Source organism: Corythoichthys intestinalis, chromosome 13 (assembly GCF_030265065.1).
Source record: "Corythoichthys intestinalis isolate RoL2023-P3 chromosome 13, ASM3026506v1, whole genome shotgun sequence".
Classification (NCBI taxonomy): domain Eukaryota; kingdom Metazoa; phylum Chordata; class Actinopteri; order Syngnathiformes; family Syngnathidae; genus Corythoichthys; species Corythoichthys intestinalis.
In genome coordinates, this window is record NC_080407.1 from 21,362,349 (window position 1) to 21,418,391 (window position 56,043).

Here is a 56,043-nt window from a genome sequence, read left to right on the forward strand (position 1 = left end):
TTTTCCACATGTATTTTTCAAATCCACAAATACTTCCGCTAATTTTACATGTTTTTTAATGATGTGCTTGCAATTATCATGATTTGACATTTTTTAAGCATTCAATTTTGCTTGTGAATTGTTGGAGCTGTGTTTTTTAACAGCGAACACGCGCATTTATTTTTGAGACAAACGTCACTCGATGTTATGTTTGACCAAGATTTTCCAAGAGAGTCTGGCTGCAGCCCGCCTCTCTCAGTACCCTGCGCCGCTCGTCTCAGTACCCATCCCGCAGACAGGAAGTGACGCAATATCGCAGCTCTCAGACCGGAAATGACAACATGAAGCTGCGCTCGAGCTCCGAGCTTCCGGTTTTATCGTAATAGTTAGCGTCCATTCGAACGTAAATACTAGTTTATTTTCTTTTCGCACGTCTTTTATTTTCGGTTTCAGCATCACTCATTATTATTTAAATAATAATTTATTTATATGCTCCTTAAATTGATTTGGTGAAATCGGGAGATTAACTCTTTAAGCGCGGTCAGTTTGTTAAAGCCTGCTGATTTTACCAAAATGAAAAACACGGTTACAGTACATCAAAATTAAAATACACACTACTGCAATAAAGGTTTAATTAGTGACTGAAAGATCGCCTGTGACCTATCACAGTGTGTACTTTAGTTTGTCAATTGTAAAATATACTCCAATTGAGAATTATTACAAAATTGCTGTCATCCTTACATTTTTATGAACGGACACATTAATATAGCTTCATTACAATTTAATGTATCAAAAACGTAATATTCTCTCAATGTTGCAACCAAACCAATTTTGTCTTTCATTTTGCTACTTAAATTCATTCATGTGGGTGAAGATCCTAATTAACTAATTCAGAAACTATAATAAACTTTCTGCTCCAGGAAAGGCACCTTTATTTCAAACAGAAATGACAAAAGTTGTCATGTGTTAGTTGTTTTTTTCTTTTATCCCAGACAATAGTTGTAGGTTGTTTTAATTACCTGACATTTTTCGGCAAGCACTCCCGCCTTCATCACAGGTAATTAAAACTACCTACAACTAACATCTGGGATAAAAGAAAAAAAAACAACTAATTCATAAGTGTAGAAAAATGAACTCAATACAACCAGTTCTGATGTGGTAAACTTTATTTTTTTATTTTTATTATTTTTTATTATTATTGAGAAAATAGATATTTTCTTTAGTCAACAATCTCCTCAAAAAAGGTAAATCCATCTTCCAGATGGTTGAAACAGAACTTGAATGGCTCCAAGACATTGTAGTTCGTGATCATCCTCCTCCATCTGCAGGATGCTTGGGAACTCCTACTGCATTGATTTTTTTTTTTCCCCTAGCCCTGTCCGAGGCTTTTGTGCTGTCTTGCACAATCCTTTTACCAAAACTGTTCATTGGAAAAGAGAAAGAAAAAAGAGCTATTTGAATATTACATAAGTAAAATAAAAATGATGCTTTGTTAATTTTATACTTGATTTTTCTTTTCAGGCATTGCATTAAACTAGGTATATAAACAATCTTACCATTTTTTCCCGCCATATCTTTTTGGAGTGGGCCACCACGAACTTGAAGGAGCTGTGGTTGCACCTCTTCCTAAAAATAAATCAGTGAATAAAGGGGGGCATGTTCAAAAGTGCGTCAGAGTAATGGACACTAAAAAGTCTTTAAAAGCTGACCTCAGCAATTATATTCGAATTTCACTTCTGTAACTGATAGACTGGTGGCACTTCACCCTGCAGTAATGCTTTTGCCTCATCTGTCCAATGGGCAAACTCTTTCCTGTGGCTCACATAAGTTGAAAAAATACAAAAATAAGTATTCCACATTTTCCAACAAAGAATTAAGGTGCTGTGCACCTACTTTCCTATGAATGCCATATCAACAGTTTCAAAGACTTACCATGCACCCAAGTTTGAAATTGTCCGCTAGCAATATACACCACCACTTCCTCAGAGTTGGCATATCAGTCTAACAAAAATTAAAAACAAGTGTAAATAAAGAATAACGACAAGGATATTTTGTAGCCCAATTTGAATGATTCGGTGAACTTCATTTTACAATGGTTAAACTCAAAGAGAGCATCCAGAACAGTGCAAAGAGCATACTACAAATGGATAAATGAATACAAATATCACAGAGGACAAAATTGGACAGTTAAACTCACCTACCATCAACATGAAGATGCCACAGTCCTTCCCCTATGGCTGTCCCGGAAAACCCTAACGTAAGAATTTAACCGAGTCACTTCCTTAAAGTTTTGAATCAATGAATATACACACTTTTACAAATACCTCTATTTCACTTCCAATCCTCTCTTTCCATGTCCCCCTGTTGATTGACTGTCAACGTTTTCTGCAATTGAAAATATAGGTTCATATTAAATACAGTAGTTAAACAATTACAAACGTGTTTCCATGCATAAGAACACCAACCAGTCAGGTTTAAATGATTCATGCAAACAAAACAAGGGCGTAGGTTTGCATAGGGACGGTAGGGACATAACACGACCAACTTTTCAGGATGCTAAAGTTGTCCCCACCAACTTTTGAGCAACCTTACTTGCATTATATTCGTCCCTACCAATGTTGAGACCGGGCCAACGCCCTTGAAACAAAACATTCGCAATTTTAGAGTGGCATTTTAGAAATTTGCTTCAAATGATTGGATGAATCATCTGGAGTGCAATTCTGCTTTAATTGAAGGGGCAACATAAAAGGATCGACTGGAACATACCTTCAAAACCAAACAAGGCTATTCTGGATCATCATGGAAACGCCATGCCAATATGAATGGATACTGAATTTCATTAGAGATAACAATTGTTCCCTGATCTCATGATTGGATCTGTTTTTCTTCCCACAAATAATTGGAATTTGGATCATTTAATTTGTTATGATTTGACTGTTCTTTGAAAATGAACCAATGCTCCAAGTTGTAGTTGTTACTAATCAGCCTTACAGGCAAATGCATGTGTGGGTCACATCCTGTAGGCTTTCACCATGTTGCAACAACATAGGGGTCAGCCACAAATATGGTCCTTCCCTGAAAAAAACATAATCTATACACACGGACATATGTTATATAAATACAAACGTACGCAGACACCTACATGACCCCATACAAGCATTCTGTAGGCTACATAGTTAAAATACCCTACACACGCCAAAAAATACTTTTTTATACCTTTGAATGAGCTACTTGTTAGACAAGTTATAAATATGCATTTCATATCTGCAAAAAACAAACACAAAAAGTTACATTTTACTTAATTGTACAAGTGACATTATGTTCTTTAGAGAAACTAAATCCTCAAAATTCACAGTTGATTCCATTTCATTGTTCAGGCCAACGTTCCAAAAGTCAGCACGTGTCAATCAAACTTTCTTTTTTTAGACAATCAACACCATTTCTGGCCTCTTTATATTCAAGATTTGCATAAGCTAATGAGAATGTTGATTGGTTAAATAAACAAAGAGTAAATAATCAATTATGTCCAATTGTTAACTAATATAAGGAATAATAAGCCTATCCAGATTTCCACTGAGCACAACATTTGTCTCAGACATAAAAACATACCAGCCGTTCCTGGGCAGGATGAGTTTGAACCGTCCATGAAGCTCGGCATGGTCTTATATTGTCACCATTGGTCCTGTCTGCCACGTGGGTTTTACTGTGTTCGATGTCTATCAAAAAAAAAGTGTTAAGCACAGTCCAAAATCTAAAGTACATTACTACTTATGCTACTTACTTCCATTTGGATCTGTGTGACATCCCTGTATCTGCATGGGAAGAATACCATTTGGGGGTCGTGATTTAGTTTCTTCCCAATGGGGTGGTGATCTTGGAGCTAGTAAAAAAAAACAAAATAATGAAAAAATATATAGCTAAGCAGAGTAACAATATCAAGAAAAAACAATTACAACCTTGTCCTATTTGGATCATGTGACAACATTCAAACGACAAAGGACCAGAAAAAACAAATGAAGGCAAAACAACAACACCATACAACAACAAAAACAGCGAGCTGCGAATTGCAGGCATGTACATAATGAAAAATAAGAGTGCAATATAATGAAAACTACACAAAGAAGACTGTTCATTGTGAAAAAAAAATGTAAAAAGCATTAGCAGCATTAGCCAATTCGCTGCTGAATTCATCAGTACGTATTAAACAATATAAGTAGAGCAAAGTCACATGCAGTTAGTAAAGGAATACATTATTTAAATTACATTAAGAATACTAGATATAAGTACGGTCTTTTCAACTCAGAATAAACACTTCATATTTTCACCGCAAGTGTTGTTTAACTAACATTTTTAAACATGCATACGCTTTTAAAAACTTTTTTTCAGTGCGGCCACTTACCGTGTTTTCTTCGTGAGGTGAAATAACGTAACTTATTTTCGTCGCAAGGGTTGACGACATTTCCGGTCTGAGGGGACTGAGAGCGGCGGTATTGCGTCATTTCCTGTCTGCGGGATGGGTACTGAGAGGAGCGGCGCAGGGTACTGAGAGAGGCGGGCTGCAGCCAGACTCCTCTCAGATTTTCTCACACACAAGCCGACAATTTTCACGTGTCTCAAAACACCTTCGCTTCCACCCGATAGGTAGCAGTATTGAGCGCATAGAAAGGTCAAACGTACCCATCAAGAGAGATCCCATATGGACACCTAGCGGGTGACATTACACCGGGCAACAGATAAACAGGTGTCTTGGGTCCGTTGGCCATTCGTTTTTCCTTCTAATGTTGGAAAACAAGCCCAATTTTTATGTGTGTTAATAACACCCAAAAATGAGAGAAATGAATCATCTCCCGTTTCCCAATTAAAAACTGCTAATTCAATAACGGAAACGAGCCTTAATCCTAGGGTTGCCACCTTTCAGAAATAGAAATAAGGGACGCCCCCCTCGCTCCCAAAGCCTTACGGGCAAAAAAAGGGGCATCCTCAAAACTCCTAAAATGCACAGAAATGTATCTATTTTTAGATGAGAAAACTGTATTGTGCACTAGGGAATGGCAGTTTCCTTGCAGCAGACTGTTTTGTTTTTTTCTGCAGGTTAGTGAAAACAAAGTTGAGAATATCGTAACTAAAATTTGTGTTGTCGGCACTGAATCCGGTCACGTGACCCATTGACAAGCCAAATTTCTTAAGGGAATGTTCCAGGAAAGCTAACTTCCAGCAGCTGACTCGTTTGCATTCTCTATGAAGTCCAGGATTTTGTTGGTGAGCCCAGACTCTGGACTGAAGAACTGGACAGCAAGGGGAAACATCTTCCTGCTCAATTTATTCGAGGCGTCGGTCTGTATGGAGAATGGGATGGGTGATGTCAAGATCTTGAGCACATCACCCACTGCCTTTGGACCCAGGACTTGTTTCAACAGTGCCTCTTGCTTTGTTCTCCCCAGTCATTTTCTTCACCATTTTAGAATCACATAAAATTTTCTGATTGAGCATGTATCCACAGTCAGCACTATTGCAGCTCTGGCCACGTTTTACTGTGTGCTATACTTGTGTCACCTCAACTGCAGTAATTTAGAGGGTAGAAGTGGTATGATGTCAAATTATTGCTTTAATTTTGGTATCACTATTCAATAGATAATATATATTCGCAGTAGGACTATTTATTCAGTGTTTATTTGCTGTTAATCTATTAGAAATAATTTCAAAAGAGGAGCATTAGTTAGCATAACCAAATAAGATGTTCTTTATGATTACATAAATTCATTCCATATTAACTGATAAGAAATGCATGTTTAAAAAAAAAAAAAGAAAATAACATTCCTTAAAATAATCAACCATAGTAGCAACTGAAATATAGCCTAGCTATGCTCCCATCAATGCAAGATGTATGAAGGTAAATATAAATATAGCCTATATGTTATCCATATACAAGAGCATAATAACATACCAAATCAAGCTCAGGGGATGTTTCAGGTACAAAGAATTGTGACGAAGGCTCATCTGGGATCTTATATTCCGTTTGTGGAGGTCGGCTGCATGCTGTTTTACACCTCCGTGAGACACTGCAAAAACTTTCCTGCCTGCCTTGCAGTTCGCTTTATAATCATCATCAGTGACTCTATCGAGCCACGGGTTACCCTAATCCCACTCCAGTCTATTTTTTGGAGACGTTTCCACTTTTGAGGATGAGGTGGGGTGTCCTTAGCGTCTGGAGTTGAAGACATCTTTGTTTTGGAAACGCGCGGGCCGGTGCACTGAGCATAGCGGGCGTTGTAACTAGGCAACGAACCCGGAAGTGGAGCGCAGTGCAGGGCAGACAGCAGGGGGCAGGCAGATAATAATATAATCTTGCTGTCTTTAATATCTCCTGCCGTTTTTGTTAATTATTGTTGGCTCAGTGTTCACTCATGAGCGAAAGTGTGTGTTTGTCTGTGCCAGACGTGTATGGGCTGGTCGCACCGCCGCCTGCCGCCCGCCCCTCCCTGCTGCCGGAGCCGCGGGTCCCCCATGGGACAATTGTGAAATACGGAATAAACTGCGTTCCGTATTGGTTCAATACGGAACGCAATTTTTAATTCCCAATTACGGAACGATTCCGTATTTCAAGGGACGGGTGGCAAGCCTACTTAATCCATCTTTCAAAAAAACAAAACAAAACAACAGAAATGAAGAATCAACAATACAAACCAAAAACAAAACAACACAAACACAAATATGGCAGGGGGCATAAACATTTCAAACATTACAAATCAGAGAGAAAAAAAACAATGAATAATGCTGTAATCAATTATTCACAAAGTTTTTCACAAATATTGTTTTTTCCGCTTTTGGATTAATTTTTTTTTTTAAACATTTTTTGTAGCACACACTCTCATTATGAAAGTGAATGATTTGATTAAAAAAAATTTTTTTTTAAAAACAGATTTATGTAGCACACACTCTCGTTATGAAAGTGAGATTTAAAAAAAAAAAAACTTGCTGAATATAAATTTGTGGAGGTAGAATTTCGATAACAAAATGAGAAGATTAATAATAAAAACACTCATTCTTGCGATTCTTATAGAACCAAAAAATGACATTTTCCCATTTGAGTTTGAAGTCCACATGTAGGTTCCTGATGATGAACTTGCAAAGTTCTTTCCAAAATTTATTGGGAAAAAGAGCAGGTACAAAAAAGGTGCTGAACTGTCTCTGGATGATTTCCACAGAAAAAAAAAAGTTTGTCTCAATGTCCCGCTTGATAGCATCTAAGGATAATTTTGAAAGTGACTTCTTTGACCTTACTTGTCAACAGAAACATATTGTGGATAGTCCATACCTTAGACGAAATGATATCTCCAACAAATTGATTCCAAAAAGACTTAAGATATGGTGTGGATCTAATCTCATTCTGAAATAGAGATCGAGTGTATCTATTCGAATTTATGTAATGTAGTTAACATAATTTACCCACACTTGAATTTAGTATATTTGGAGGAGATAAAGTTTGAAATGGCATGCTTACATTTCTGCACAGCATAATGAATCCTGAAGGAATCGCATCATAAACAATAGCATATTGCTGAGGTCCGTGGTAACTGAAAATAATAAAAAAAACTCTGCGTAACACAACAGGTGCCCGTTGCAATTAAAAAGTTGTGACACAAAAATTATTTTTTTCTGCATCTAAGTGTCCAAGAATAAAGATTTGTTTTTGTAAAGAATTCAATAAGCCATGACCCGGAAGACGATGAACTTTTCCCGGGTCAAGGCTCATCGTAAAAGCGAACTCGGAGGAAAACAAATATTGAAGGATATAGATATAGATGGAAAAACAAACGGCCAAAAGTTACACGGACCGTCTTGATAGTTCTTGAAGTTTGGGAATCATACCTTTATAGTGTATGAATACTGCCACCTATCGGGTGGAAGCGGAGGTGTTTTGAGATGTGAAAATTATCGACTTGTGTGTGAGAAAATCTTGGTCAAACATCGAGTGACGTTTGTCTCAAAAATAAATGCGCATGTTCGCTGTTAAAAAACCCAGCTCCAACAATTCACAAGCAAAACTGAATACTTAAAAAATGTCAAATCATGATAATTGCAAGCACATCATTAAAAAACACATGTGAAATTTGCGGAAGTATTTATGGATGTGAAAAATACATGTGGAAAACGCGGAAGTATTTGTGGATCTGAAAAACATGTGAAAATGACTAATGTATTTGTGAGAATCGCGGATGTATTTGTGAATTTGAAAAACACATGTGTGAATCGCGAATGCGCTTGTGTGTGAAAATTTGACCATTTCTTGTTAAGTTTGTCTCAAATATAAATGCACGCGGCCGCCGATTCACAAATACAATTCGAATGTTTGCAAACAATAATTCATGATGAGTGCACGCGCAACATAAAAAAACACACGTAAAACTGCACGAATATATTTGTGGATTACAAAAACACATGTGAAACTCATGAATATATTTGTGGATCTCGAAAATACATGTGAAAATCTTGGATATATTTGTGCATCTACAAAAAAAATATGTGTGAATCGTGGATGTATTTGTGAGAATATTTTTGAGACAAATCTCTCCCCATAGCCGCGTGTTGGACGCGTCCCAGAAGCGCTCAACGCGTCGCGCACGAAAAGAACAGCAAAGTTTTTTATTTGACGCGAGTCGCGGCCCCCCTGCGTCAATACTACAAGGTAGGATCGGGCAGGCCGGAAGTCACTCGTGTAAAAACACGGTGAATCCGGTCGATTTTCAAAATAATATGCAATCGTAACTTATTATATAAATAAGAAAAAATGAAATGAGCTAAAACACCGGTAATTAATACGAATAATACACAAATCCTGCTACACAATTAAATTTATTAACTTCTGGGTGGTGCTTTAACTTGAGAAAAAACATCAATAAAGCTTAGAAAAATATTCATAAGAAAAAAAAAGATTGAGGCATTTAATTTATAAAATACATGTTAAAATCTTTGTCATTGGGATTGCTTTTTGCTTGAGCACATGACTTCTTTTTTCTTCTTTCTTTCAAAAAGAAAGCTGGCCAATACGTGGGGTCTGAAAGGCAAAGTGTTGACTTGCTTTCTATTCATCTTGTGCTTATCTCCATTGCTGATTTCAATTATTATTAGGAGTAGTTTTTGTTTTATTTTTATTTATTTATTTTTATTCTATTTGTTATTAAATGCGATTTTTATGTATAATTTTATTTCCGATTTTGATTGTCTTGGTTTTTACGTTGTATTGATTTAAATGTGATTTTTATGATCTTCATGTGATGTAAAGCACTTTGAATTGCCTTGTGTTGAATTGTGCTATATAAATAAATTTGCCTTGCCTTGCCTTTAAATACCCGCTATTCTCGCGCGATCTTGCAATCCTCGCGTGAACCGATCGAGCCGCTCCACAGACGCGCTGCCCGTGAAACGCATCCTATGGAAACTGACGCCGAGCGTCACTGGTGTGTTATCGCGGCGGGATCGTTGACGCGACGTTGAGGTTTCTAGTGTGTTACCGGGGTTATACTCCCGCGTTGCGGTTACGGCGCAGCGAGTACGGCATCATTCGACAGTTCTGCGGTGAGAACCGCCGAGCTACTAGAGGGGTGTGGCGTGTTTGTACGGTTTTGGGGCATGCTTGTTGACTTCCGCTAGTCGGAGAAAAAATAAACAATGGAAGAATGAACTCTTGAAAGTAAATATTCTGCTCATCAACACTGAATAAATATTGAACATACAAATGTTGAGGGGCAGGCGACGCAGAAGACGGTTTCGAGGCGGTTTGGCCGACTTTTGATGCCGCACAGAGAGTTTTAGACTCGGGTGGAGGGAGCTAGCTGTGGCGGCTAGCTTCAAACTGGCGTTGAGCACTGCGTTCAAGGTCTGCAAAGTCCTCTAGCCCGATTTGTTTTCCGTGTCCTACAACCAGCCAGTGGGAAGCCATAGCAGATTTCTGGCGTCTATGGAACTTCCCAAACTGCGTTGGGAGCCTTGATTTTAACGTTATCATGAAAAGCACCGAGGCACTCTCAATCAGTGATGATGTATCGTGTGTGAACTGTCTGTTATTGAAAATTAAAGCTCAAATCAACTCTTTTGACACCAAATCTGTGCTTTATTCTTCATATACTTGAAGTTTGATACGTAAATAAGTCACAGACTCACAGCAAACATAAGTACACAATAAATGATGAGGTGCACCGACCAAAAATACGACATAAAGTGATAAAAAGTTGGCTGTTTTTGGCCGACTGGGTCACCGCTTCGTGTGGCCACTCGGTTCCGAACACACGTCTCGGTGGTTCTTCCATTTTTTTTTTTTTTTTTCAATCGCCGACCTTGCCATTTGGCAATCACAATAATGTCTTGACGAGACTTGCTCTTCGATGATACTCCCGTAGGCTTGGTCAATTTTTGCGTGTAGAAAATAATGTTTGATTTTATTCTACAATGGCGGTGATTTCGCGCTAAACCGGAAACAACAGTCTGAGCGGACCAATCACAGTCCGTTTCTGCCACGTCATACGCGTCTACGCGATGCGAAGGTTAGAAAATTCGAGAGGCGCGCGTCGGGCTACGGCGCAGAGTTGTAACTCGGGTCTTCCTTGACGGCGCAGGTCTGACGTGGAAGTATAACTCGGCCTTTATACGTCATCCTTCCGCAATGTATGCATCACGTTGTCCCTCATCGGAGAGCACATTCTTTCACTTTGGAACATTCAGATTATGCCACATGTTTAGATTCCTCGCTTGTTTCAATTGATTCCTGGATAGCAATTTACCTCTTAGATAAATGAAGTATTTTTCCCATTTGACTTGCTTTTCATTCATTAGAATAGAATAGAATAGAATAGAATAGAATAGAATAGAATAGAATAGAATGAAATAAAATAGAATAGAATAGCTCTTTATTGTCATTATACGGTTGTACAATGAAATCTCCCTTTACTTTATTTTCATTTGTCAGTATGTATAGACCCTACTCACCTACGTCACAAAATGACGTGTCGCTGTATCCGGCCGCCATATTGTCCATCATTTTTTAGCCCTATTCTCAATGGTTTCAATTAGTCGTGCAATTTATAGAGCAATCCATGGAAGCCCCGGTGTTATCTGACGCTGTAAACTCATTGGATGCGTTGCATAAAAGGCGTTATGTGGAAAAGCTTCAGTTTATCCATTCGCCAGATCTATATTTGATGCCTAAATCGATGTTTTTCGATCCGCTGTCTTTGCCGTGTTCTGCTACCCTGATATTTACTACTATCTTGTCCACACAAAATCAGCCTATTCTCACGAAAGTTTGAAAAACTTTAAGAGCTTGGAGGCTTATAAATACTTCGTTGCTGGTTGGGTGAAACAGGTCCTCGTCCACGAAAATTCGGCAGGAATCTATCTTGTGCTCGGGAAGGTGATTTACGAAATTTTCAATTCAAAATCTTTTGTTATTGCTAACATCCACTGTCAAGTCTAATGTATATCATGTCATTTGTCAATGGTTTTTAATGTTTATATGGTTTAGCGATAGTGCTCTCCCTACATACATATATAATATGTAATAAATATGAAGTGCGATAGCACTACTCCAGATTGTCCCTAGTAGACATGTGCCGGTTACCGGTTTCACGGTTTACCGTGGTGTGAAAACGTCGCGGTTTCAAAACCACTAAAATTTTCCGTCATACCTTAGTACGATAGTCGCTATTTTTCATGTGCCAAAATGCAGCCGAAGTGGCTTGGTGCGGCAGCGCTCACCCTTCCCCTGTTTGTTGCCGTGAGTGTCAGTGACGCTATACTGCTAAACAGCCAGCAAACCCAAAAACAAACCCTCCAAACACAAGGCGTACTTTTCTTCAATTTATTGAGCTCTCAAATCGTGGTGAAATATACAAATGAATACATTTAAAACGTTGTACAATTCGATTTTTCCACGTGTGATTAGGTTCAACAGGATAGCAGTAGCACCATTAAAAAGTTCGCCAAAAACAAAACACACATTTTCCTTTCAAATTCAATATACAAACCAACTAAAACTTACAAAGACGAATGTCAGCCTAGGCTAAGCTGGGAGAGCAGCTTTGTCGAGGTTTTATGTCTCACAGACGCTGAGTGAGAAACAAGCTTGAATGAAGGGGGAAAGAAAAAGGATCGCGTCAAAGATCGCTAATTGTGAAAGGAGATCTCACTCCTCACTTTTTATTTTTTTTATTTTATTTTTTTGGATGAAACCTTTCCTCAACAATATTTACCTTTTAACTAATTTATAAAACTAACTTATACATTTGTAACTAACTTATTAACTTATGAATTCTTTGTTCTTTTTAACACAAAGGCATGGCATCATGTAGACTAGAGTTGACACAGTGGCTGAAAATGGCGAAACTTCACTTGTGCTCCCCCCCCCCCTCAAAAAAAGTCATACAGTATATATTTTTAATTTCATTTAGAAGTGTTTTTACTTTTTTATAGCAATTATTTTGTTCTTACTCTAATATTGAGCAACTTGAGCTGTGGCTGTGGGTATAGTCTAGGTTCTATTTATTTTAATTTTATATAAAATATTTGTTATTTTTTGTCAATTTATCTATTTTCACATTATATTCATGTTCCAATTTGCAAATATGTTTTGGAAAAAAAATCCTGTTCAATGGAAAAAAAAAATTTTTTTCCTTTTTTTTTTTTGAACCCATACATCTCAAAATTTTGGAGCTATAATTGCAATACCGTGATACCGTGAAACCGCGGTATTTTTGCTGACGGTTATTGTACCGTCAAAATCTGATACCGGCACATGCCTAGTCCCTAGTTGAATTTATTTTTTGGCTTTTGACCTCAATAGTGAAATTGTAAATTAATTGTATGACAACTGTCTTATTATCCCCATATAATTATATATTTTCAGGTAGTTCATTTACAACGTCTGAGTGTATGTTGTCGGCGATTAGCCTAGCAATGATCTTAATTGTGGTTGTCAGCCCAAAACCCTCTAAACATATATTAAATGACTCTTACCAGATATAAAATGACTACTACATAATCTGTGGTAATCGTTTGGAGCCCAGTTTTCTCGTTGAATTGCAGCAGCCCATCTCGCTCTCCTCTCCGGGTCTCTCGGAATCCGGTAGAACTTCAAGTCTCTCCGTCTATCTTCTGTTATTGCAACCGACCGCCACACACGCCTTCACCATTTTGATTATTACTGTTAACGAGCAGAAAAACACGCCATAATAGGAGGAATTTACGTAGCGGTAATGCATCAACAGTGACGAGTTGACGGACGATATGGCGCGGGGGCGTGGCTGTGACGTCATGTGAGTAGGGTCTATAGAGTGCGCAAAAAAAAAAAAAAAACTTTATTGGGTCGCATGCCTGAAAATTTTGAATTGAACTGAACTAATTGTCAATATTTTTTAAAATACTTTTTTTCAATGTTATATATTTATATTTTCTTTACTATAATCTTTTCAATTTTTATGTAGATGTGTGTTCAAGAAGCTTGATTGCATGTAGGTATATACTTTTGATAAGGTGATGGGTACAACACCTAACTTCTCAAAGAGATATCCTCCAAACCCTTTTTGTGTTAGATGATATATATGATTTTTTTTCTCACTATTTTGCACTGTATATAACCTGTTTTGACCATAGTATGTGTAAAGGCCAAAAAACGCCTATGACCATACCTGCTGTTTGTGTTGAATTGTCAAACATAAAACTATTCAATCTTATTTTTTTCTATTGAATGTTTATCCTAACAAGTTGAATAAATATGATCAAGCCTCAAAACGGTTGGTCGAGCATGTTTGGTTGTCAGTGGGATGTCAACATTACACATTTTGAAAAAAGATTTTGGGATTTTTTTGTCTTTTTGGGTCAAAAATGTGGATTAAAATTGGTCAATGAAGAAAAGAACAGTTTGGACATGAAGTTCAAGGTGCCCTGAAAAAAGGGACCCAACTTGGCCATTGTATACAATTTTTTCTTTGAAATATAAAGGCAACATCAAATGCGTGCAAATTCGGCCAAAATAGGCTGAGGTGTTAAAGGGTTAAACTGTTTGTGCGGTATCGGTCGGAACAAAATCCAGCACCCACTTGGCCCTTTGTGGAATTGGTTTGACACCTATGCCATAAATAAATCTATAAATAACATTATTTAAAAAATCTGAGATGGTAAGCAGTTACTCACAATGTTACTCATTACTTGAGTTTTCTTTTCAACGAATACTATTTTTTTACTCATACTTAAGTACATTTTTGGATGACTACTTTTACTTAAAGTAATATTATTTAGAAGAAACGCTACTCTTACTTGATTAAAAATTTTGGCTACTCTACCCACCTCTGAATATTAGGATAATATGGTAAATGGTGTTATACTTATAATGAAAAGTACATTGAAATGTAGTGGACTGAATAAAAACAAGGTATTAATTGTGAATAAAAACAAACAAGTGCTGAGGTACAAGCACTTTGAAGCAGAGTCCAGAGATTTTCATCGGCGGGGGCTGGTAGGCGGGGCTGGAAGTCACTCACAGCAGGTGGTGCTGAGGATCAGTTTTAGTTTTTCCCATCCAAAAACAGCCGTTTCAGTCCAAATTTGTCATGCTGGCTCGTTTTCTCCATTCAAGGCGTGCATGATGGCAGTACACACGTATGCCGGATAGTATAAGTGATACTACTAGGCTAATATAAAGACCGTTCTAATTCACCTAGGGTTCTGGTATTGGAAATAAAAGTGCCTGTGTATTATTATGCAAATCCCCGCAGCTATCATCATCTTCATTTTCGACCTCCAATTGAATTTTCGAAAATTTCAGTTTTTGTACAGTAAAAAAAAAAAAAAAAAAAAAATTATTTTTTGCGCCATGGTAACATTAATCTCCCCACAAAAAAACTCATTTGTGCGCCAGAATTGATTTTTTTATTTATAATTAGTATTTTTGCAATATTGAACAATATATTCTAATTTTCCATATTTATCTAAAGACAGTATTTTGAATGATTTTGAATTTTTGGAATTTGGGGTCTGTTGTTTCAAATATTAAAAGTGAAAAGTGTAGTTTGAAAGGGAGAGTATGATATAGATAATGCCACTTTGTAATGAAACGGCGAGCCGTATAACATGGATCAAACATAGATGAGGAAGTTTGTGTAGAATTTATTACAAAAAAAACCATGGCAACAGTGAACTTTTCCGTTCCAATAGCGCCTTAGTCAATGCGACCCCTGTACCAAGCAAGTTGTCAAAAACATTTTCAACACATAACATATTTCATCAACAAAGTTAAATACAGATATGATTCCGTGTGTTTCATTTATTTAGATATTTACTTTTAACAAAAATGATATACCAAAACTTGACTTGGTACAAGAAAAATAAAACAATTCTTGTCGTAAGAACACTACTTTACTGTCATAGTCCTTTTTTCTTCTTCTTCATTTTTCTATATTTGGCCCTCATACTCTGTCAACCACCAGTAGTAGTAGTAATTAAAAAAAATATATATATTTACATTAACCCCCTGTATTGGAAAAAACACCTGTAACATTTTTATGACCTTTTTATGACCTTGTAACCTTTTTTGTGACCCGAATTGTTCCATATATGTATAACTACATAACTGCGTCATAACTGCTTTTTAACTGCGCCATAACTGCCTTTGAGAAAAGTAACTAAATGTGTGCTCTAGGTGCACACATTCTTTTGGACTGATAATGCAACTTCTTATCAGGTTATGCTCGCCATGCTGACGGGAGTTTTAGCTCATTGCTATGGTAACCAAGATATATGATGCTGCTCGGAAGTGCAACGAGTGAACCAATTATATTTGGACACGAGACTAATCTCCTGAAGAGGTTGGCCAAAACATGTCAAATTTACCATGTTTGGGCAGGCAATATGTCTCCTGAGGGCAGGGGTTGGCCCCCTCTGTGCTTACGTGGCATATGCCTATAAGAGCGGACTTTTTCCGGGCCACACCTAGGGTCGGTCAGAGGGCTTAACGTCAGTCGCTCGGCCGGAGTTCCTTGTTGCTCGAACCAGGAACGTTGTGTGGCCCTCCGTTCATTGTCGACAGGTAAGAGCTTGATTTCATTATCGTCAGGGAACTCATTGCACTTTGAGCGCGGGGATATTATTAGCTCGACAACTAATTGTCTAGCGCCAAAGTTATGTGTGTTGTTGGGAATAATTCATACCTTCAAATATTACGCAATAATTACCTGACTCCGTTTTAGTGTTATATAAGTTTTACCTTATCACCAAACACTCTTCCAACAATTACGCGTATTCGTTCTGAAAAGAAAGGCGTCAGGAAGCCGGCATTTTCACACACGAGTGGATTTATTCCTAACACGGAAATCTAATACAGCACTCGGGGCACAGGTCCCTCTCAGTACAGTCTCGTACTCCCCTGTGTCTATCAGGAGAAGCACACACCCTGTGTTGCCCAAGAATGATTCAAATTACACAATATGCAAATACATGTTCCTAGCGACTATTGATTGGCTATGTGATACCTGCAGTTATTCTTAGCTTGCTCTGATTGGTTTAAATTCCCCTGCAGGATGGCGGGGTCTTCTCTCTTTATCTCCGGGGGGTCCCTCTCAGTGGGGGTCAGCCGGGTTGTTTTCCCGCCTTTTGAAACAAAAGGGAGCGTCTGCCCCCCCCCCCCTTTCCTATGGTTGACTGTGGGCTTGTTCTGCAAGTCCTGTAATTGCGCCTTCGCACACATCTGTTATTTCCTGACACTTGTATGAATGTCTCTGCCATTACATTTGACTGTTGATTAAAGTAATGCATGGTAAAACACTGTTTTCTCTTATTTTGAAATTACTTTACCTTCATTTGATGTGCCTTTAACTGCATCGTAGGGGTTTTTGACAATTCAGACCTAGCGTTGTAGTTATTCTGAGCTGTGCTGATGTGTTTTTAACTGCTTCGTAGGGGTTTTTGATAATTCAGACCAAGCGTTGTAGTTATTCTGAGCTATGTTTGTTATTCTGAGTGATGCTTGATTTTGTTTTTGCTGATTTTGCTTGCTTTTGTGGGATTGTAATCAATTAAACTCCATTTATTCATTTATTTGCAATTTTTAATTAATAAACATTGTCTATTAAGCAAAAGTGTGCCTGTTGCTTACTCACTGCGAACCTTGAAAATTTTGTAAAACATTTTGGCGTCACGGACAGGATAATCGTATTACTTGATAAATTGATTAGAATTGATTGGAATTGCTGTTTGATAAATTGAATTAAGTAATACTGGGAATTTGTTGTTTGGTAAATTGACTTGAGTAATACTGGGATTGTGTTGTTTTGGGATTTACGTATTACTCGATAAATTGAGTGAACATTCCGGTACATTTTTTGGTTTAGCGCTATCAGTAGCGCGGGAAGTGTCGTCGGCGCGCGGGTTCGCGGCCCAGCCAAGTCAGAGAGGTGGGAGTGAATAGTGGGGCGACGCTGAACGACTATAAGACTTTCTTGGTGACACTGAACGCTGTCGAACGCGTGAAACGGTATAGCGCGGGGACCAGAAGGGACCGGAAATTTCAAAGTAATACTAAGTGAGACGTAACAGAATAGCAATCTTTAAGAAATTGCGGAAGTGGAATGTGAAAGAAGCTGAGGAGTCGATCGATGGGGTGATCGTAACTCCTGGTTGGGAAAAAGAACCGTGGAATGGAATTGCGTCGTGTTTGCGCGGATGCGGTGATCGTCCTGATACGTGGATTCATTAGGGGATTGTACTACACATGACGTCAGATGAATAGGAATTTCTGTGGAACTGTGTTGACAGTTAGTTTGTCATTGAGCTCAAATTGTATGTTTTTTATGTTTGGTCTGGTGTGAGCCACTGGTAGAATGTATGGTGATTTTGATTTGTATTTTGAAATTGTGCTGTCTTGTATCATAAGTCATTGGGGATGGTTGTTGTTGTGTGACTGAATGTGAGGCTGCGTTGCGTCATGATTCTTTTTTGCGAGGCTCATGTGTAATAGTTGACCGTTTATTGCGTGTGGATAATTGTAGTTATTGTCGCGTGACTGATTATGATTTTTTGCGTGGGATCGTGTGTGAATAGCTGACCATTTATTGCGTAAATGGCTGACCGTTTATTGCGCAAAATGGGAAGAAGGGAACGTTTTTCAACATGAGGACTGCGGCCCTTCGGTGGCCCCTATTTGCAACATGGGGTCCTCGACGGCATCTGCTGGGTTTTTGCCCAAATTGATTATGAGGGGAGGTTGTAGGTAAAACAAAAATGATTTTGAAATGGAATTTCATTAGAGATGAGAATAGATTGTTGAGCTCAATTGAAACCTATGAAATGTTAAGGATAATTAATTTAATTATCAACGAGCTCATGGATTTAGACATTGGTTTAGACATTTGATTAACTGATTAATTAAATATGCCTGAGGGGAGGAGTGTGTATGCCAGCATCTGCTTGATCAACAGATGACGGTATTCCAGTTCCCGCCCAGAAGCTCAAAACAACAAGGATTATTGATAGTGTTGACAAATTATGTTAATGGGAACAGTGATAAAGTGATTATTCACCTTAGTGCAGCTGTAACAGTTGAGGTGTGGTATTGGCAACTTAAGGGTTAATAATGTACACTCACTGTCATGAGTTGCTTTATTGATAACTTGAACACTGTCATGAGTTGCTTTATTGATAACTTGAATTTGACTGTCATGAGTTGCTTTATTGATAATTTGAATTTGAAATTTTTTTTTCTTAAGGAATTGAAGATACGAAATATTGTCTAGGCTTACGGCTTTTGGATCACATGCTGATGGAATTTGGCTGTCTTTGTTCGGCTGTGACCTCAGTGGCTAATAGACAATTCTAGATTTCGTCGTCACGTGGAATAGTGGCCAATTTTGTAATGAGTGACCACGGCAAAATTGATAATGTATGTAATTACAGTAAATTACAAGAGACGGAACTGAACAATTTGGAGAGGGAAGCGAATATTGGCACTTCGCCAAATGGAAATAATAACGATTTTGACTTTTCAATGTTAGAAAGAAGGTGCTTTTTGTGCCATTAAAGGGTACATTTAGCCAGGGAATGTGAGTGGAAGACATACAGGACAACTTATAAGATTGCAGAAACCGCCGAGTTACCTGTTCGAGCTACTCCGGGTTCGGCTGGTCTTGATTTACGACTCAAATGTCCCAAGGGACACTACGGGTACATTTTACCTAGATCTGGATTGTCACTTAAAGGGGTAACTATACTTGCAGGGGTTATTGATGCTGATTATCAAGGCGAATTGGGGGTTGTAATGTACAATCTGACTTCAGAACCGTTCATTGTGAAATCTGGCGATTAACTTAGTTGTAAAATCATGCATTTTTTAAAAGGTAAAACACAAAATGGCAAAGTCCAAACAAAAATGCAATCAGAAAAATAAAGTGTACCACGAATACGAACGTAACTCCCAACCCTAACCTAACCTGCATGCAAAATCTGATGAAGCCAGCATGGATGACAGGCAAAACAGTCATTGGCCACTGCTTCTCACACCAACACACACCTGTCTCTTCATCCGATTCTTCCGAGCGAATCTTCGACCACAAATTGAGCAGGAAAAATCTTTTCGCCAGTGTGTGTTCTTTCGTGATGTTGTAAGTTTTGCTTTCGAGCGAATCTTTGACCACAAACTGAGCAGGAAAGAGGGTTTTCGCCAGTGTGGGTTCTTGTGGGGGGTTTTTTTACGTGCTCTTGTGACTGACTCTTTGATCACAAACTGTGCAGGAAAAATGTTTTTCGTCAGTGTGGGTTCTTATGTGGTCTTTCAAGTTTTGCTTTCGAGCGAATCCTTGACCACAAACTGAGCAGGAAAAAGGTTTTTCGCCAGTGTGGGTTCTTTCGTGACTTTGTAAGTTTTGCTTATGAGAGAATCCTTGACCACAAACTGAGCAGGAAAAGGGTTTTTCGCCAGTGTGAGTTCTTTTGTGACGTTGTAAGTTTTGCTCTCGAGCGAATCCTTGACCACAAACTGAGCAGGAAAAAGGTTTTTCGCCAGTGTGGGTTATTTCGTGACTTTGTTGATGTTGCTTTTGAGAGAATCTTTGACCACAAACTGAGCAGGAAAAAGGGTTTTCGCCAGTATGGATTCTTTCGTGACGTTGTAAGTTTTGCTTTTGAGAGAATCCTTGACCACAAACTGAGCAGGAAAAAGGTTTTTCGCCAGTGTGGGTTCTTGTGTGTCGTTTTAAGTCGCTCTTGTGACTGAATCTTTGACCACAAACTGAGCAGGAAAAAGGGGTTTTGACAGTGTGCCTCCTCATATGCGCATCACAAGTTTGCTTGGTAGGAAAGGTTTTCCCACACTGAGAGCATTTGCAGAGTTTGTCGTCACTGTGAGATTTCTGATGACCATCATCATTGTAAGGTGTGTGTGTGGTGCCACTACTGTTTGATGGAGCGATGAAAATGTCTGTCTGCAATCCTTCTGTTGAGCTGCTGCTGCAGCCGCTTGGCGGCACAGCCCCTCTGCTAGCTTCACTCGGACAATCTTCACTGTTCAATGGCTCACCATGTGACCCAGTGATATGCTCCTCCTCTTCCTCCTCTTTAACGCATGGCAGCTCTTCCTCCTCCTTTTTGATTGGAAGTTGCTTCTGTTGACAGGGCTCCTCCTCCTCTTTGATTTGGGGGAGCTCAACATCCTCTTTAACGCCAGGAGATTCTAGCTCCTGCCGCTCAGCAAGATATCCTCTGAAACCTGTCGGCACAGGAAAACCATAGCTATATTTTATGGACTACCACCGCGTCTGAAAGAAGTACAGTGATCCCTTGCGGTTTTTTTGGATTCAGTGCATGGTGCGGTTTTAAAAAGTATTTATCAAAAAAATATGCGGTTTAATTTTGCGGTGCCAGAGACAATTGTTTCTCATAGATATGTGTCCGAAAATTCGGCACCGAAAACTATCCGCCAAAAATAGCTATAAGTGCAATTTCGGTTAAAATGTTTTAAATACGAATCGTGTGAAGAACCATAGTCCTCTTATGAGAACGTCATGAAAACAGCGTATTGCAAGCATTATTGAAGCAAAAAGATACTTGCATACTCATACTTGCATTCGTTTTCGTATATAAAAACATTGTCCTCATATTTATGCATTCGTGTTCGTATTAAGGCATTTGTATCTGTAACCACCAAATTCTGACGTTAGATCTTTTTTGGGGGTGCGTGAATACAACTCTCTTTTTGACGACAAGGAATCTTTTCTATGGACTAATTCAAGTTTACGGTTATGAATCAAAAGAAATGAAATAGGGTTAACAAAAATTGAACTGTACTATATAGTAAAATAAATAAATAATTAAATAAAATATATAGACATTAGAATAGGTGACTAGTCTAGGTGACTAAAATCTGCTGACTAATCTGGGAAAAAAATTGTTGTTTGGGACAGACCTACTACTACTACCTACTACTAACCCAATAAATCAACAAATAAGAAGCATTGAATTATGAGCCGCAGGAATCAAAATCAGGGAAAAGTGTAGCACCTTATAGTCCGAAAATTACGGTACCTAAATTGTGATATCTACTTACCGCCGTTACCCTAACACTGCCAGACCTGTTAAGTTTCACGATTTGGTCGGGAGACTCCCGATTTTGACCCCAATGCTCACGCTTCACGATTAGAAAGCCAAATCTCCCGATTTTCCCAAAATGTCAATTTTTTAAAACTTTTTTTTTACGTTTTTGTTTGTCACCGTTTTGTAACGATACCATTCGGCCCGATTCGGAAAGTGACCAACAACGAATAGCCTGGCCGTCTCCGACTTCCCTGCCCTCCCTCCCCTTCAGAGCTGGAAAAGCCCAACCAAACATCTGACAGGGAGGGAAGAGGCGAAGCACCACTGACTTCCCAAGATGCTGGCACTAATAAACCGGCTTTTAGACTGGTTCAAGTCTTTATTTTGGAAGGAAGAGATGGAGCTGACCCTGGTCGGCCTCCAGTATTCGGGAAAAACGACTTTCGTCAACATAATTGCCGTTAAGTCTTACTTGCCAGTGATAGCTAACTAGCCTAATGCTAATAGCATTAGAGCGAATAATGGGAGAACGATGACGAGGAAGAAGTCGCTGCTTTACTCTGTGTTTTCATGGATCAAACATCATGGAATATTAAACCACTGCGGTCCTACCCCCACAATATATGAATTTAAGTGAGAAAGCGTATCGTTACTTACTTGAAGTTTAATCATTTAGATTCGCTATTATGCTAAAGCTAAAGTGTATACTATACACTTTATTACATTATATCATTATTACTGTGCTGAAACAAAAAATATAAAGTTTCAATTCTAGGTTACAATTCAATTAAAAAACTGCCATGACAAAGATACTTTTAAAAACAAATATGATTAATTTTCTAAATGATGTAATTAATGTTTTTAATCTTGCTGATTTAGTCTGACGAAACCCTAATTGGAGTGATGGTTGATGAGATGAAGAGGCTGCTGAGGAAGCTGATGTCCAAATTTGTGCAAATGGATGTGATCAGGAAAGCTGAGGATATCCTAGATGTTGATTACAGGAACAAGGAGAACTGGCATGACACAGGCAACATAGCAGTAACACATGATGCCAGACAATACATGGAGCAAGTTGAAGACTATCTCTGATGCCACCAAAAAGAGGTTCTTTGACAGTGTAGTTAATTTTTACACAAGTGTTGTGACCAAAATGAACTTGAAAAAAAATGGTTGCATTTTGTCTTAGCGATTGTCGCGCGCGCGCGCGCGACATCGGGGTTGGCAACAGAAATCTCCCTATTTGCAATTTCTACAACTTAACAGGTATGCACTGCTGATTCACACCCTATCATTGTTGGCTTATGAGAGTACTAAATGTTGTTTAATGCCAGAAATTCTTGATGAAAAATGCCACAAACAAAAAGACCACAAACAAATCTTATTTCTTCATTTGCAAAGTTGTGTCCCCAAAGTCGATTTCTGTTGGAGAAAATTCATCCTTGCCATTTTTTTTTCTTTCGTGTTTTGTTGTCTTCTAATCCAGCACAAAAGTCATTTCAAAGTGCTTGACATCACATTAACTGCAATTCAAAATTGGATTCCCTTGACACCACTACTGTTAAAATGAAAAATGAATTCTCATCACCACGATCCGTCATGTACAACATACTCGTAACGTACCTTCCATTCTAAGAAGAACCTTAGCGTCCATTAGTTTGCACACAGTCGAGTGTCGGTGACGTGGGGGCTCCTGTTTCACTCCACAAAGTTCCTCCGGTCTCGCGGACATTTTCCCCACTTGATTTCTGAATGCTGAGACGAAGATTTGCTCATGATTTTTTAGACCATAATGCTGGACACGTCGTCGAGAAAAGAGGAAAAAATGGCGAGTCTTTATCTTTTATCTTCTTTGTCTCTTTATTTCTATGATCTCTTTGTCTTATAAAAAGCCAATCGGGACAGCGGCTGTGGCAAGCGAGTTAGTATCGCACAGCCAATCAAGAGATTAGCGCCAAGCAAGTCAAAGTCTGCGCAGCCATTCACGAGCGTCAGCGTGGTCCGATTGTGGAAGAGGAGGGCTGCTTTTCGTTGTCGAAGCACTTTACATTCAGACACTTTTATGGAAGATTTACGTTTGTGAATTGGTTAGCATATAAGCCGTGGTCGTTATCGTTAACAGTCGCTAATGGAGTTGTATATGTGTATTGTATGTATTTTTTATGCCTTCGCGATGCATATACAATGTTGATGTTGAATGATCTGTATTATTTGCTGTGTACGGTAGTTTCCCATTATGACCGCTAGATAACAGCATTCGTCCATTTGTTGTAAGCGGATTCAGTCATAATATATGCTTGTTAGTGAATGTGTGCATTTGACAGTATTTTCCTGGTTAAATTGAAATTTACGATAGTAATTTAGCTTATTCCTTTTTTGTTGTACAGACTGAATTCATCATACCTTATGCCCTGTGGAGTTACAATTCCTCATTTTTTGTACATCAAGGAAGATTTGGATGAATATAAGGCAAATTACTGGTGCTCTGATCGGCACACCATAGTCCTTACAAGGTGTGGCGTTTTTGTACGCTTGTGATCTTATTTCTGATTACAACAAAGGATGCTGTGAGGCTCTTATGCGTGGTATAACTTTACACGTCTTTATTTTGCGTGCGCCATTCATCACAACACTTCTGCGTGCTCGTGCGCATGTGCGCCGTAGCTCAGGCATATAAACGTAAACACGTCTGTGAATAGGCACATACGTAATATTTCACTTTACGTGACACAAGGAACTAGCCCTTTAAAGGGGAACTTTGAAGTAAGGTTGGCCAACCATGTTTTTGAATAATATCAATGGCTAAACAATTATAAGCATATTTTCATTATTTTTTTAACGCAACCCTACCAGATTCTTTGTTTAACCCATAGCAACGCCCTTGACAACGAAAATGCTTTTCTTCGACAATCTTCAGAAATTACGTCACACCTAGACGTGCGAGGGAAGTCCACCATAGAACAGTATTGTTTGTTGCATTGCTTCTCGGTAAGATGCCACGGCGGTGTGTGGCGATGTTTTGTTCTCACTCAAACGAAAAGTTGTATGAGTGGCCAAAGGATAGCAGGGCACGTAAATGGACATATTTCGTTCGCACGAAGCGAATGAATTTCATGCCATCATCGAGTAGTGTTCTCTGCTGCAAACACTTCGAAGATGCCTGCTTCCTTAACCGGTCTGCTTATGATCAAGGATTTTCCAAAAAGTAAGTGTGATTTATGGATAGATGACTGATGACTTTGTCAAAGCAGAGCTGCCAACTGTTGTGGAATGAACAGTATAAGCTAGCGACGTTAGCCGAGGCTATCCCCGATCATAGTTGTTGTTGCGTTCGCTAGGTTAAGCGTGTTTAAATTGTGCGTCATCTACGATCTTGTCCGAAACTGTTAATCCACTGTCAATCGGGAAAGGGGTGTGGATGTGCACATAAGCGGGTCGGCGTCGCGGTAATTCACGGTCACGTTGCAGATAGCCTTCTAGTTTGTGTTTCGCCGTTTCGCGAGAGCCGCTGACAGGTGACAACTGTTGCTTTTAAAGTCTGGCAGCGAATCAGCGAGCGCGCAGGCCACGCAGTGAATCATGGGAAATGTAGTCTCGGGACAACACTGAATTGGTGCTTTGTAATCTGTTCGCTTGTGTGAAAAAACTACATTTCCTCACGCCATTAGACGCCACTTTGTTTTCTTATTGCTGCCACAAAAAAGTGGAGAAAGTCATCGGCGACTGTGATATAGTGGATATTATTTAGTTGTAATACGGGAGTTCACCAGTAGAGTGTACGCATGTCATTTAGATGTGTTATTATTTGTGCCTTACTCCTTCACGAAGAGAGAAACGTTGTTGTTCAGAGTCAATTGGGAAGACATTGAGTAAAGTTGTAAAAGCCAATAAAGGTGTCGTGTGGGTCACTCGGTCAAGATATAACAACGACTCTCCTTCTTTCCCCCTAACGTTTTTGTATTATTATCTTATATGCACGAGAGCTGCCGGATCTGCCAAAATGAACATTAAGTCTGATTTTTTTTTTTTTTTAACAATGTCATCAGATAGACAAAAACATAACATTATGTGCAAATGCCTGCATCTTCAAATCATAAAAATAATAACAGCCTATATCTTACCAATGTTGTAATCTCGATGGGTCTTGTATCCATTCCATGTCAGGTAGTCTAGGTACATTGTTTGCATTCTGATTAGCGTCTGGCTAATACATGTTAGATCCAACATAAAATTCCAAGCTCCTCTTCTTCCTCCAACTCTTCAAAAACTTGGATCTCCTCCCTTGCGCTCGGTCTATCGCTTATATCGCTGTTTGAATCATTGTTTGAAGGGCTTTGTTTGGCGGCCGTATGTATGGAGCTTCCAACGCTGTTCCCAGTGTGACGTATCACTTCCGGGTTCGTCCCCTTTCAGGCTCGAACTTCGGAAACGCGATTATTTTGACAAATATACAACATATAAATCATTTTTTCATGCTTTATTTGGTGGACAATGTTTAATTATTTTACTTGTGACCCTATTTGGCATGTGAAGAAATTAGTTCACAACTTTAACGTCACCTCAAGAACAATAACCGTTTTATTTGAATTCTCTTTCCCTTTATATCACTCCAAAACCTCATCTGTTCCGATCTACTTTCTGATTCTCACAATTGTGTCTCTGTCTTCTTCTCTTATTAATGTGATTCTTATCCACAAATTTAACTTCTAATTCTATGCTTGTTTTATTTTAATATTTTATTGTTATTTTATTTTTATGATTGCGTTTTTATCCTTCTTCTAAAGCATCATTGAGCGTCATGAAAACCACTAACTAAAATGATTATTATTAAATACATAACTGCTTATGAGTTGGTTGACAAATAGTTAAACCCACTTTATAATGTTGGATTGATCAATTAATTAATTTCCACGAATGGCATTTTTAATAAGATTATTAATCTATCCTTATTTGTTGTTTATGGTTAACCTTTTTGTGTATGTGAAATGACAATCAAACTTTTCTCATGTTGTAACCTTTCACTGTCTTATTTAAAACCAGAGCCTTCCATTTCTTCCTTCAGGAGACCACATCTGACAGCAGTGTCTCTCACAGCTCTGTTCGCAGCACTGTTAAGAGATCATTGGATAATGTGGACTCAAGTGGGCTTTCGAAATCGACCCCCGGTAAACTTGCATTTGATCACAGACACACTGATGAATTCATCTCTACTTTTACATAAGTTTTGTAAGGATGTTTTTGTGTGCTTTTTTGCCAACATAATCGATGTGACCAAAGAGGAGTACCTGGTTTGGAGGCAGTGGATGATCTGGCTGTGTTTGTTAGCCTGAACTGAAATGTCACAGCACTGTCAACACATGAAATCTCCCAGATATTGAAGCTGTACTCCCGCCTGCATCCATCTGACAAGGCTTCGCCAAAATATTCATTAAAATCAAAAAAGAAACTCTTGATGGTGCCACTACTGATAGATCCATGCTTTCATGTTGTTGACGCCAAATTCTGACCCTACCATCCGAATGTCGTAGCAGAAATTGAGACTCATCAGACCAGGCAACGTTTTTCCAATCTTCTATTGTCCAATTTTGATGAGCTTGTGCAAATTGCAGCCTCAGTTTCCTGTTCTTAGCTGAGAGGAGTGGCACCCGGCGTGGTCTTCTGCTGCTGTAGCCCATCTGCCTCAAAGTTCGACGTACTGTGCGTTCAGAGATGCTCTTCTGCCTACCTGGGTTGTAACGGGTGGTTATTTGAGTCACTGCTGCCTTTCTATCAGCTCAAACCAGTCTGGCCATTCCCCTCTGACCTCTGGCATCAACAAGGCATTTCCGCCCACAGAACTGCCGCTCACTGGATATTTTTTCTTTTTCGGACCATTGTCTGTAAACCCTAGAGATGGTTGTGCGTGAAAATCCCAGGAGATTAGCAGTTTCTGAAATACTCAGACTAGCCCTTCTGGCACCAACAACCATGCCAAGTTCAAAGTCACTCAAATCACTCAAATCACCTTTCTTCCCCATACTGATGCTCGGTTTGAACTGCAGGAGATTGTCTTGAACCATTTCTACATGCCTAAATGCACTGAGTTGCCGCCATGTGATTGGCTGATTAGAAATTAAGTGTTAACGAGCAGTTGGACAGGTATACCTAATAAAGTGGCCGGTGAGTGTATATTAAATGCATCTTACCAGATATAAAATGACTACTACATAATCTGTGGTGATCGTTTGGTGCCCATTTCTCGTCTATAGACCCCACTCGCATGACGTCACAACCACGCCTCCGCGTCATATTGCCCGTCAGCTCGTCGTGTTTACGCATTACCGCTACGTAAATTCCTCCTGTTATGGCGTGTTTTTCTGCTCGTTAACATTAATAATCAAAATGATGAAGGCGTGTGTGGCGGTTGGTTGCCGTAACAGAGAAGATAGACGGAGATACTTGAAGTTCTACCGTATTCCGAGAGACCCGGAGAGCGAGATGGACTGCTGCAATTCGACGAGAAAACTGGGCACCAAACGATCACCACAGATTATAAAGTAGTCATTTTATATCTGGCAAGATGCATTTAATATATATTTAGAGGGTTTTGGGCTGACAACCACAATAAAGATCATTGCGAGGCTAATCGCCGACAACATACAGTTTCAAATTCAAGATGTTTATTTCTTCCGCCATCATTATTTTTTAAATAATATTTAGCTGCTACCAAGTGAAAGAAGCTGGCCTCGTCCCCGGATCATCAGTTAAACAGGGGTGTCCAAACTTTTTGCAAAGGGGGCCAGATTTGGTGTAAAAATGTGGGGGGCTACTTTGGCTGATTTACGTAGAACAATATATTTAAACAAATTTTAGCAAGCCCTTATGTGTGTCACATTTGCTTTATTATTATTATTTTAATAATTTCAACAATCTCGCCTTTGTAGCGTTCTCTTTCGACACTCGGGCTCTTGCGAAATACTGCTGCTGTGAAATTAAACTAGCTTCAAGTTGCTATAATTTCTCGCTGCGTATCTTCCCTGCAATGTACATGTCAGCGTGTCTGGTTTGGTAATATCGCGTCACATCGAACTCTTTGAAAACAGCGACTGTCTCTTTGCAAATGAGGCAGACACAGTTGTTGCGTATTTTATTGAAGAAATAGTCCAATATCCACCTATTCTTGAAGCGCTGGCCATCGCAGTCAACTTTTTTTTATATTGATTATCGCCATTTTAGAAAATTGGAAGTAAAGGGTCACACGGGGTAATGTTGCTTAGAGTGCTGCTCTTAAAGTTTTTCAAAGTTTCGTGAGAGTAGGCTGGGTTTCTGTGGACAAGATAGTTGTAGATATCAGGGTAGCAGATGTCAGGCAGAGACGGTGAAGACAGCGGGTCGAAAAATATCGATTTAGGCATCAAATATGGATCTGGCGAATGGATAGACTGAAGCTTTTCCACATAACGCCTTTTATGCAACGCATCCAATGAGTTTACAGCGTCTGAAAGCATCGGGGCTTTCATGAATTGCACTATAAATTGCACGACAAATTGAAACCATTGAGAATACAGATAAACAATGACGGACAATATGGCGGCCGGATACAGCAACACGTCATTGTGTGACGTTGGTGAGTGGGTCTATTGACAAGTTTCCTGAGCGAAGCATGGGCGGGGCCATCTTTGACATTTTCTGCTACAGATTTCCAACTTAGGCAGAACGACATGAAGTGTGGCTGAAGTAAGCAGCGTTAGACAAATTGTAAAATCAAACCAGAGCAACCCACAGAATCATCAAAAATGGATTCAGCATTTTCTGGGCTGTGCGTGGTTGTGTCAACTCGTGGAAGCGCCTACATACACTACACGGTTGGAAGCTGAATGTTTTGATCAGCGACCAGCTGTTAGAAAAGGACCAGTGCGGACCTAACTCGCCATATTCCTTAAATCGAATGCATCAGTAGATAATAAGTTAAGGATGTGGCACGCTTAAAAAATATTTTATCAGTTCGTTGATCGTTCGTGGACAAAATTCCAACAGTCTGTGCAACCTGTGTTAATACGAGGTGGAGATTGATACACCTGCCACCTGAGTGACCAAAATGAGGCGAAATTACAAATAATATGACAGATTAGATTATAGTTATGATATTATAAGCTCATTACCCATGTGGATCCATATAAACACAAGCAATATGTAATTCTTTTATTTACTGCAGATATTGGTCACAATAAAACTTTTGGACAACATAATTCCATTTCTTATCTTGTTTTTAATAATTTGTGCATGTGCAAAACAGGTCAATAAATCACAATTTATAAAATTATTAGAAAAAATATTAACGTAGGTGGAGCATAACTCGAGCCTTCCATCATCAGTCATCCACAACTTAAGGCAGCGTGTGTAAAAAGTTGAATGCACGTCGTCTCGATATATGTCCATCAACGTAAAGTAAGTTGTTGTGGCACATCAAATTGTCTTCCTTTGCCGAACAGCGTTTCCACCTGTAAACAATTAAATTGGAACACTTGCATTTTGTGTGACTTGTAATAGATGAGTGTTTTCCATTTCTTTATTGTTGTATAACTTCCGTTTAGCAAAGCTAATGATGTCTCAGCTGTGACACAAAACAGAATTGTCGTCAAATTGAACATAATTGTCCATTCTTACTCAGACATTACATGTACAGATTAGCAGCAGTTACGAATATAGCTTAGTAGTTAGCATGTGTTGCAGCCACAACAGTAGTTGCAGTAAATAATATTAAACATCATCATAATTACAATCATCGTCTTGGTTCCACATCTGCCTCCATGAAAACAAAATTCCGGGTTCATATATTAGGACACATTCAACTTTGTTGCTGTGCCTCCGAGATTTTCAGGTTCCTCATTGCGTTTCCTTCCACTGCCTTTAGCTCAATAAAATACTAAAATATTTTGGCTGTGGTGACTCTTCGCCATTTATTCATGTTGTCCTTCCATGTCGTGATGATGGCAGATGGATGCGGTATTTCCAGATTGTCATCTTGAGGGATTTTGATGAGTGATGCCGCTCCAGTTTCATTATTGTTTTGGTTAGAGAACGTGTAAAATGGAAGCCGCGAGCAAAAATATGGAACCTCGGAAACTTGTCTATACTGAGTATTACTGACTACAATCTTGTCTAATCACAGATTCTTCCACTCTTTATGACCAGGAGCGAGAGGCAAGAGGGGAAGCGACAAAGACAAGGCGATATAAAATCATCAAAACCACTGCCAAAAATGTAGAAAGGCAAAAATGACACATTTGGATTAGATGCAGTTTTTGTTGTTGTTGTATATTGTGCTCTGTTTTTCGACTCGCGACAGGTAGATTTTGACACCAATCTTTAGAAAAAAAATGTTCTCACGATGCAATTTGAATTGGCTCTGTAAAATATGGTCCCATTTTACAATAAGGGTTCCTTATTTAACATTAGTTAATGCATTTAAAAAAAATACTTCTGTAAAATTATAACAATTCATATTAGCCCTTATCTAACAATAAAAAATATATTAATTAACATTGCTTAATGCATTACCAGACTAATGGTTAAGTACCAAAGTGTATTTTTTGCATCTACCTGTTGAAGATTTCCCCTCAAATAATGTGTTGTTTTCAATCAAATATGCACAAATCTCTGGTTGCGATTGCTTCAACATCATTGCTTTGAACTATTAATGGTCCCATTTATTTGCTACCCAGAGGTGACATGTGGTCCACTTTACAATGAGGGTCCCAAAAGCATTCAGTAATGGTTAATTATAGTTAAGGGGAGGTACTTAAAGAGCATATGACACGAGAAAAAAAGTCTTAAATTGCATTGTTATGTGAATTAGAATCATATTTTGAGACGATTCGACTATATACAACAATTTAGCAAAGCACAGATGACGAGAAATTAGTCTTTTAATCTGCCGGTTAGCCACGCCTACCATTATAGGGCTTTAGCGTCCCCAACAGGTGGATGATGTCAGCGGTAGACTTGGCTCATCGATTTTACTATTCAGCCCATTGAGGGGAAATTATTCAGAACGAGGAAAACGCGACGAAGAAAGCCGCAAAATGTCATTGTTTCAGTCTCTCTACTCCAATATTTTTACAGGATATTCTTTTTACCCAAGTATTTTTCCCCAATAGCTATATAAATGGCTTGAGAAGGACCAGTCAGCCCGTTGAGGGGGAACTATTCACAACGAGGAAAACGCGACGAAGAGAGCAGCAAAATGTCATTGTTTCTGTCTCTTTACTTCAATATTTTTACAGGATACTCTTTTTATCCAAGTATTTTCCCCAATTGCTAAATAAATGGCATGGTCATGACAAATAACAGTCTTGTGCTGAATGGAATATGAAATAATAAAAATGCATTTATTCAGGACGACATGGCAAAATTACTCCATAATGGTCAAAACTGTCGACTTCACCTTTACTGTCGCACCTCCCGAACGATATTTTATGACACCTAAATCGGACATATGTCATTTCCCTTCCCCGGCTTCGGAGAATGTAAACAAACCAGAAGGCGTGACAGCTAGCCGACATGCTAACCCGAACCGAGTGATGTTTCAAAGTCTTCAAAGCGGAAAATCACACATAGCTATCCTGGATTATTTGACATGACGACCCGGTTGTCAAATGTCTTAGCGGATCGGCAAACCGCCCGGCAGAGAGCAATTTACAGTTCGTTCCCCGGAGGAGGGTGGCTGGAGTTGTTGTGCAGCTAACAGTGCTGCTGCTAATGCATTAGGAGAGCTTTTTACATGCCTATCAATAATCAAACGTAAGTAGTCCTTCATTTAAAGGAAGTTTGTAGTGTTTACTTTGTAATCGCTGTATTCGTATTTGACATAATACAAAACAAGATGTTTACTCACTTCCTCGTAAGTCCAATGGTCCCACAGTAAATATCCACGGTGAATGGGAACCTTTTGAAACTCCAAAAAGGCGCATACGCCTCTCCCTCATACATAATGATTTTTCTGCAGCTGTTTGGCTGGCGTGATGCGAAAAATAAACGTATTAATCCGCAAAATCAGCTGAATCCTTCGTCCTCATACACAACAGTACACTGTAGCGTGAAGTGGACGTCTTCTACCATACACATCACAGCGCCCTCCTCCTCAAAGCGAGACCGAACCCGGAAGTCACTCATTTTCCTGGCGCGGGATTAAAAAAACTAAATAAATATAGCGATCGCTTCCACACACATCCAAGCGGTCCATATCATTCAGGAGCATAAAATACCGCGTGTATTATGAAATAAACATGCTTTTTCGTGTCACAGGCACTTTAAGCATTTATGATTTCTTGATTAAAGGGTATGAAAACGCAAAGGGGGTGTGAGACATCAATAGAACCGTTATGTGCCAAGATAACAAATACTGATAAAGTTAACAAAAAAATCAATCACATTAATGAGCAATTATCGAAAATAGATCGAAAATGACAAACATTTCCGAAAGTGTTCTGGAAACAGCCGAATGGGGCGGAGACGTCATAACAAGGAAACAAAAGGTCGAGGCAGGTGCCATAGTTGTTTATCGACGAGAGAGTTGCGTTCGTGTTTTATCAAAAACTCGCTAAAATGGTTCAAACCTGTCATGCTATGTGGTTTACAAAAAGCCATTTGTCGCAATGTAGTACCCATGAGTTCCCGAACACGAGAAAAAGAGCTGGACTACGCAGACAATGAGTAAAGTTCGTCAGTGCTAAGAGGGCTAATTTTGCAGACCGAGCCTCCGGCACGGTTTTATGTGGTGCGCATTTTACACCTGAAAGCTATACGAACTATGGGCAAATGAAATCAGGTTTTGCTAAGAAATTGCTGCTGAAAGCAGATGCGGTGCCCGGTGAAAGAGGACGATGACTGGCTCTGATGAGACCACCTCACCACCCCAGGCAAAGCAAAGGAGGGAAATGGCCAGAGTGAGTACTCTTTTATAATAATAAACATATCACGCATTGGATATAGGACTGGACACATGTATAAATTATCGCTCGTAAAATATATAGACCCTACTCACCTACGTCACAAAATGGACGTGTCGCTGTTTCCGGCCGCCATATTGTACCTATTTTTTTAGACCTATTCTTATTGTTTTCAATTAGTCGAGCAAGTTATAGAGCAATTCATGGAAGCCCCGGTGTTATCTGAGGCTGTAAACTCATTGGATGCGTTGCATAAAAGGCGTTACGTGGAAAAGCTTCAGTTTATCCATTCGCCAGATCCGTATTTGATGCCTAAATCGATGCTTTTCGACCCGCTGGCTTCGCCTGACATCTGCTACGCTGATATTTACAATTATCTTGTCCACACAAAATCAGCCTATTCTCACAAAAATTTGAAAAACTTTAAGAGCTTGGAGGCTTATAAATACTTCGTTGCTGGTTGGGTGAAACAGGTCCTCGTACACGAAAAATCGGCAGGAATCTATCTTGTGCTTGGAAAGGTGAGTTACGAAATTTTCAATTCAAAATCTTTTGTTATTGCTAACATCCACTGTCAAGTCTAATGTATTTCATGTCGTTTGTCAATGGAGTTAAGGCTTTTAATGTTTATATGGTTTAGCGATAGCACTCTCACTACATACATACGTGTATGTTGTCGGCGATTAGCCTAGCAATGATCTTAATTGTGGTTGTCAGCCCAAAACCCTCTAAATATATATTAAATGCATCTTACCAGATATAAAATGACTATTACATAATCTGTGGTAATCGTTTGGAGCCCAGTTTTCTCGTCGAATTGCAGCAGCCCATCTCGCTCTCTTCTCCGGGTTGTTTCACTCATGAGACCAAATATATCAAGAAAAATGCATATTCTAACTGAGGAAAAAGTTAGGACACCCTACCAACTAATAGCTCGTGTTACCCCTTTTGGCTGAAATAACTTCAGTGAGATGCTTGTTGTAGCCATTTACCTGACATCGGTCGGAAGAAAGTTTGCCCACTCCTCAACGCGGAATACTTTCAACTGTGAGATGTTTGAGGAGTTTCTTGCATGTACAGCCCGTTTCAAGTCACCCCCACAGCATCTCAGTGGGATTATGATCTGGGCTTTAAATCGGCTATTCATAGCGGGGGTTTAATTAGTCTTTGCAGTTGATTTCAACAAATTCCGTGTAGTTTGTGTTTTGATCATTTCGGGGCTCCAGAGTGGCTAAGCTTGCGCGAGTCAATGGTCCCTTCCTAGCATGCCAATAAAAAACAATATTAACAGATGTAACAAAGTCAAATAAATTCAAAATTCAGATCATTGTTCAAAGTACAAATGGAGTCAAAACAATGTTACACCAAACTGCCGTCATTCATTTATTTCTGCAGGACTATTTTTTTTAGATGTGTAATTGGACCACAATAGAGAGGACTGCTTCGGCCACCCGTAACCAGGCTGCGTTCGAGGAAGGTGGGAAGTCGGCCTTATCTCACTCGGATGGTACCAGTTGCGACATCAAAGCGTTTTTTTTATTTTAATTTTGGCCATCAAAGGAGACCTCCAGCAAACCTGCCTTCTCATAAGCGATCGGTTGTCTCTGTTGTAGTGAACCTAATTAACTTTTTAACTAAAATAGTCCTAAACCGGCAAAATCTTGACTTGAATCTATCTTTAAAGGATGAAACAGTATTAAAACTTTGACGTGTCGAAAGTCGAAAGAAGAGAAGTTATGGAATAACGGGAGCAATTTTAACAACTAACGGTTCATTAACAACAAATTAATTTAATGTAGTTTAAAGCTGCTGATAGAGAATTGGGACTTGATTATTTTATTTGTCGTTTTTAACTGTTAACTTGATACTGAAATAGTAGTTTGGTTTAGCCGGAGAGGATTTAAAAAAAATTTTGGAACTGATGTACAAAACTTTAAAAGCGGGTTGGGGGGGGGGGGGGGGGGCATCATTAATCGAATTATAATTGAATCGGAGCCTCTGAATCGGAATTGAATCGTTAGGTGCCCAAAGATTCCCACCTCTGATCCCAAGGAGCATATGTGCCACTACTACCCATTTGTATGATGTTATTGTGTCTGAAAGGTGGACAACAGCTGCAATTAGCAATTAATCAATGATAATTAATTATTAATTCACTAAAGTCAACAATAATGTAAGCATCTCGTGAGGCTGCGTTTTAGAATAACTTTTGAATTTTTTAATTTGGTGTTGACGGTTTCAAATATCTGTGAAAAGTGTAGTTTGAAAGAGGGAGAGTATTTGATTTGTATATATATAATGGCGCTTGAGAGTTAAATCGGGTGAGCCAATACTTTTGGCAATAGTGTGGATGCACATCATACAAGGATTAGACATAGCACATGTAAGGCACCAAAAGTGCCAAGCCTCAACAGGATTTGAGGAAGCTCTACAGCAGGGTTCACTAAATCCGGACATCGGTGCCACTTTTCCTGTCGTGTTTTCCATGTCTCCCTCCTCAAACACACCTGAATCAAAATAATCATGATCATTATCAGGCTTCTGGAGAGGTTGCTGATGACATAATCATTTGATTCAGGTGTGTTGGGGGAGAGAGACATGGAAAACACGACACCGAAAGTGACACCGAGGTCTGGATTTAGTGAACCCTGCTCTACAGAATACAATTGTCCTCCATGCAAAATCTGATGAAGCCAGCCTTTATGACAGGTAAAATATTCATTGGCCACAGCTTGTCACACCAAAACAAACGTGTTTCTGATCCTTCCAAACGAATCCTTGACCACTAACTGAGCAGGAAAAAGGTTTTTGCCAGTGTGGGTTCTTGTGTGTTTTGTTAAGTCTCCAGTATGAACAAATCTCTTTCCACAAACTGAGCAGGAAAAAGGTTTTTCTCCAGTGTGAATTCTTGTATTTTCAAGCTAATTTTTTGCGTGAATCTCTGACCACAAACGGAGCAGGAAAAAGGTTTTTCACCAGTGTGGGTTGTGTGTTTTGTCAAGTCTCCTTCCTGAACAAATCCTTTTCCACAAACTGAGCAGGAAAAAGGTTTTTCACCAGTGTGGTTTCTTTCATGTCTGTGTAAGTTTACCTTTTGGGCGAATCTTTGACCACAAACTGAGCAGGAAAAAGGTTTTTCGCCAGTGTGGGTTCTTGTGTGGTTTTTTAAGTGTTGCTTACGAGCAAATCTTTGACCACAAACTGAGCAGGAAAATGGTTTTTCGCCAGTGTGGGTTCTTGTGTGTTTTTTTAAGTATTGCTTATGAGCAAATCTTTGACCACAATCTAAGCAGGAAAAAGGTTTTTCGGTAGTGTGGGTTCTTGTGTGTTTTGTTAAGTCTCCCGCCTGAACAAAACCTTTTCCACAAACTGAGCAGGAAAAAGGTTTTTCACCATTGTGGGTTCTTGTGTGTTGTTTTAAGGTGCTCTTGTGACTGAATCTTTGACCGCAAACTGAGCAGGAAAAAGGTTTTTCACCGGTGTGGGTTCTTTCGTGACTTAGTAAGTTTACCTTTTGAGCGAATCTTTGACCACAAACTGAGCAGGAAAAAGGTTTTTCACCAGTATGGGTTCTTTCATGACTTAATAAGGTTGTCTTCCGAGCGTATCTTTGACCACAAACTGAGCAGGAAAAAGGTTTTTCACCAGTGTGGGTTCTTTCGTGACTTAGTAAGTTTTGCTTTTTAGCAAATCTTTGACTACAAACTGAGCAGGAAAAAGGTTTTTCACCAGTGTGGGTTCTTTCGTGACTTATTAAGTTTTGCTTTTGAGCAAAACTTTGACTACAAACTGAGCAGGAAAAAGGTTTTTCGCCAGTGTGGGTTCTTGTGTGTTTTGTCAAGTCTCCCTTCTGAACAAAACCTTTTCCACATATTGAGCAGGAAAAGGGTTTTTTACCAGTGTGGGTTCTTGTGTGTTGTTTTAAGGTGCTATTGCTATGGAATATTTGACCACAAACTGAGCAGGAAAAACATTTTTCGCCAGTGTGGGTTCTTGTGTGTTGATTTAAGTTACTCTTGGTTTTCCCACCCTGAGAGCATTTGCAGAGTTTGTCGTCACCACAACATGTCTTATGACCATCATCATTGGAAGTTGAGTGTGACATGGCGCCATCTCTGTCCGATGGAGCAATGTAAATGTCTGCTTGCAATCCTTCTGTTGAGCTGATGCTACTCCCCCTGCTTGGAGGCTCCGCCGCTCTGCTGGCCTCACTCAGACCATCTTCACTCTTCAAGGGCTCACCAGTAGAACTGGTGATATGCGCCTCGTCTTCCTCCTTTTTACCATATGGCAGCTCCTCCTCCTCCTTTTTGAGTGGAAGTTGCTCTTCTCTCTCCTTCTGTTGACAGGGCTCTGGCTCCTCCTCTTTGATTTGGGGGAGCTCAACATCCTCTTTTACACCAGGGGATTCTGGCTCAGCACCAAGAAATCTTCTGAAACCTGCATGACACAAGAAAACCACTGATATATTTTATGCACCACCACGGTCTCATCGGCCGAACTTTTATTTGTGCAAAACTTGGAGAAGACGAGTATGAGTAAGTGATGCCTGACGACTTCGCGGTTCACGTTGCGTGGATTCAATGCATTGTGGGGTTTCAAAAATTATTTATCAAAAACTAAAAGTGAAAAAATACACGTCATTTAATTTTGGGGCACAAGAGACATTTTTTAACATGGAGATGAGACCGAAAATTCGGCGCCGAAGGCTATCGGACAAAAATGGCAATTTAGAGAATGCAATTTCGGTCAAAAATGTTTTGAAGACCAAAAATTTACCATTGAATTGTGTGAAGAACCTTAGTCCTCTTGTGATGATGTTATTAAAACACAGCGAGAAGGAAAATGCTGGCTGACGCAGTCTTGCAAAAATACCTGGCTCACAGCCAACATGACCGCGGTTTGGAAGTATTTTCAGGTATCAAGCAGTGTTGTTTTCGTCAACAATGAGGACAATGAAAACATTTCGTTAACGAACGTGATGAAATTTACATCTAACGATATGACAACTACATGAAAATGTGCCATCGTACCCGTTATATGTTCACAATGTGTGACATTTGATAGTTGTGCACGAAGTTTTTTTTTTTTTTTGGTAGACTTTGTTTGATGGTCACAAAAGTCTCATGACATAATGAGGCGACAATTGAGCATTTTCCCTCTTGCAAACACAAAAACTAAACAAACAAACAAAACAAAACAAAACTCCAAGAAAAACCACCCTCAACCCCCCCTACTACCCACGACACATATCTCCAAAACAAACTATGGTTATTGTTTACCTTTTAGAAGGGAAAAGGGCTCTGATCAAGAAAAACTAATACATATATATTTGGTGATATCCCAGGCAAAGTTCAAACATCTACACAAAGACGGCATTCTGTGCTTCTAACATCACAAAAAAGGGTTCCAGACATCCTCAAAGGACTCTGCCAATCCACAGAGTGTCATTCTAATTTTTTCAAGTCTGAGAAAATATAACATCTCTCTGATCCAATGGGCTTGCGGAGGTGGGACTGGAGACTTCCATCTTAAAAGAATTAGCCTCTTAGCCAGCAAGGTTGCAAATGCTATAAGGTCCCCTTTCTGAGAGGGTAGAAAACTTGCTGCTGGAACCACACTAAATAGAACACTCAAGGCATTTGGAACAATGATTTTTGATAGGACAGCAAAAATGTCAGACCAAAATGCAGTTAGAGAATTACATAACCAAAACGTGTACATAATTGGCCGGAGCCTGCTTACATCGATCACAAGTGGAGGAGACTGCATCAAATACTTTGGCTAGCCTAGTTTTGGTATAATGTGCTCTGTGTAGAATCCTGCACTGAGTAAAACTGTGTTTAGCACAAATTGAGAAATCCTGTGTCCGACACAGGATTTCTCTCCAGACCTCTTAAGGTATACTCATTTCCAAACCCGACTCCCATACCGCCTTAAGGGTATTTAAAGTGGAGTTTGAGCTTTTGTAAATATTTGAATATACTGTCGTTATTGCACCCTTTAGTGAAGGCAAAGGTTTTAAAAAAGTATCTAAGACAGAGGCCGCAGGGAGTGTCGGGAAACTTGGCCAAAGTGAGCGAACATAACTGCGAATTTGAAGATATTTGAAAAAAATGGCAGGTAGGTAATGAAAACTTTTCAGATAGCTGTTGAAAGGAAGCAAATGTTCAATTCAGATATAAGTCCTTGAATGTTTCTATGCCAAGCCTAGACCACATAGTAAAAGTGTTATCCAGTAGAGAAGGGGGAAAAGCATGATTAGGTGAAATTAGAGCCTGAGTGGAAGGCGCCTGTAGACCAAAATATGCTCTAAATTGGTTCCAAATTATGAGACAGGAGAATACAACAAAATTTTGTGAATATGGACTGGTAGATGACAAGAGCGGTGAAAACAATAGGGATTTCAGTATCACCGGTTTAACTGAATTGGCTTCAACATCAAGACACAATGGGGTGCTATCAGTACTCTCAGAGCAGCACCAATACGTCAAGTTCTTAATATTAGCTGCCCAATAATAGTATAAAATATTTGGAAGAGCCATTCTACCTAGTTCTTTGGGTCTTTGGAGTGTCTGATAGCGCAACCTGGGTTTCTTTTTATTCCATATAAAATCCCTAATAAGGATGTCCACCAATTTGAAAAAGGAAAGAGGAAGAATAATCGGAATACACTGGAACAAATCAAGAAATCGAGGAAGAATGTTCATTTTAACTGAATTTATCCGAGCTGGAACAGAGAGATTGAGCAAGGACCACCTTTCGAAGTCTTGTTTGAGCTGTGCGAACAGCGATTTAAAATTCATCTTACGAAGATTGCTCAATGTGTCCGCCACATAAACTCCAAGATAAGCAAAACCTGCTTTAGATACTTTAAATGGCAATGTTTCTAATGGATATACCTTGGCTAGCTGATTTACAGGAAATATAGTGCCTTGCAAAAGTATTCGGCCTCCTTGAATCTTGCAACCTTTTGCCACATTTCAGGCTTCAAACATAAAGATATGAAATTTAATTTTTTTGTCAAGAATCAACAACAAGTGGGACACAATCGTGAATCGGAACAACATTTATTGGATAATCTAAACTTTTTTAACAAATAAAAAACTGAAAAGTGGGGCGTGCAATATTATTCGGCCCCTTTACTTTCAGTGCAGCAAACTCACTCCAGAAGTTCAGTGAGGATCTCTGAATGATCCAATGTTGTCCTAAATGACCGATGATGATAAATAGAATCCACCTGTGTGTAATCAAGTCTCCGTATAAATGCACCTGCTCTGTGATAGTCTCAGGGTTCTGTTTAAAGTGCAGAGAGCATTATGAAAACCAAGGAACACACCAGGCAGGTCCGAGATACTGTTGTGGAGAGGTTTAAAGCCGGATTTGGATACAAAAAGATTTTCCAAGCTTTAAACATCTCAAGGAGCACTGTGCAAGCCATCATATTGAAATGGAAGGCGCATCAGACCACTGCAAATCTACCAAGACCCGGCCGTCCTTCCAAACTTTCTTCTCAAACAAGGAGAAAACTGATCAGAGATGCCGCCAAGAGGCCCATGATCACTCTGGATGAACTGCAGAGATCTACAGCTGAGGCGGGAGAGTCTGTCCATAGGACAACAATCAGTCATACACTGCACAAATCTGGCCTTTATGGAAGAGTGGCAAGAATTTAGCCATTTCTCAAAGATATCCATAAAAAGTCTCGTTTAAAGTTTGCCACAAGCCACCTGGGAGACACACCAAACATGTGGAAGAAGGTGCTCTGGTCAGATGAAACCAAAATTGAACTTTTTGGCCACAATGCAAAACGATATGTTTGGCGTAAAAGCAACACAGCTCATCACCCTGAACACACCATCCCCACTGTCAAACATGGTGGTGGCAGCATCATGGTTTGGGCCTGCTTTTCTTCAGCAGGGACAGGGAAGATGGTTAAAATTGATGGGAAGATGGATGCAGCCAAATACAGGAACATTCTGGAAGAAAACCTGTTGGTATCTGCACAAGACCTGAGACTGGGACGGAGATTTATCTTCCAACAGGACAATGATCCAAAACAAAGCCAAATCTACAATGGAATGGTTCAAAAATAAACGTATCCAGGTGTTAGAATGGCCAAGTCAAAGTCCAGACCTGAATCCAATCGAGAATCTGTGGAAAGAGCTGAAGACTGCTGTTCACAAATACTCTCCATCCAACCTCACTGAGCTCGAGCTGTTTTGCAAGGAAGAATGGGCAAGAATGTCAGTCTCTCGATGTGCAAAACTGATAGAAACATACCCCCAGCGACTTGCAGCTGTAATTGGAGCAAAAGGTGGCGCTACAAAGTATTAACGCAAGGGGGCCGAATAATATTGCACGACCCACTTTTCAGTTTTTTATTTGTTAAAAAAGTTTAAATTATCCAATAATTTTTTTTCCATTTCACGATTGTGTCCCACTTCTTGTTGATTCTTGACAAAAAGTTAAAATTTTATATCTTTATGTTTGAAGCCTGAAATGTGGCGAAAGGTTGCAAGGTTCAAGGGGGCCGAATACTTTTGCAAGGCACTGTATTTCACTCTTTCCCAGATTCAGTTTATACTAGAGCTGGGAATCTTTGGGCACCTAACGATTCGATTACGATTCAGAGGCTCCAATTCGATTATAAAACAATTATTGATGTACCCCCCTCCTTTTTTTCCCCTTTTTTTTTTTTTTTTTTTTTTTTATGTTTTGTACATTAGTTCCAAAATTGTTCAAAAATACTCTCAGGCTAAACCACACCACTATTTCAGTATCAAGTTCACTAATAGCAGTAAACAAATATACAAAAATAACATTAAATAAAAAACTCCAGTCCCCATTCTGTATCAGCAGCTTTAAACTACATTCAATTAATTTAATGTTGTGAATCAGCCGTTAAATTTGTTAAAATTGCTCCCGTTATTCCATAATTTCCCTTTTGTCTACTTTCGACATGTGAAAGTTTTAAAACTATTTTAAAGATTTAGGAGTATTTTAGATAAAAAGTTAATTAGGTTTGCTTGGAAGGTTCGCTACAACAGCCTTGCAGGGAAGTGTACTGCTTTAAGATGGCGGCCGTTTATAACGCCCGCATCTAGCTTTTTGTAGATGTGCTGCTAACACTACCAAATCTATAATGCATCTAGTCCTATATAAATGATATCCACCGTAACATTACGGTATTTGGATGTACTTTGAAGCAGCTTTTCGGCAGCAGTCAGGTATGTTGTTGTGTTTTTTTATCTCGTTGCATGAGTTGAGCTAGAGCCGTGAGTTGAGCACTGGCATTACCCGAGGGGCCGGGTAATGGGAAGCATGATGTTTAGCTACTCTCGCTCCGTTCCGTCCCAAAGACCGCGCGGCGCGCTGAGTGTTATATACTTCCGCTTTACTTCGCATATTTTAATAATCGGAATTTGGATGTTTGTGAATCGTTCTCGAATCTTTCACGGCCGAATCGCGAATAATCTAAGAATCGGAAATTTTGCACACCTCTAGTTTATACCATGAGATTTTACTAAAATCACTTAAAACAGTAAGTGCCGCAGGAATGGAACGAGATAAGTCTGACAAAAATAACAGGTGATCGTCAGCATAAAGTCCAACTTTCAGCTCCACACCATGTCGCACTATACGACATAGTTCAGGGTGGCATTTCAGTGCAGCTGAAAGTGGTTCTATGGCCACCGCAAAAAACAGTGGGTTTAAGGGACAGCCCTGCCTGGTAGATCGAGATAAGTGAAAATATTCGGAATTAGTATTATTAGTTCTAACTAATGCTTGTGAAGACGAGTACAGAAACCTAATCCAAGATGCAAATTTCGTTCCAAACCCAAATTTTCCCAAACAAAAAAATAAATAATCCCATTCCACTCAGTCAAAGGCCTTTGCAGCATCTAAGGCCAAAAAGGCCTCTGACCGAGCTTCGGTTGAGTGGTTGTACACAACATTGAAAACCCAGTAAAAGCTGCATTTCAATGGGCTTGAATGAGAATCGGAGATACATGCCTGATTTAGCATTTGGGGGAGAGCGCCAAGCTAAAAGGCCTCGGTAAACACCTCCAACAAATATGGAGCTAATGACTTCCAAAACATTTTATAGAACTCAGACGGAAAACCATCCAAACCTGGGCTACGGCCACTCTGTAAGGATTTAACTGCTTGAAATTAATCTACTGTACTTGTGAGCAATTTGCATGAAAAATGTACTCACCTTACTGAGGGCAATGTAAACATCTGACGTGTTTTTCGCCAATCAAAGCTCCTTGACAAATCCTGCTACGAAGTATTTCTAGCCCTCAAGGCATTTGAAGGCTTTTAAAGTTTGGTGGGTGTAAGTACTCCTCATGTTTATCAGGTAATTCAATATGTCCGGCTAAATGTGGCAGCTCGAAAGCCTGTCACAATTTACAGCTGGTAATCATTGTATTTTTTAGGAAAATTCCATTTTTGTCCACGTGTTTTCCCACACTCCACCAGAAGGTCCATGATGACAATGACAATGGCTCCGTGCATTACCTCATGAAGTGTCAATGCATACAGCAAAGATGAAGACGTTGGCATCATCCCAATAAGTTTTCAGCTGCAAAATCAAACTTGAAGTGCTATTTGTTATGTACCACTCTGGGTGTCCAAAACTTTGTTATTTTAAACTTTCCAATGATGTATCACACATGCATGTTGACATTTTTTGAAATTTGGCGAAATTGGGGGTCTCAGAATCAGGGGTCGCGTTAACCGAATATTTTAGTTTTTTAAAACGGTGACGGAAAAAACTGAAGTCCGTCCGTCATTTTGACAGGTTGCAATTCACACCCCAGACCACAGGGTGGCGAGTGAGCATATTAATTAGCTATTGTCTCTGTTAATGCATGACGTCGTTGGCTATTCTGTCAGAATATTGTGGTGTCACCGGGGTCTGGCGGTGGCACCGTATTGACACATCAACGCGAGGTTCTTATCTGTGCACCCGGTGTGCCAGCGCGTCATCCAATTGGTGGACTAGATTGCCGCCTGTGTATAGACCCCAATAACATGATGTCACAAATCTGCCCCCCTGACTGGAGCCGCCATATTTTCCGTCAGCTCGTCGTGTTTACACATTACCGCTACGTACATAACTCCTATCGACTATCCAAACGACTACCACAGATTATGTAGTAGTCATTTTATATCTGGTAAGATGCATTTAATATATATTTAGAAGATTTTGGGCTGACAACCACAATTAAGATCATTGTGTGACGTTGGTGATTGGGGTCTATATAGTTGCCTCTTTTTCTTTGGGGGCGGAGTTGTTGTTTTGTTGGTGTTGTTGGCGGTAAGCAGAGTAAAAAGAGGGTGAAAAATACCACGATTTCCGTGTCTAATTTTTCGCCGCCGAGCAAGTGTTACAATATTAATTAAAAATGAATGAAAACTAAATACTATTGAATATGTCATCATTATCATTTAAAAAATTTAAGTGATGGGTAAAAATAGATTATGACCGGATTTTTATGACCCTGCCAGTCAAAATGACAGACAACGAAAATGTCTAGCGCAACCTCTGCTCAGAATGGAACTTCAAGCCATCTGATTGTTTTCCGCCAAGTGCTCGTCTTTCACACAATCACGGTGCACATGCATGTTCTGCAGATGGTCACTCTATACGCACTTCCATTTCATGAGTTTAGACACACATGCATTGCACCTTAAACTCGCCCTGATGTGCCGACGTCATAATGAGTAAGTATTATAGTCAAACAACACGGACTGGACACACTATCGCATAAAGACTTAATGGATTGAACGAATGCCACAAAATGACAGTTCTTCAGAAAGAGCCCCGCATTCCCCTCAATTTGAATAACATGATACTTACAGAACAGCGAGCGTGATGTAAAGTCGTCACTTTCTGATGGTCGAGCGATGAGGTTGTCTGCTTGGAATCTTTCTTTTGAACTGCTGCCACTCAGAAGCTCCGCCCCTCTGCTGTCCTCACTCGGATCGCCATCTTCAACCTTCAAGGTCTCATTGGTCCACTTGTGGATGTCCACCACCTCCACTTTACCATATAGCTGGTCGTCGTCCTCCTTTTTGAGGGGATAACGTTGCTGCTGCTCCTCAAAGTGGGGGTTCTCAACTCTAACGAGACACTCCTCTTTAATGAGGACGAATTCTTCCTCCATGTTCTTGACGTATGGCGACTCTTCCTCCTCTTCTTCTTTCATGCGAGCGCACTCCTGGCGTTCAAGACGATGCACTAGCCTGACATCTGCAAGACCAAGACCATTATCACACATGAGCCAAGTTTTATTTCTTTATTTGCCATGTTCTGTCCCCCAAATATCTACTGTTTCAGAAATAATCCTTCCTAATATTCCATCCAAGTCGGATGTTACTGAAAGGTCGTTTCTCCATTTTCGATTGGTAAATATTAAGCCTGAACGATATATCGTTGAAATTAGAGCTGAAACGAGTACTCGAGCAACTCGAGTAACTCGAGTTTAAAAACTGATTCGAGTAATTTTATTCACCTCGAGTAATCGTTTATTTTGACAGCTCAAAGCATCACGTTTTGCTCGGACTACTTTTAATGCGGGACAACGCGCTGTCACGTGCGGAGAGGAAGAAGGGGGGGGGGGGGGGAACTTACTGCTGCCGACAGCCGCCACAAACAACACCGACGTTGCTAAATACTAGCCCGTACGATGCTACGTTGGTACAGGTAGCGTCTCATGCGTCTCATAGAGATCACATGTATGTTGAACTAGATGCTAAATGACAGACTCGGCCGCGTCTGGGCAGCTTTAGTAAACAGCCGCCATCTTAAAGCAGTAGAGCGCTAAGCGCTAATAAAGAGCGCTAAGCGCTAATAAAGAGCGCTAAGCGCTAATAAATAAGATTAACGTTCCTGTTCTGAAGTCACGTTAGCCCTGCGGAGGGCTAGGTTTCTATTAATTATGACCACTGTCGATGCTTGGCTAACGTGTCTTACATACAGGCTTTAACATAACATAGCATTGTGGAGTGATGAGGGTGTAAAATAAAAACTTAATCATGCTAACTATCAATTTTAGCTCAGTAGTCATTGCTGGATAAAACACCAAGTAGCACTGGTGCTAATGTGCTCCAATACAGCTTGTATCATACATTTATTTTGAACACTGCAAAAACTCAAAATCCTGTCAGGACTTACAGTTTAGACTAACTTAAAACTTAACTAGAACTTAAAAATGGCTTGACACAAAGAGAAATTCAATTGAAAGACGTGGGAAAAAATCCAAACTTTTAAGTGATGTGTGTTATCAAGCGTAACGGCATTTTTAGGTAAGATATATATATATTTTTTTGTAATAAGATCTAAAGTTTTTTGAGTGAAAGCAGTGAATGTCTTTTTTTTTTTTTTTTTTTTTTAATTCTAGTTACATCTGAGATGCAATTGTTGGCTGTTTTCAACAATATACATCGAAAATAAAGACATTGATTGACTGAAAATGGTTCAAAATTAGATGAAATGTCTTGTTTTCTCATGTATATTTATAATTGCTCTTCACCTAAAAATATATTTGTTTTATCCGATTACTCGATTAATCGATAGAATTTTCAGTCGATTACTCGATTACTAAAATATTCGATAGCTGCAGCCCTAGTTGAAATATCGCCATCGCGATGTACGCATGTGCAATTGTCCCATCGCAAGGACGTGCGATAGTTTTTTTTTTTAATCCACAAAATTTTGTTTTGGGGAAGGAGAGTGGCTGTACGGCTCTTTCCCTCCAGCTAAGCAGTCATAGGCCCCTCCCCCTGCTAGAGTGCAGTGGAGGAGGGGCCAAACAGCAGAGCGGAAGGAGGGCGAAAAGAAACTGAACATCCGAAATTTGGAAGTATTTTGGCTATCGACAAGAAGATAAGGAAACATAACAGCCCTGACGACAGTGCCTCGCCGTGGTTGCCTCAACAAGAAGTAATATGTCGAACATGTTGAAACATTTGAAACGCAAGTATCTATGCATTCCTGGTATGAGCTCCCCATCAGAGAAGCTTTTTAGTACAAGTGGGAACATTGTTACGTGCCAACGTTCTTGTCTCAAGCCCGCAATGGTGGATAAACCAGTAGTCTTGGCCAAAAACGTATGACACCCAGTTGAGAATTGCTGAGCAAGGAAGGTGGCCGATATGCAGACAAATACATAACACAGCTGCAGGAATGTCTTTTCTTCTTTTTATTCCTGTGACAGCTATCAGAAAGGCAGGAAATTTGGGAGTTAAAATGGTTGTTATTCATCACAGCTATTTACAGTCATTCAGTTCAAATTTTTACAAGTTCAATTCAGTTTGTTTCTTTTATATTTAAATTTATTGTAAATTGTAATTTTCAAATAACTCAAAGGCATAGCACAGCGCCACATTTTTTTTTTTTATTGAAAATTTTTGTCTAAAGATTTTTACAACTTTGTTGCTGTTTTGCAGGTTTATATTACTATATTTTGTGTAAACAACTCAGGGGACTAATGCACTTGCACTTTTATTTGTCAGATTTAATATTTAAATTCAAATATGTTTAACAACTTTGTTGTTATTTTACTGAGGTTATTATTTATTGTTATAGTTTGTGAACAACTCGGGACTATTGTGCCTGCTCTTTTATTTTTCATATTTAATATTTTTGTTCAAATATGTTTACAACTTTGTTGTTATTTTACAGAAGTTTATATTTATTGTTAAAGTATATCTTGTGAACAACTCAGGTAATGAATGCAACTGCTCTTTTATTTGTCATTTAATGTATTTTCTGCTGTTGAAGTGTAAAACAAAGTGTTCAATAAATCATCTATTTTGTTCAGACATGGCTTCCTGGATCCCTTCATGCAGCAATCTTCATCATTCAGAAATTAAATGGTATTATATGAATACACTGTGGTCACGGTGTGTAATCGAAAGTATTTCCAAACAGCTATTCAAGTAGTCTAGTGAAAATTTCTTTAAAAAAATATATATATATATATATATATATATATACATATATATATTTTTTTAATATCGCAGTATAATATCGCAATATATCGCAAACCCCCGTAAAATCGCAACCATAGTTTTTTTTCAATATCGTTCAGGCCTAGTAAATATATAGATTGTTACATGAGAATAATTTAATTAAAGTGTTGTAGATCACATTAAAATTAGTAAGAGACGGTCGAAAAAAAAAACAAACTGTAAAGACAGAACAAAAACCACAAATGGAGTGCTGCGTGAAGGCACTAGTCATACATTTTGTTTCTTTAAACATTCAAATTGAAATGTATAGTATTTGCGAGACAATTGAGTCAATAGTCACCTTATTCACCTGACACCTGGGACTTGATATTTGCTTCAGGCTGGTTTATGCTTGTGTGGCGGACCTACGCTGTCGAGGCAGCCCTTTTTGACCCTCCGCCGTAGTCTGACGTTTACCTCCACAAAATCCTGACTTTGACGTGACGCAAATTGACTGTGAGTGGTCAGCTTAACTGTTGTTTCCGGAACAACACCGGTTCAGCCCGAAATCATCGAAGAGGTCCGTAAGTACGACCACCTGTACAATGGTTCGTCAAGGCATTCTAAAGCATGGTTTCCCCTGCAGATAAAAGATTGTGGCGCACTGCTACACCAAAATAAAAGCCGCCACGCCTTGCAAAGAGAAGTTTTCTTTTTTTTAAGGCCGTTTCAAACTAGCGGCAGCCTAGTGTGAAGGGTTCAGCGGCAACCTGTTCATTGTGTATGTCCGTAACTAAGCACGGCCCCCTTAAGAGACGATCGGACTGGGAGCTGTGACGCAGAAGGAAGCGAGGAGGAGAACGGGCGAGATAGCGAGAGATACCGGTCGCATGTCGCGGCAGCCCGCTGTTATTTTGTTTTTGTTATTCTTTATTATTGTTGCCACGATAAAGTGGGCAAGCCAATACAGACTTCTGTCCTTCTTCCCCCCCATTCGGGGCATTACAGTATTTTGGATCCGACTTTTCGGCGAAAGTGAGCGGTGGACGGCCGTCTTGTTTGAATGAAATTGCGCCGAGAGATGGGGCCCAAAATAGAGCCTTGCTCTATTTTCAGAGCGCCGCCACGCTAACGTCAACAACGAATTCAATAGCAGAGGGGCAGGCGTACTTAAATCTGTGCTATCAGGCTTTTTTGGCGGACGGACATACGCAATCACGGCTGACGAAACCTTGATAAATGCGCTATATTTTATTCAATATTCGCGAGGTCTGTGACACTTGATAAATGACTCTCATTCCTCTCCTTGCCAAGCTAAATGGTACCTCGATGTGCGTTTGTGTGGAAATGTAGTGAAATAAACTATTCACCTTCTCACCGAAACTAGTAAAACTCTTTACACGGTAATTGGAATTTCCTCCTACTACTTGAAACGGGTCCATTACAAGGCCGTAGGTTTGGTCTCAACATTGATAGGAACGGTATAACGGGATGGGTCATGAATAAGATCAAACAGATTGGGTGAACGGGGGTCAGGGTTACATTTCTCACCAATATGAACCTAATTAAATGATAGGCTAAATGATCAATGCAAAAATAAATCTGTATTGACTTATGAGAGGCTGTTCCCAGCAGAGTGAACATCTCAGCATGAGTGGATTTGAGTGCGCTCACTCAATGAAGCATTTAATAAAGACATGCTTTTGTCTATGTTATTCTTGTTAGAAAGTTATTCACATTATGAAGGACGCTTGGTGGGACGGTAACATGTTTAAAACTTTTACGGTATCGGATCAGGAATCGCTATCGGCAGATCCTCAAAATCGGGAGACTCGGACTTAGACTCGGGTTCCAAAATATGCTATCGGGACATCGTCATTATATTGTTCGTAGATAATTTTGAGTATGCTATTAATATTTTATTTACATCTTTAATGTTTTATTGATAACACATGTATTTCCAGGGATTTATATTAACAGATTAATATTACATATATACACAAAAACCAATGTTAAAAATGGTTCGGGTTGACACTACTTCACGATTTTTTCACCATTAACGGCTATAAGTGGTATAATAGGAAAGCAAAATTCGAATCCCTTGACAGCACTACTTTTTAAGATTGAAAATGAATCATAACCACATCTGTCATGTACAGTATACGCAAAGTGAACCAACCTTCTAGTCTGTGAAGAACAACCTTTGCGAACATTATTTTGGACACATTCGAGTGTTGCTGACGTGGAGGCTCCTCTTTTACTCCGCAAAGTTCCTCCTGGAACTTTACTGCAGCCGGTGTGATCCTCGCGGACATTTTCCTCACTTGATTTCTGAACGCTTGACGACGTGCCACGTAGCTTTGTTAGCGGCCGGTATAGTGCAGATTGTTTACCGACAAAGGCCAGCTAGGCTAGGCTAGGCTAATGTAGGCCGCATAACAGCGACTGCCGAGACTTGAAGATGACTGATGTTTGAGTCCGTAATGTAGCTCGTGCTGGACATGTCGTCGAGGCTTCGGTTTAGTTAAGTGACTGAAATAAAGAAAAGACAAGACAAAAAAAAAATCCGAGGAGAAAAACGTTCCACTTTTGTCAGTCGATATCTTTTTCATTTCCGACCAGGATTGCATGATGGGAAAGACAGCCTCCAGCCCAATCACACTGTAAAACCTGCCTAGTTTAAACGTAAAAACCAAAAACAGCCCACATTACATCTTCTCTTTCAAGATAAAAATGTCTCTCTTATACATCTTAATCTATATTTTGACATGATAGGGGAAAAAATCAACAGTGTGATTGTAGCGTTATCATTTCTCCTATAGACTAGTGTTGTATCGGTCGCGAACGATTCGTTCTTTTAGAACGAATTGTTTTGGTGAACGAGACCGAACTAATCATCATCTGCACTGATTCGTTCTATGAAGTAGTGTTGTATCGGTCGCGAACGATTCGTTCTTTTTGAACGAATTGTTTGGGTGAACGAGACCGAACTAATCACCATCTGCACTGATTCGTTCTATGAAGTTGGTGCTTGTTCACTGCGTGGGAGGGCGTTGAGCAAGCGGCAGCGTCTTCTGACATCGCACACGACCAATCAGACGCCAGCCTCATCGCGGGCAGGGGAGGGACCCGAAACAGAATCAGGGCGTATGTCACTCACTTCCACGTGTGGCCAATAAGCAGCCAGCGTGCAGGCAAGGGGGCAAGACTGAGTTTTGTCACTTCCCGTTCAGTGACTCGGTCCTCCGGTTCCTGACCTAGCTTGCTGCTAACGTGACTTTCCAGTAATGACTATGCGGTGAACGAATCAAAAAATGAAAGGAAAGGACTTTGTCACATATTTTTTAACGTGGAGCCTATCAAATGCAGCTCAAAAAGACAAAAACACCACACAAATCTAGCGAGCATGGTGTAGTGTACTACTTTTCTCAACAGACTCGGGACTACCTATTACGACATACTATCAAATTTACGGTAATTTAAAACACGGGTAGCTACGAGGCAAGCAAAAGCTGAGCTGCGGTCGCGTGACGGCAATGAAGGGGGCAAAGAACTGTCACTATATGGAGGCTTCATGACAGTGATATTTACCTCATATGTGCACAGAAAAAAAGAATATTTAGTATGATCACCATAATACTGATTTGCAATGAAACGGTATATACATGTCCATTTTTTCCAAGTGTTTTTTTTTTTTTTTTCCGTGTCAGGTGTTGGTTGGTTTGACAAATTATGTCAATCCGTCCATCATGTGCTACTCAAGCGCCCCACAACAACGCACATGGACATGGGAGATGTTGCAATATGTCTACATTTTTCTTAACAGACTAATGAGAGTAGAAAGGCGATATCGTAAAGAGCAAACAATTATTTCTCGTCAGCATTTGACGATCTGAGATGCGGGGACGACAGGGGAGTTGACCGGATTATTTTATTTATTAATACCAGTGCAAAAATTCAATACGATCACCATAATACTGATTTGCAATGAAACTGTATATACATGTCAATTTTTTCCGAGTGTTTTATTTTTTTTTCCGTGTCAGGTGTTGGTTGGTTTGACAAATTATGTCAATCCGTCCATCATGCGCTACTCAAGCGCCCCAAAACAACGCACGCGGACTCGGGAGATGTCGCAATATGTCTACATTTTTCTTAACAGACTAATGAGGGTAGAAAGGCGACATCGTAAAGAGCAAACAATCATTTCTCGTCAGCATTTGACGATCTGAGATGCGGGGACGACAGGGGAGCTGACCGGATTATTTTATTTATTAATACCAGTGCAAAAATTCAATACGATCATCTTAATACTGATTTGCAATTAAACTGTCAAATATCAAAATGCAGTATTGTCTTTATTTCAGAGCAGCACATTCGACAACTAGCTATTTACACTTATAGTTTTAACAATAGTGACTAAAAATAATAGTGATGAGCATAAAAACAAAAATACAACAGAGCGAGAGGTAAATATGATGTGTTGGTCGTTCCATATTTAGAAATGAAACTTTCGATTTATTTTTATTTTCGTGACAGCAAGCATGCTGCGTTGGCCGGTAGCAGGCTAGCAGCAGCATTGTATATGTGATCGAGAACATGCTAAAGAAAGTCCGTGCGCCCCGGACCCCAAACCCCCACTCCTCCCACAAAAGGAAAATGTTTAACCGTGTCCTAAATCGAAATGCAAGCACGAGCCATGACTTTGAGCCCATCGAACTAGGACAGACGACGCGGAAGTTCTCCCTCGCTTTTGCAGCAGCGGGAGGGAGGGAGACGAGGCTGTCTGTGAAAGCAGAATGATATTGCCTGTCACTCATTACTGAAACTACGACGAGCGGTCAATGAGGAGCCTGTCTGCAAGAGAGAGGGAGGGACCAAGAATGTCACTTCCCGTTCAGTTATACTGCGAAGCGGTCTTTGGTGATTCGTTCGGCAACGTCACTTCCCGTTCAGTAACCGAACGATTCATTTGGGCGGGGAGGGAGATGAGGGGGGCGAACGATTCGTTGAACGATTCGTTTGAACGAATCTTTTTACTGAACGATCCGGAATGGATTCGTTTACTCAAGTGAACGACAGATCCCGTTACTACTATGAAGGTGGTGCTTGTTCGCTGCGTGGGAGGGCGTTGAGCAAGCGGCAGCGTCTTCTGACATCGCACACGACCAATCAGACGCCAGCCTCATCGCGGGCAGGGGAGGGAGCGGAAACAGAATCAGGGCGTTTGTCACTCACGTCCACGTGTGGCCAATAAGCAGCCAGCGTGCAGGCAGGGGGGCAAGACTGAGTTTTGTCACTTCCCGTTCAGTGACTCGGTCCTCCGGTTCCTGACCTAGCTTGCTGCTAACTTGATGTTCCAGTAATGACAATGCGGTGAACGAATCAGAAAATGAAAGGAAATGACTTTGTCACATATTTGTTAACGTGGAGCCTATCAAATGCTGCTCAAACAGACAAAAACACCCCACAAATCTAGCGAGCATTGTTTAGAGTAGTACTTTTCTCAACAAACTCGTGACTGCCTATGACGACATACTATCAAATTTACAGTAATTTAAAACACGGGTAGCTACGAGGCAAGCAAAAGCTGAGCTGCGGTCGCGTGACGGCAGTGAAGCGGGCAGAGAACTGTCACTATATGGAGGCTTCATGGCAGCGATATTTACCTCATATGTGCACAGAAAAAAATATTTAGTATGATCACCATGATACTGATTTGCAATGAAACTGTATATACATGTCAATTTTTTCCCGAGTGTTTTATTTTTTTTTTTCGTGTCAGCGTGTCGGGTGTTGGTTGGTTTGACAAATTATGTCAATCCGTCCATCATGTACTACTCAAGCGCCCAAAACAACGCACGCAGACACGGGAGATGTCGCAATATGTCTACATTTTTCTTAACAGACTAATGAGAGTAGAAAGGCGACATCGTAAAGAGCTAACAATTATTTCTCGTCAGCATTTGACGATCTGAGATGCGGGGACGACAGGGGAGCTGACCGGATTATTTTATTTATTAATACCAGTGCAAAAAAACAATATGGTCACCACAATACTGATTTGCAATGAAACTGTATTTACATGTAATTTTTTTCCGAGTGTTTTTTTTTTTTTTTTTTCGTGTCAGGTGTTGGTTGGTTTGACAAATTATGTCAATCCGTCCATCATGTGCTACTCAAGCGCCCAAAAACAAAGCACGCGGACACGGGAGATGTCGCAATATGTCTACATTTTTCTTAACAGACTAATGAGAGTAGAAAGGCGACATCGTAAAGAGCAAACAATTATTTCTCGTCAGCATTTGACGATCTGAGATGCGGGGACGACAGGGGAGCTGACCGGATTATTTTATTTATTAATACCAGTGCAAAAATTCAACACGATCATCTTAATACTAAAAAACAAAAATACAACAGAGCGAGATGTAAATATGATGTGTTGGTCGTTCCATATTCAGAAATTAAACTTTCGATGTATTTTTATTTTCGTGACAGCAAACATGCTGTATATGTGATTGTATGTGTGATCAAGAACCTGCTAAAGAAAGTCCGTGCGCCCCCGCCCCCTACTCCCCTCACAAAAGGAAAATGTTTAACCGTGTCCTAAATCGAAATGCAAGCACGAGCCATGACTTTGAGCCCATAGAACTAGGACAGACGACGCGGAAGTTCTCCCTCGCTTTTGCAGCAGCAGGAGGGAGACGAGGCTGTCTGTGAAAGCAGAATGATACCGCCTGTCACTCATTTCTGAAACTACGACGAGTGGTCAATGTGGAAGAGAGGGAGGGACCAAGCAATGTCACTTCCCGTTCAGTTATACTGCGAAGCGGTCTTTGGTGATTCGTTCGGCAACGTCACTTCCCGTTCAGTAACCGAACGATTCGTTTGGGCGGGGAGGGAGATGAGGGGGGCGAACGATTCGTTGAACGATTTGTTTGAACGATTTGTTTGAACGAATCTTTCTACTGAACGAACCGGAATGGATTCGTTTACTCAAGTGAACGACAAATCTCGTCACTACTATAGACCCTACCCACCGACGTCACAAAACCACATGCTCGCTGTATGGTTCCGCCCACTTGTCCGTCATTTTGTCTCTGTATTAGCATTGGTTTCAATTGATCGAGGAATTTAAAATGCATTTCATGGAAGACCCGGTGCTTTCTGTTGCCGTAAACTCACTGGATGTGTTACATAAAAGGCGTTATGTGGAAAAGCTTCGTTCTATACAGTCGCCAGATCCATATTTGATGCCCAAATCGATGTTTTTCGACCCACTGTCTTCGCCCTTTTTGCTTTCTAAAGTCGCTATTTTCTCATTGGCTAACCTTAGCTAGCTAGCCTCACTTGTAAACTACAGGCAAAGAGGGAGGGCAGTTGAAATGGGTTAATCTGTACGTGATAAATCAGTGTCTAATTTATTCTGTCATCGTTTCTAAAAAACATTATAGAGTGAATGATTTGAAAGATAAAGGTAAACAGCAAAAATGCACAGAAATATTTATCAATGTGTGAGATTTCCTTTTGTGATCTGAGAGATCTGATGGGATGGTAGCATGTCTGATTAAGTGTTTACGATTGTGAAATGCCATGGAAA

General features: G+C 39.8%; 2 protein-coding genes and 2 long non-coding RNA genes across 8 annotated transcripts; 1 reads left to right on the plus strand and 3 right to left on the minus strand.

Moving 5' to 3' along the window:
- Window positions 1–1,110: 1,110 nt before the first annotated feature.
- LOC130928100 (uncharacterized) lies at window positions 1,111–4,452 on the minus strand. Of its 4 annotated transcripts, none has more exons than XR_009066621.1 (9): window positions 4,379–4,452; window positions 3,761–3,859; window positions 3,589–3,695; window positions 2,304–2,364; window positions 2,177–2,231; window positions 1,912–1,980; window positions 1,689–1,791; window positions 1,536–1,605; window positions 1,111–1,399 (listed from the first exon to the last, which is right to left on the minus strand). It is a non-coding gene; the product is annotated as an uncharacterized LOC130928100 (long non-coding RNA). The 4 variants fall into 4 exon arrangements; XR_009066620.1 differs by having other exon boundaries at window positions 1,689–1,797; XR_009066619.1 differs by having other exon boundaries at window positions 1,112–1,399; window positions 2,181–2,231; window positions 4,379–4,448.
- Window positions 4,453–10,884: 6,432 nt separating this feature from the next.
- LOC130928086 (zinc finger protein 239-like) lies at window positions 10,885–32,655 on the minus strand. 2 transcript variants are annotated; one of them, XM_057854313.1, is made up of 2 exons: window positions 32,423–32,655; window positions 10,885–20,722 (listed from the first exon to the last, which is right to left on the minus strand). In XM_057854313.1, exons 1-2 carry the CDS (start codon window positions 32,511–32,513, stop codon window positions 19,707–19,709), a joined length of 1,107 nt encoding a protein of 368 aa, XP_057710296.1. In that variant the 5' UTR covers window positions 32,514–32,655; the 3' UTR covers window positions 10,885–19,706. The 2 variants fall into 2 exon arrangements, with proteins under 2 accessions (XP_057710296.1, XP_057710295.1); XM_057854312.1 differs by lacking the exon at window positions 32,423–32,655 and adding an exon at window positions 23,170–23,543.
- LOC130928104 (uncharacterized) lies at window positions 23,661–30,347 on the plus strand. The gene is made up of 3 exons (XR_009066629.1): window positions 23,661–24,751; window positions 26,609–26,711; window positions 26,824–30,347. It is a non-coding gene; the product is annotated as an uncharacterized LOC130928104 (long non-coding RNA).
- A 3,301-nt stretch (window positions 32,656–35,956) lies between the features above and the next one.
- Window positions 35,957–51,880, minus strand: LOC130928034 (zinc finger protein 260-like). Its single transcript, XM_057854225.1, has 3 exons — window positions 50,623–51,880; window positions 45,349–45,741; window positions 35,957–37,916 (listed from the first exon to the last, which is right to left on the minus strand). The coding sequence occupies exons 1-3, from the start codon at window positions 50,756–50,758 to the stop codon at window positions 36,313–36,315; spliced, it is 2,133 nt and encodes a 710-aa protein (XP_057710208.1). The 5' UTR covers window positions 50,759–51,880; the 3' UTR covers window positions 35,957–36,312.
- Window positions 51,881–56,043: the final 4,163 nt, after the last annotated feature.

What these genes read in the sequence shown, in the direction of transcription:
- LOC130928086 (XM_057854312.1), bottom strand. Translation starts at nt 23,278, where the DNA reads ATGTCCGCGAGACCGGAGGAACTTTGTGGAGTGAAACAGGAGCCCCCA. An exon ending in GGTTCTTCTTAGAATGGAAG is followed by an intron (nt 20,723 to 23,169) that starts GTACGTTACGAG and finishes CTGTGCCGACAG; the next exon opens with GTTTCAGAGGATATCTTGCT.
- LOC130928034 (XM_057854225.1), bottom strand. Translation starts at nt 50,758, where the DNA reads ATGTCCGCGAGGATCACACCGGCTGCAGTAAAGTTCCAGGAGGAACTT. An exon ending in TGTTCTTCACAGACTAGAAG is followed by an intron (nt 45,742 to 50,622) that starts GTTGGTTCACTT and finishes TTGGTCTTGCAG; the next exon opens with ATGTCAGGCTAGTGCATCGT. An exon ending in TACATCACGCTCGCTGTTCT is followed by an intron (nt 37,917 to 45,348) that starts GTAAGTATCATG and finishes TGTGTCATGCAG; the next exon opens with GTTTCAGAAGATTTCTTGGT.